At 45.0% G+C, this 72089-nt stretch overlaps 1 protein-coding gene across 1 annotated transcript; it reads right to left on the reverse strand.

Annotated features, from left to right (window-relative positions):
* Positions 1-16097: 16097 nt before the first annotated feature.
* Positions 16098-52494, reverse strand: LOC143995864 (olfactory receptor 11A1-like). The gene is made up of 2 exons (XM_077490591.1): positions 52404-52494; positions 16098-21211 (listed from the first exon to the last, which is right to left on the reverse strand). Exons 1-2 carry the CDS (start codon positions 52458-52460, stop codon positions 20270-20272), a joined length of 999 nt encoding a protein of 332 aa, XP_077346717.1. The 5' UTR covers positions 52461-52494; the 3' UTR covers positions 16098-20269.
* Positions 52495-72089: the final 19595 nt, after the last annotated feature.

Raw genomic sequence — 72089 nt, forward strand, 5'->3', positions numbered from 1 at the left:
GCGACCTGGAGCCAGTTGCAGCCAAGTCCTTCCTCACCACTCGAGGCTCTGGTGAACACCTGCTGGCTCTTATGCCGCGTACACACGGGCGGACTGTATGGCCTACTTAGTCCGTCGAAACACATTTCAGCGGACAGTCCACTCGTGTGTGGGCTTCAGCTGACTTTTTCAGCGTGCAGTCTGGCGTACTAAGTATTTCGGATTTTTCGAAATTCTGTCCGTCGTACTTTGGTTTCAGCGGACAATGCGCTCGTCAGTATGCTAGTTCGACGGACTAAGAATGGCGCATGCTCAGAAAGGATTTACACGGCGGAAGGGTGCTTTGCTGTGTATTGGACTTCCTATTTCTAGTCCCGTCGTACGTGCTGTACACGTCATCGCGCAAGCTTTCGACGGACTGTTTGTGCATCCGTGTGTGGTCAAGTCCGTTCAGTCGAAAGTATGACGGACTGTCCGTCGGATTGTATGACGGACTAAGTATGCCATACAGTCCGCTCGTGTGTACGCGGCATTAGACTCCGCGCCCCAGGGAATCTTACGCTCTAACCCCGATGGGACCTGTCCCCCGTCTGCAGCAGTCAGCCGTAGGGTCCACAACCTTGCGGTGCACTCCTGATCCTACGGTGTGCATCTGTCACCTCGCCTCAAGGTGACCTGACACTCATTTGTTGTTTCTGGATTACCCGATTTTCTTTTAGAATTGTCCATAACCCCATTTACTGTTAGATTCCTCCATATCTCCAAGAGCCAACATTTTCTGTACTTCTTCTGAAGTGTCTTTTCTCTGAGCCTCGGGTACACGTAACGTCTTAACTTTACAGTTAGTGGTGTTCTACTCTCATTCTAGCATTTTGGATGGGGTGACTGGCTGTATAGTATTCCTGCTGGAATAATCGGGTCCTGAAGGCTCTTCCTCATAGGAAGGAATTCAAATAATTAAGGTGGAGGTCGGTAGTACTCCCCTAGTGTGGAGGAATCCTGAGGGGCCCAGTGCATCTTGATCTGTACAGCGCTACCTTTTCTGGCTGAGGGCTGGGAAGGCCAAAAGCCCACTGTGGCAAATAATGCTTGGGAGTGGTAACCTGGGGGTGCTCTGAGTATCACTATGGGTGTGAAAATGAGCACTAAGACACAACACCACCTGTTTTTTTTTTGGAGGGTTGGGGGTTTGCATCTTACCAGAGAAATTCTTGTTACCAGGCCGCAAAACCTTGTCCTATATATTGTCACCTCTTCTTTTTTTTTAATTCATTCACTTTCTACGTGTTAGTCACTGCATTTTATATATGTGTATTTTTCCTCATGGATGACGGGTGTGGTTCTTTAGGCCTAGCCCGAAGTCTGGGAGGAGAATGTATGACCATTAGGTTTCTTCCTCCCCTGCTTTGGGGGAATCTCTCTTCAGGAGATCCCCCAACATAATACTTGTTGGTTGGCTTTGCCTGATCATGTTTAGCTGAGCTTTCACAATGCCATTGTAGATTGCATTAGCTTGGCCCAGTAATTCTAAAAACATAAACTGTGTATGTAACCCTACATAATAATAAATAGGTAATGTGCATAGAATAGTTTTTTTTTTAAATATGTTGCTATTGCCGCTATTTCTAGATTGTTACTTCTCCACTAAAGCTGAATGGCATAAAAATTGCCAAAAATCACATAAGTGTAAGCAGAAAAACCTTGTACAAAGTGAGAGGTCCAGGAGTGCACTACGTATAGGGTGCAGGGTTCAGAGGTGCTCTATGTATCTATGTGCTCTATTATGTCCTGGCATAATCAAGACCAGTGTAGGGTGTGAGGACACCAAGGGACAGTCCACCTCTAGAGCAGGGAGTACCATCTGCTGGAATATCGGAGGATCAATTAAGTAGAAGCTCTTCTTCTCTCCCCTAGACAAAATGAGCAGTTAACCATTGCAGTGTGGCCAACAGGTTCCACACTGGGGCTGAGATTCTGTCAGCTCTTCATGAACACTCAACCTTGACCATGTTGCAAAGGCTGCACTTTCATCAACAGGTGGCCAATGAGTATTTACAGGAGTAAAGGACAAGGGCAGGCTTTTGTTTTTTGAGAATGAGTGAATATGCATTCAGTATGATTGTATCATCTTTCCACCATTTTGATAATTAAATCAGAATTGTAGGCTGCATCAAAGCAGGGATTGGTGTAATAAACCGTGTACTGGAGGTACAAGAAAAGGATGAAGAGGAGGACTGTCTCAAGGTCTGCTTTATCCCTGAGAGGCAGCACCATTCACAGGAGGAGCATGAGGAGGATGGGCTTGTGTACCAGTGGTCAAGAGGAGGACATACGGCAGGCTTCCAGGGATATGTTTTACCCCTCCCAAACTGAAGAAGCTGTACATGGATGGGATGTGATAATTGGAGATACTGTTGTCTTGGGCAACATCAAGGACTCAGGTTCCTCTGTCACTGGAATTTTGTGGTAGATGGGCTCATTTATACTGCAGTGCCTGTGCAAAAACCCCAAGATTTGGGCTGTCAGGAAGAGGAACCATTACTGGGTGACTACCCTTTTGGAGCCACGCTACAAGAGAAAAATGCCAGATTTCATCCTGCTATCACACAGGAAGCAAAAAAAAGCACAATCTAAAAGAGGTGATGCAGAGTAGCCTGTGAATGTCCTATCCAGAGTGACAGGATCCTCTTTCATGGCCAAAGTGGCTTAGATAGTCTGGTTGCTGAAGGGAGGTCCTCCATGTTCATGGAGAAAAGGGCCTCAAACTCACATCCCTGGTCAGATGGATTTGGGGGTCTACAAGAGAAACTTTTCTGAACTTGGATATCTTTAAAACAACTTGGATAAATCTTTAAAACAAGGGGGCCACAGATACCTGCCCCCATATGAATTGAGTAAGGGGTACTGTCAGGAAAGGCTGGCTGGGGACAGTGGTCCGTCACCTGTCTGTGCGCGCCTGCGGGTGCCTGGTGCGCGTGTTCGCGGTCGCCCGGTTGCGCGCGGGGGCACGCGTTTGCGTTTGCGCGGGTGCGCGCGTTCGCGGCCGCGCGGGTGCGCGCGTACGGTTACCGCCGCCAGGCGGGCTATTTAAACCCAGTTCTCCCTTCTGATCTTGCTGCTTGATCTACAGCGTTCCTGAGACTATTACCTGAATCCGATCTGTTTGTGTATTGACCCGGCCTGGCCTGCGACCTTCCCTGCCTTCTGCCTGCCTCTGACCTCCGGCTTGTCTACGACTCTGCACCTGTCTCATCCTCTGGTCCATCCGTGCTCATCCGTTATCGACCCGGCTTGTTCCACGTTCCTGCCTCTGCCTGCTGCATCTGTTCCTGTACTGACTGTCTGGTTTGACCCGGCTTGCCTGACTCTTCTGTGTGCCTGCCCCTGAGTGATCCACCTGTTCCTGTTGGTCTCCTGCTGTCTACTGGTTCCTGTCTGCTGTCACTGGGGCCTGCTTGTCCAGCTACAGTTCCCGAAGTCAGCCAGATCCATCCACCGGCTGTTGATCCTGCCAGGCACTCGTGCTACCTCTGACTCCCGTGCCTCCTGTCACCATCATCAGGGGCCGTGAGTCTGGGACGCAAGAGAGGTCTCCTTCTGCATTCCGGGCTCACCACTAGGTACGTGACAGGTACATAGTACCCCTTGTTACTCATTCACATATAAAGGAATATGTAAATAAATACACCTATATGGTGACAAATCCCTTCATTTAAAAAGAATAAAAAATGTCCCATGATTACATAGTTACATAGTAGGTGAGGTTGAAAAAAAGACACACGTCCATCAAGTCCAACCTATGTGTGTGATTATATGTCAGTATTACATTGTATATCCCTGTATGTTGCGGTCGTTCAGGTGCTTATCTAATAGTTTTCTGAAACTATCAATGTCCCCCGCTGAGACCACCGCCTATGGAAGGGAATTCCACATCCTTGCGGCTCTTACAGTAAAGAAATCTCTACGTAGTTTAAGGTTAAACCTCTTTTCTTCTCTTCCAGAGAGAATAAGTTCGGTGCTCGCAACCTTTCCTCATAACTAATGTCCTCCAGATCCTTTGTTAGCTTTGTTGTCCTTCTTTGTACTCACTCCATTTCCATAACATCCTTCCAGAGGACTGGTGCCCAGAACCTGACAGCATACTACAGGTGCAGCCGGACCAGAGTCTTGCAGAGCTGGAGAATTATCATTTTATCTCTGGAGTTAATCCCCTTTTTTAATGTATGCCAATATCCTGTTTGCTTTGTTAGCAGCAGCTTGGCATTGCATGCTATTGCTGAGCCTGTCATCTACTAGGACCTCCAGGTCCTTTTCCATCCTAGATTCCCCCACAGGTTCTCCCCCCAATGTATAGATTGCATTCATATTTTTGCCACCCAAATGCATTATTTAAAATTTTTCTACATTAAACCTCATTTGTCATGTAGTTTCCCACCCCATTAATTTATTCAGATCTTTTTGCAAGGTTTCCACATCCTGCGGAGAAGTAATTGCCCTGCTTAGTTAGTATCGTCCGCAAATACAGAGATTGAACTGTTTACCCCATTCTCCAGGTTGTTTGTGTACAAATAATTAGGATTGGTCTCAGCACAGAACCCTGTGGGACCCCACTACCCACCCCTGACCATTCCGAGTACTCCCCATGAACTCGCCCTTGTAGCCAGTTTTCAATCCATGTGGTCCATGATCCATGCCAACAGACCTTATTTTGTACAGTAAACGTTTATGGGGAACTGTGTCAAATGCTTTTGCAAAATCCAGATACACCACGTCTACGGGCCTTCCTTTATCTAGATGGCAACTCACCTCCTCATATAAGGTTAATAGATTGGTTTGGCAAGAATGATTCTTGATGAATCCATGCTGATTACTGCTAATGATACCGTTCTCATTACTAAAATCTTGTATATAGTCCCTTATCACCCCCTCCAAGAGCTTACATACTATTGATGTTAGACTAACTGGTCTGTAATTCCCAGGGTTGTATTTTGGTCCCTTTTTAAATATTGGTGCTACACTGGCTTTTCTCCAATCAGAAGGTACCATTCCAGTCAGTACACTTTCAGTAAAAATTAGGAACAATGGTCTGGTATTTACTTGACTGAGTTCCCTAAGTACCCTCGGGTGCAAACCATCTGGTCCCGATGATTTATTAATGTTAAGTTTCCCAAGTCTAATTTTAATTCTGTCCTCTGTTGCTTCCTGTGATGTGTCATGAGGATAAACAATGCAGTTTTGGTTATTGAAGCCCCCCGATTCCCTTGTAAAGATTGAGGAGAAGAATAAATTCAATTCCTTCTCCATCTCCTCATCCTTTGTAACCAGATGACCTTCCTCATTCTTTATGGGGCCAATATGGTCTGTCTTCCCTTTTTTACTGTTTACATACTTAAAGAATTTCTTGGGATTTTTTTTTTACTTTCCACCGCTATGTTTCTTTCTTGTTCTACCTTAGCCGCCCTATTGGCACCTTTATATTTCTTGTTGCATTCCTTATAAAGTCTGAATACTGATGATGATCCCTCAACCTTGTATTTTTTGAAGGCCTTCTCTTTTGCTTTTATATGCATTTTTACATTGGAGTTAAGACATCCAGGACTTTTGTTCGCTCTTTTAAATGTATTACCCAATGGGATGCATTGGCTAATGCCCTTATTTAATATGCTCTTAAAGCAAACCCATCTCTCCTCCGTGTTCTTTGTTCCTAAGATTTTATCCCAGTTGATGCCTTCTAGTAAGGTTTGTAGTTTAGGGAAGTTGGCTCTTTTGAAATTTAGTGTCTTTGTATTCCACTTATTTTTCCTATTTGTGTGATTTATACTGAAGCCAATTGACCTGTGATCACTGTTTCCTAAATTGCCCCGTATTTCCACATCTGTGATCAGGTCTGTATTGTTGGTAATCAGTAGAACCAGTAACGCTTTATTTCTAGTTGGTGCGTCTACCATCTGAACCATGAAATTGTCCTGCAAGACATTTAGGAACTGGCGAGCCACAGATGAATACGTGTTTCCTTCCACCCAGTCTATGTGTGGATAATTAAACTCCCCCATTATGATAACACTCCCCATCCTTGCTGCTAATCCAAATTGTGATAGGAGATCTGCCTCCTCTTCCTCCCTCAGGTTAGGGGACCTAGAGCATATTCCCAGTATTATTTTCCGCTTAGCTTCATCCCTTTGGATCTTCAATTGCGTGGTCATGCAATGTGGCTCCCAAACAAAATTGACGTCCTTTTTTTTCCCACAAATAGAGCTTTTTTTTGGTGGTATTTGATCACCTCTACGGCTTTTATTTTTTGCGCTATAAACAAAAATAGAGCGACAATTTTGAAAAAAATGCAATATTTTTGCTATAATAAATATCCCCCAAAAATATATATAAAAAACATTTTTTTCCTCCGTTTAGGCCGATACGTATTCTTCTACATATACTGGTAAAAAAAAAAAATCGCAATTAGTGATTATTGATTGGTTTGCGCAAAAGTTAGAACGTTTACAAAATAGGGGATAGTTTTATAGCATTTTTATTAATATTTTCTTTTTTTTTGCTAGTAATGGCGGCAATCAGCAATTTTTATTGTGACTGCGACATTATGGCGCACACATCTGACATTTTTGACACATTTTTGGGACCATTGTCATTTATACAGCAATCAGTGCACTGATTCCTGTGTAAATGACACTGGCAGTGAAGGAGTTAACCGCTAGGGGACAGTGTAGTGTTATGTATGACGTTATGTTTTTTTTTTTTATTGTAGGGGGGCGTGGCCTGGCATGTGATGTCACTGATCGTCCTTCCCTATAAAAGGGAAGAGACGATCGATGACAGCCACACAGGTAAGCATGGGGAGAGGTTTGTTTACACAGACTTCTACTCGGTCTTCAGCTCTGTGACCCGATTGCGGGACACCAGCAGCGATCGGGTCCACTGGTCCCGCGGCCACGGTCAGGGAGCTCAGGACCGGGTCGTGTTCCTGACCCACGGCTGGGCATTTAAAAAGCAATGTACCGGTACGTGCTTGTGCCCACCCGTGCCATTCTGCCGACATATATCGGCGCAAGGCGGTCCTTAAGTGGTTAAAGTTCATGTGAGCGTAAAGGCAGATGTCCCAATACTTTCGGTAATATAGTGTATGCTATTTAAATTTTTGTATCTGGATACTACTATTTAAAAAAGTATATTTTTAGTAATACATTATTTTAACCACTTGCCGCCCGCCCTATAACAGATACACAGTGGCATAGTGGTTTCAAAATCCTGACCGGACATCATATGACGTGATCAGGATTTCGACCCGCTGCGCGCCCCTGCAACTACAATCTCGGTAAAGAGTCTCAGATGGAGACTCTTTACCACGTGATCAGCCGTGTCTAATCACGGCTGATCACAGTGTAAATAGGAAGAGCCGGTGATCGGCTTTTCCTCACTCGCGCCTGTCAGACTAGAGTAGAGGAGAGCCGATCGGCTGCTCCTCTGACAGGGGGGGTCTCTGCTGATCGATTATCAGTGCAGCCCCCCCGAGGATGCCCACACTGTACCGCCAGGGACGCCTCCAGACCACCAGGGATGCCCAGCACAAGGTATGCCACCCTAGACCATCAGGGATTCCAGTCAGTGCCCATAATGGATGCCAATCAGTACCCACAATGGGCATCACTGATTGGCATGCCCATCTGTGCCGCCTATCAGTGCCTATCAGTGCCCATCAGTGCCACCTATCAGTGCCCATCCATGCCCATATGTGCCGCCTATCCATGCCCATCTGTGCCGCCTATCCATGCCCATCTGTACCGCCTATCCATACCCATCCATGCTGCCCATCCATGCCAATCTGTGCCAGCTATCAGTGCCAATTTGTGCCACCTATCAGTGCCCATCCGTGTCGCCCAGTGCCACCCATCAGTGCCGCCTATTAGTGCCCATCAGTGCTGCCTATCAGTGCCACTTATCAGTGTCCATCAATGCCACCTCATCCTTGCCACTTCATTGGTGCCACCTCATCGGTGCCCATCAGTGCCACCTTATCAGTGCCCATCAGTGTAGCTCCATCAGTGCCCATCAGTGAAGGAGAAAACTTACTTATTTATAAAGTTTTGAAACTGAAACAAAAAAAACATATTTTTTTTCAAAATTTTCGGTATTTTTTTTATTTGTTTAGCAAAAAAAAAAAAAACCGTAGAGGCGATAAAATTACCACCAAAAGAAAGCTCTATTTGTGGGAATTTTTTAAAAAAAATTTCATTTGGGTACAGTGTAGCATGACCGCGCAATTGTCATTCAAAGTGCGACAGCGCTGAAAGCTCAAAATTGGTCTGGGCAGGAAGGTGTTTAAGTGCCTGGTATTGAGGTGGTTAAAATTGTTTATTTAGTGTCTGGGTACCGATATAATCTATTTCCTCTTTTGCTCTCCGGCAACCATTTGGGGTGGTCACCTGTTTCAGTTTACTTTCAGGGTCATACGTGGCAACGATGGTTGGTGTCACTCAATTTACAGAAATATATTATGCAAATCACAGGTTGCAGGGTACAAACTGAGTAGACATGCAACATGTTACTAAGTGGTGTCAAGGATGTGAACATTGAGATGTGTAATTCTGTGTTACATACCTCGTACTCAAAGTAGGGATGACATCAGAAGCATAGTCCAAACAGGAAATTTTAAAGAAGAAGAACAGATTGTAAATAAATTAATATTAGAGACCCATATTCCTAATTTTAAAATGAGTGTGAGTATTCAGATAGAACAATTGGGGTTGGTCAGCCAGGTGAGTCGGGAAGTGAATGAAATGCTTGTGGGAGAAATTTTTAATTTAAATAATTTTTTTTTCATTGAACGTTGGAGGTTTAGACCCTTAAGCCCTTGTACACATGGTCGGAGATTCCGACGGAATGTGTCCGATCGGACCGTTTTGTCGGATATTCCGACCGTGTGTGTTTCCGTCAGAATATCCGACAGACCAAGTTTTCCAACTTGTTGGTAAAATTTTCCGTCAAAATTCTCCGATCGGACATGTGTAGAGAATTCCGATCGGGCAAAGTGCCACGCATGCTCAGATCAAATTCCTACACCAAAGCTATTGGCTACTAGCCTGAACGTAGTCCCATCGTAACAAAATAACGTCATCACGTCGGATTTTCCGACAACTTTGTCCGACCGTGTGTATACAACAGTTTCGGACAAAATCCGACGGATTTGGTTGTCGGAATCTCCGACTGTGTGTACAAGGGCTAATGGTGTTGAGGAAATTCGGTTGTTGTGCTGAACTCCACAGTCTAGCGGTATTCCGTTTAGCGATTAGAAAGGGGTGAGTTACGATCATTCTGGATGAAGGGGGGGGGGGGGGTATAGTAATTTCCTAAATGTAGTAGGGCAGGTGCTCGAGAAGGCTTCATTTGGTGATTGTGTAAGGTGTAAAGTACCATCTATGTATTATTTCATGAAAAACCTTCCCAATGGTTCATGCAATGAGATGATCTATCAGTGGAGGATATTGCTAGTTTCCAAGGTAGATCACATTATTCAAGGTCCAACTGGTTTTCCCATTTTATCATTGTGGTTGGTGTTGAGAAGGAACAGGTGTTGTTGGGAATATTATAGAACAGGAGAATCCCCTTCTTTTTTAGGCTTTTTTACTGGAGAGGAACATGTATATTGTGTTGGGTTTCAAATTTTCTGGGTCCAATTTATGGACTTGTAGATATAGGAAGTAGTCAGAGGCAGAGATTGACATTTCTCTGCACAAGATTTTACAAGGTTTAACACCTTGGGAGGAAAGTAGGTGTTTGGTTGTTGCATTTTTAATTAAAACATACAATTTAGTCTTTAAAATCCTGTACAGAATTCCTTTTATGTTAGTTATGCCTTCAGAACATACCTAATACATCCTTCAACCCAACTATTGTGCAAATTTCCCTTCAGGTTCCATCCATAACCTGTTCTCAGTTTGACAGCTGAAGTCCTGATATTGTCAGGACCTGGATCTGAACCTGCAACCCCTTCTTTGTCTGGCATTTTCTCTTCTTGCTGAACCACATGAGATGCTGTAGAGTTCTCTGGACAATATCTTGGATACTCTAGCCTTGAACTTCATTTCTGGTGAACCTTGAACTCTTTTCTCCTCCCATTTTCTATTTAAACCGTTTCTCTGCACTTCCTGTTTTCCAGATGATTGTGTTCTCTACAGCCAATATCTTGCTCCGTTAACTCCTGTTGCCACTCGTTACCGACCTTTGGCTTGTTCCTCAACTACGCTTCTTCTTCATCCCAAACTGAAACTTATTGTTACTGACCTTTGGCATGTTTACTGACTACGCTTCTGCTTGATCTCTACTGGCTATATCTACTACTGGATCCTGGCTTGCTCACCTCCTGGTGGGGCAATCTTGAGCACTGCCACCTGGTACTAAAATACAGCAAAACCCATCTCCACCATCAGGGGCTCTGGTGAATATTGGCTAGTGTTTCCACACCTCAGGTGAGCCTGTGTCATCCGCCAGGGTGACCTGCTTTTATAACTATCCTGCTGGTTGGCTCCTGTAGCTACTGGTCTCCGAACCCGACCCCTGACTGTGACAGATAAATAAATAAGGGCCAATCACAATGGTTCCTACTTCCCTGATCACTGAACATCTTGTTATAATCTGAAAGAAACAGTACTACAACTGTACTACATTGTTTCATTGTAGCAGATGGCAGGCTGGATTTGTTTCGTTTTTTTGCAGAGTTGTGTTAAAGTAACAGACATACGTCCGCTCTCCTCCCCTTCTTACTGTGACCTGGAAAGTGACGGCTATGACGTCTTTTGTCTTTTAGACCCTGCATGTCTTATCTCGTTAAGGAGAACCTGTCACCTAAAAAACATCACATCACAACTTTGTGTGCAAAAAAATTAGATTACACCCAAGCACAACCCCCCTCCCCACACCCAAAAAAAATTTGAGGCCCCCCCACCTCTACATATATGAGTGTAACAGCGTGCGTTTGGGGGCGCCTACACTTGAAAACGTTGATTGCGATACACACATTACATATTGCCACGCATGCCAGAGTGAGAGCGATAATTGTAGCTCCAGACCTCCCCTGTAACACTAAATTGATACCCATAGGGGGCTTTTGAGGCATTGCCTATAGAAAATATAGGGTACTGAAGTCTGTTGCCATTTCACGGGTGCACATAAATTTATGGTTGGGCATCTATTTACTCGGCACAACCCAATCTTTTATATTTTACCAAAATATGGGTAATTTACTGCATTTGTTTGCCCTAGAATTCAATTTAGTGTGTTTTTACTGAATATTTGCATTTCCTTGACTTTTTTGTGGTAATATTGTGTGACATAAAAAATTGTAACTACAGCTATTTTATTCTCTAGGGCAGTGATGGCGAACCTTGGCACTCCAGATGTTTTGGAACTACATTTCCCATGATGCTCCATTACACTGCAGAGTGCATAAGCATCATGGGAAAGGTAGTTCCAAAACATCTGGGGTGCCAAGGTTCGCCATCACTGCTCTAGGGTGTCTGCTTTCAGAAAATATATAATATTTGGGGACACTTACATCGGCTTCAGGGTTAAAATGATTGTGAGTGATGTATGTGTTCCCCCTTATCCCCATTCTACTTACCTGAGCCGATCCTGATCCAGTGATGTGCATGAGAGCAATCACATTCTGTGTCAATGGATGCAGACAATGTGGCTCGGGAGCTAGCCTGTACGAGTGTCCCCATAGGAAGTGGCTTCCTAAGAGGGCACTCACTTAAGAAGAGGAGCCAGGAGCACCGATGGGGGACCCTGGAAGAAAGGATTGGGGCTGCTGTATGCAAAACCATTGCACTGAGCAGGTAAGAATAACATGTTTTAAGGAACCTTTAATGTTACTTGAAGACTCCATATACTCCCTAAGCTTGATATTTGCTTTGTATGTGTCAGGAACCATGAAATCAGACCGAGACAGAAGTACAGTTGAATCACACTTGTTTAATAATAAAAGTAAATAGAATAAACATAGTGAAAACATAGCCAAAGTTCGGTAACCGGAACGGATAGTCAGCCAAGCCAGAAAGTCAGGGATCAGTGTAGTGGAACAGCAAGCAGGATCTGGAGCCAGAAGTGATGTCAGCCAAGCAAGTATTTAAACAGGAACGCAGGAGATAGTCTCTGTGATGTTGACCAAGGAGAAGGCAGAGATCCTCTGGGCTGGACGGCTTAAGTAGGCTTAAGTAGGCAGGTCTGATGAGCAGGATATCATCAACAGGTGAGTAGCTATGGAGAGACAGGAGCTGGCAATTAGCCGACAGCTGAGATGCCAGCTCAGAGAAGGAAGGGCTGAGCCCAGCTCTGACATATGCCAACAGACAAAACCTTACTGTGGTCCTTGTAGATTAATGTCACCTTTGCCAGTCAAGACCCCTCTGCTTTTTTTTAAAAACACTCTTTATTGCGTATACAATATCTCAGTTTCATAATTGCAATTATCATACATTTTCTTACTTCTATTCTCATTTTTATTCCTTCACACACGTTTGACACCCATCCCAACTCTACTTTTCCACGCAGGAGCTACTCCCTCTTCCGTCTATGTACCATGCTTTCTTACCTCGTTTCAAACTGAACCCATTTCTACCCCTCCTTTGTATCCAGAGATAAATGAGAATTCTTCCACTCCCCCCATATTTTATGATATTTCTGCTCCTTTCCTCCATGTTTTGTACATTGTTCTTTCATATGGTAGGATCTGCCTTACAACTTTAACCCACTGGCTAACTAATGGAGATGTAGGTTGAATTCATCTTTCCACAATTTGCTTTCTTTCCATAAATAATGCTTCTTGCAGACATATCTTGGTATATCTAGGACAATGATCATCTTCTAATAGTCCCAATAGGCATATCGGATCTGGGACTTGTCTGTTTAACTACTTTCCCGACCAGCCGCCGTCATTATACAGCAGCAGGTTGGCGCGTAATTGTTAATCGCTGTAGCTGTACGTGGGCTCCTTTAAGAGCCATAGCAGGCGTGTGCGTCCGCTGCACGGCTGTGGGGGACACATTGTTGCATGTGGCCGGCGGCCGCAATGTCCATGACCATGCACAATGATGGGCACAAGAGCCAGAACGAGGACACACACATCCCCATTCTGTCAGGAGAGGAGAGACAGATTGTGTGTTCCTACTAAGTAGAAACAGCGATCTGGCTCCTCCTCTAGTAAAAGTCACATCCCCCCACAGTTAGAAACACCTAGCAGGGAACACAGTTTACCCCTCGATTGCCTTCTAGTGTTTACCCCTTCCCCACCAGTGACATTTACACAGTAATCAGTGCATTTTTAAACAAACCTCTCCCCGTGCTTCCCTGTGCTTACCTGTGTGGCTGTCACCGATCGTCTCTTCCCTTTTATAGGGAAGGACGATCAGTGATGTCACACATGCCAGGCCACGCCCCCCTACAATAAAAAACAAAACACATAACGTCATGCATAACACTACACTGTCCGCTAGTGATTAAGTCCTTCACTGCCAGTGTCATTTACACAGGAATCAATGCATTTAAATAGCACTGATCGCTGTATAAATGCCACTGGTCCCAACAATGTGTCAAAAGTGATCCGATCTGTCCTCCATAATGTCGCAGTCCCGCTAAAAATCGCAGATCGCCGCCATTACTAGTAAAAAAGAAAGAAATAATAAAAATGCTATAAAAAATGCCATAAAACGATGCCCTATTTTGTAGGCGTTACAACTTTTGCGCAAAGCAATCAATATACGCAATTTTTTGTTTACCAAAAATATGTAGAAGAATACATATCGGTCTAAACTGAGGAAGAATTTTTTTTTTTTTTTTTTTTTTTTTGGGGGGAATATTTATTATAGGAAAAAGTTAAAAATCTATATATTTTTTTTCAAAATTGTGGCTCTTTTTTTGTTTATAGCACAAAAAATTTTGTTTGGGTAGAGCGTCGCATGACCGCGCAATTGTCAGTTAAAGCAACGCAGTGTCTTATCATGAAAAATGGCCTGGGCCTTAACCACTTCCGGACCGCAGCACGCCGATATACGTCCTTAATTTGAAGGGGGATATCGTTGTTATGGAAGCAGCTAGCTGCCATAACCCCGGTATCTTCTTCTTCGGCCGGCGGTCCACTTTCCGATAAGAGTGGTCTCTGCAGCAGATTCACCGCAAGATCTCTTTAATCGGTGGCGGAAGAGGGTCCCCCTCCCGCCACGCCAACTTACCAGAACCGTCGGCATGGGCGGAGGCAATTGGATCTTCTCCATTGCTGGGTATGGAGACGAGTGAGGGGAAGATGGTCCCCCACCCATATCCATAACAATGCCGGGTGGAAGTGACGTCAAATCGTCACTTCCGCCCATAGCTCTTAAAGGGCCATTTTTTATTTATTTTTTAAATGACAATTTTTTTTTTTTATTATTGCATTTTTGTGTAATTATGAGATGTGAGGTCTTTTTGACCCCCCCCAGATCTCATATTTAAGAGGACCTGTCATGCTTTTTTTTCTATTACAAGGGATGTTTACATTCCTTGTAATAGGAATAAAAGTGACACAGTTTTATTTAAATTTTTTTGAAAAACAGTGTAAAAATAAAAAATTAAAGGTAAAATAAATAAGAAAAAAAATTTAAATGCGTCCCGTTCCACCGAGGTTGCGTGAAGAAGCGAGCGCTTAAGTCAGACCTGCATATGAATACAGTGTTCAAACCACACATGCGAGGTATCGCCGCGATCGGTAGAGCGAGAGCAATAATTCTAGCCCTAGAACTTCTCTGTAACTTAAAACATGCAACCTGCAAAAAAATGTAAACGTCGCTTAGGGAGATTTTTAAGGGTAAAAGTTTGTCGCCATTCTATGAGCGGTCGCAATTTTGAAGAGTGACATGTTGGGTATCAGTTTACTCGGCGTAACATTATCTTTCACAATATTAAAAAAATGGGCTAACTTTACACTTTATTGAATAAAAAAAAAATATATTTTTTTTTTCCAAAAAAAAAGTGCGCTTGTAAGACCGCTGCGCAAATACTGTATGACAGAAAGTATTGCAACGGCCGCCATTTTATTCTCTAGGGTGTTAGAAAAAAAAAAAGTATAATGTTTGGGGGTTCTAAGTAATTTTCTAGCAAAAAAATATTAATTTTAACTTGTAAACAACAAAACTCAAAAAGAGGCTCAGTCCTTAAAGCGGAGCTCCACCCGGTTTTAACACAATAGCTCATGATGATTATGTAGATGTACTCATTTAAAAACTGACCCCTTTTTTTTTTTTACTGTACCTTTTGTTATGCTGATCAGTCTGTCTACTTCCTGGATGTAGGGGCTGTGGAAAAGGGGCGGGGATAGTCCGGCTAAAACATAATTTTCTCAATCAATCGGACTCCTGGGAGCTTTTGTGATTGTTCCCAGGAGTCTGTGCGGTGGCCTGGTGCGAGTTATCGTGTGATTTCGACGCTCCGTTGCCATCACAATGGGGCAGGACTTCCGACGTTGCCGCCCGTTGTGATAGCAACCTGAGCTGTTGACAGCGCTCCTTATTAAAGTTACTGCGCATGCGTGGGAACGGGGATACGACGGGCGTTGCATGCTGGTCGATCAGCGGCACAGTATCCCGGAAGAGGATGCCTGTGGGCTTCACATGCCGACAGGCAAGATGACAACAGTCTGTTTGGAGATTTTGAAGTTTATTTTTCTAGAGAAAACGGACATCCTAAAGCCTGAAAAATGGGAACAAGTGAGTTAGAACTTTTAATCATATAATCTTAGTCATTGTCCCAAAAAAAAAAAAAAAAAAGTTGTATACAGTGGAACCCCGCTTTAAGTGGTTAACCACTTAAAGACCGGACCATTTTGCTGGTCAAAGACCAGACCACTTTTTGCGATTTGGCACTGCGTCGCTTTAACTGACAATTGCGCGGTCGTGCGAAGTCCTCCAAAACTGACGTCCTTTTTTTCCCACAAATAGAGCTTTCTTTTGGTGGTATTTGATCACCCCTGCGGTTTTTATTTTTTGCGCTATAAACAAAAATAGAGCAACAATTTTGAAAAAAACGCATTATTTTTTACATTATGTCATAATAAATATCCGCCAAAAATATATAAAAAAACATTTTTTTCCCTCAGTTTAGGGCGATACGTATTCTTCTACATATTTTTGGTAAAAAACGTATTGATTGGTTTGCGCAAAAGTTATAGCGTTTACAAAATAGGGATAGTTTTATGGCATTAATATATTTTTTTTTTACTAGTAATGGCGGCGATCAGCGATTTTTATTGTGACTGCGACATTGTGGGGGACACATCGGACATTTTTGACACATTTTTGAGACCATTGTGATTTATACAGTAATCACTGCTATATAAATGCAGTGATTCCTGTGTAAATGACACTGGTAGTGAAGGGGTTAACCAGTGGGTGGCAGTGTAGGGGTTAAGTGTTCCTAGGGGTGTGTTACTAACTGTGGGGGGCTGGGCTTTAATTTAGTGAACACTGATCTCTGCTCCAATCACATGGAGCAGAGATCAGCGTCACTAGTTGCTAGGCAGAATGGAGAAATGCTGTTTACAACGGCATTTCTTCATTCGGCCACTCTGTGAGATGATCGCGGGTATGCCCGTGGCGATCGAGTCCGTGGGTCCCGCGACTGGACTCACAGGGGTCCCGACCAGCGCGGGAGTGCGCCGCCGGTGGCGCGCTGGCAGGGCGGCAAATTTAAAGGGAAGTACAGGTACGCCCATTTGCCTGCCCGTGCCATTCTGCCGACGTACATCGGCGTGCGCTGGTCGGGAACTGGTTAAGGAGGAAATTCTTCCAGTCGTTAAGTAGCAATTGCTTACCGGGCACTTAAACCCCCTTCCTGCTAAGACCAATTTTCAGCTTTCAGCTCTGTAACACTTTGAATGACAGTTGCGCGGTCATACAACACTGTACCCATATGACATTTTTTATCTTTTTTTTATGATGGGCAGTGGTAGATGACACTGCCAGGCAGCACTGATAGGTGGAACTGATGATGAGGCACTGATGGACACTGATGGGCACTGATTGGCAGCACTGATGGACACTGATAGGTGGCACTGGTAGGCATTGGTAGTTGGCACTGGTGGGCACTGATAGGTGACACTGTTGGGCATTGATAGGTGGCACTGGTAGGCATTGGTAGTTGGGACTGGTGGGCACTGATAGGTGGCACTGGTGGGCACTGGTAGGTGGCACTGGTGGGCACTGCTTAGCAGCAGTGGATATCTGTGTGTGGGACCGATGTCCCATTTACACAAGCCAGTAATCAGCTTTTATTCTTCTCCTGTCATCGGCTTCTGTTTACATCACATGATCAGCCTTCAAAATTGGGACTTTAATATTTTTAAGTTCGGGGCCCATAGACATCAATGGGGTTCACGGTTCGGGTACAAACTTTTTCAATGTTCAAGAGTTCTGGTGCAAACCAAACCGGGGGTTGTGTTCGGACCATCTCTACTGGTAAATATGCAAAGGGTATCCAAGGCAAAGAAGATCACAATAAGTCAAACAGTAATAATAGTAAATCCTGAAAGTACCTATGACCCCAGGTATAAAAGAGAAGAGAATGACCTTTTATGTCAGACCGCCCCCTTCAAATCCTGATGCCACGGGCCCAACAAACTTTGTGGCACAATTTTATAACAACACACTACAAGAAATGCAATACTTAATCTCTGAGGAGATATTGTGTAAATATAGATATTGTGGAAATATTGTGTACATAGTCCTTTAAGTTGGGCGAGAAGAAGAGAGTGGCGAAGTCCTGGTGATGTAGACCTTCAGTGTCTTCAGATACATCAACAAGGTTCCAGAAGGATTGCTCTGCAATGGCGTCCAGCCACAGAAAATAGCATGTGCAAAGTGTTTTATTTTTGAGGCTTTAATGTAGGGATGGGGGTGTCTGCATGCAGTTTCTTTGTGGGGTGTACGCAGGGTGGTCTTCTTCCCGCATACCAATTCTGATGATACCAAGGCTCAAGGGAATAAGAGGTCCTGGAACAGGCTGTTGAAGAATCTGCAACCAGTGAAGAGTGCCTGGCCGTGCATCTAACGACGCTGGGATTCTGCTGTACCTGTACCGGTGACAATGAGAGTGACCCCCGACAGTCACTCGGCTGACAAGGTGGATCTACTCTCTCACTCCATGGAGACCCTCAACGCCGCCTAGGCCACGGCGCCTGCTTGCATCCCCCAGAGCGGTCAGGTCCCTGCTCCCAGCTAAAGTTTGTCTCAAGAGAAAAACTCGTCCCCGGACTGGGAAAATTACAGTATGTCCTCACCCAGCATTCTTCTCTCTCTCTCTCTCCCAGCCAGCTGGAACGTGTAGTCTGCAGGCTTTAATGCAAACCCTGGCCCCCTTGGACCACATATCCCATGGTTTCTTGCTCCCAGCTGTGGTCTTTGCTTGCTCTGCATTCAGGAGATGATGACAAAGTGTCCGGGCTGAACACTAGAGGGAAACAGGCTCACTGCAGCTGGTGTTACAGAATGTCCCGCAATGACACAGGCAAAGTTAGCCAGCACCTGGCTACACATGCAATGATGTAATTAATGAATGTAGAGGTCTGTTAGCGCACGCCTTTTATACAGTGTATCTGGAAAGTATTCAGAGTGCTTCACTTTTTCCACATTTTGTTATGTTACATCCTTATTCCAAAATCGATTAAATTCATTATTTTCCTCAAAATTCTACAAAACAATACCCCATAATGACAACGTGAAAGACGTTTTTTTTATATATATATTTATAATAAAAGATTTCAAACAAAGTCACATGTATATAAGTATTCACGGCCTTTTGCCATGGCACTCAAAATTGAGCTCAAGTGCAACCTATTTCCCCTGATCATCATTGAGATGTTTCTACAACTTGATTGGAGTCCACCTGTGGTAAATTCAGTTGATTGGACATGATTTGGAAAGCCGCACACCTGTCTATATAAGGTCCAACAGTTAACAGTGCAAGTCAGAGCACAAACCAAGCCATGAAGTCCAAGGAATTGTCTGTAGACCTCCAAGATAGGATTGTATGGAGGCACAGATATGGAGAAAGGTACAGAAACATTTCTGCAGCATTGAAGGTCCCAGTGAGCACATCTGTAAATGGAAGAATTTTGGGACCACTAGGACTCTTCCTAGAGCGGGCCATTTGGCCAAATTGAGCAATCAGGGGAGAAGGTCCTTAGTCAGGGAGGTGACCAAGAACCCGATGGTCACTCTGATAGAGTTCCAGCATTTCTCTGTGGAGAGAGGAGAACCTTCCAGAAGAACAACCATCTATGGCTTGTATGGCAGCACTCCACCAATCAGGCCTGTATGGTAGAGTGGCCAGATGGAAGCCATCCCTCAGTAAAACAGCCCATCTGGAGTTTGCCAAAAGGCACCTTGAAGGACTCTCAGACCATGAGAAACAAAATTGTCTGATCTGATGAAACAAAGATTGAACTCTTTTGGCCTGAATGGCAAGCATCATGTGTGGAAGAAACCAGGCACTGCTGCTAACCTTCCCAATACCATCCCTACAGTGAAGCATGGTGGTGGCAACACCATGCTGTGGGGATATTTTTCAGTGGCAGGAACTTGGAGACTAGTCGAGGGAAAGATGAATGCAGCAGTGTACAGAGACATCCTTAATGAAAACTCCAGAGCGCTCTGGACCTCAGACTGGGGAGAAGGTTGGTCTTCCAACAGGACAACGACCCTAAGCAAACAGCCAAGATAAGAAAGGAGTGGCTACGGGACAACTCTGTGAAGGTCCTTGAGTGGCCCAGGCAAAGCCCAGACTTGAACCCGATAGAACATCTCTGGAGAGATCTGAAATTGGCTCCCCATCCAACCTGATGGAGCTTGAGAGGTCCTGCAAAGAAGAATGGGAGAAACTGCCCAAAAATAGGTGTGCCAAGCTCGTAGCATCATACTTAAAAAGACTTGAGGCTTTAATTGGTGCCAAAGGTGCTTCACCAAAGTATTGAACAAAGGCTGTGGTACTTACTGTATGTATATGTGATTATTTTCATTTTTTATTAATACATTTGTAAAGATTTCAAACACACTTCTTTTACGTTATCATTATGAGGGATTGTTTGTAGAATTTTGAGGAAAAGAATGAATGTAATCCATTTTGGAATAAGACTGAAGCATAACAAAATGTGGAAAAAGTGAAGCACTGTGAGCACTTTCCGGATGCACTGTACCTGTAATGAAGTTCAACTTTAAGTTGGCAAAAAACATAGATCTGCTTGGTTCAAAGGAAAATGTCAAAATTTCTTATTCACTGTCCTAATCTTTTTAAGGCATTCTGCCCGGAACTCTTTATTGTTGAATGTATAGATCAGCGGGTTCACCAAGGGGGTCCAGAAAAAGACTATGAATGTGAAAGTGTTGGAGAGCTGCAGTGTTACTACTTTGGCTGGCAACGCATAGACACCAAGAGAGACAACGTACTGCATGGAGAACACAACGAGGTGGGAGCTACACGTGGAGAAGGTCTTCTTCCTGCCGGAGGACGAGGGAATTTTAAGAATCGTTTGAATTATAAACACGTATGTAACAAAAACAGACAAAACTGTGATCAATATCATGAAGAAGCTTATTATTGTAATAAAGAGGCGGACGTGTGTTGTATCGGAGGTGGCCAAGTCCATGAATGGAGACGAATCACAGAAGAAATGGTGAATGGTGTTATGGCCACAAAATTGTAACTGGCTCAGTAAACCAGATATTACACTTGTAAAAGCGGCCGAAATGATCCAAAACACAATGACTGCCCGAAAATAGATTCTATTATTCACAAAGGAGGAATAGCGTAGTGGATGACATACAGCCAAGTATCGATCATAAGACATTAAAACATAGTGAAAGCACAAAACATCTCCTGTGTTACCAAACATCTGTGATTGTAAAATGCAACCAGTGACAGTGAAGGTCGGCCTCTCCTGAAGAACGTCATTTAGGATTTTTGGAACAATATTTGAAATGCTCAGCAGATCATTTATGCACATGCTCTGAATTATAAAAAACATCAGCGCCTTGAGACGACCGCTACTAAAAATGATATAGATGATCAATACATTTTCCCAGCAAATTAAAATGTAAACGATCAGAAACAGAACAAACATCGGGATCCTGAAGCCTTCAAAAGCTGTAAATCCGGTGAGCAGAATTTCAGTGATGGATGTGCAGTTTTCGGGATTCACCATCTGTGGAGGAGACAATCAAACATGACATACAATATATTGAAGATCAATAAATCTGCCCTATGTCTTCTGCTTTTCGTGCTAAAGCTATTTTTTCATGTTGAAGCAGAAGACTTCAATCATCTAGTCGTCTTCTCTCATCTTTATAACATAGTGTTGCAAATGTAGTGCTAGTACTAGCCATGTGGTGGACGTGGTTGCGTGGGACCAGGAAGATGTAGCGGCAACTGTGGCAGTGACAAAAAGATATGACCTGTTGCACTTGGGAGAAAGCCTTGGCTCCTTCACCCCTATCAGCCCCATACACAGCATTGAGAGAACTTGCTCTAGACATGGCCTCCCTGAAACAATAGATATCCTCAATTAAATAGGATTCAACCACTCCCACTAAGGGTGGGACCGAGAAGAGGGCTGTAATTGTTGGCAATGCAGCCGCTATGGACACATAGCTAAGAACTGTGGCTGGGCTGAATGCAAAAGCACACCCAGAGTGCTGTTAAACTAGTGGCTTCTGGGGTAGAGGGACATGGTTCCATCAAACTGGTCCATGGTGGCATTTAGTCAAGTGGTGACGGCCCTAGTTAATGGACTAGAGGTCCCATGCCTGATTGACACCGTTTCTGAGGTTACTGTCTTGAAGTATGACTTTTGCGCCAAGCGGTTCTGGATATGAGACCAATTAGACCCCATCTTGGCTATTCCTCAAGGCAGTGAACAACTTGTCTATCATAGTAGAAAGCACCACCTAGGTGAAGATCCATAGCGTTGACCAGGTGGTGGATCAAGTACGGGTGCTGGTGACTTGTGGATCAGTAGGTTTAGCGGTGCCTATTGGCCTGGACATGAACATCCTGAAGGATTTTGACCTAATCGGCTTACTGGCTAAATACGAGCATTCTGATTGATGCACGCATGGCTTTGGTCTGCAAGCTATATGGCTCAATGTGATACGGGCCTATGAGGCGCAACAAAGAGCAGCAAGGAAACAGCCCATACAGGGGAGGGTTGTCCGCACACCTCCTAAGTAAAATTTGCTCCTGGCACACCTCCTAGAGGTAGTCTGGTCTCTTCCCATCGGGGCTCACAGGAAACTTTAAGGGGTCACCGTAATGGTGAAAACACGAAAAGATCAGTAGTGCATGGGGAAGGGAGTACTTGCACTGTCCAAGATCCACAAAATGAAGCTCCTAGTGCAACTCATCAACCTAGGATGACCTCAATCACACTCCCCAACCGTGCCACCCTAGCAGACCTGTACGTAGTATCTCGGAGCCTCAGCCAGGGGTAGAAGCGATATGTGCCACAGGCAGCTATGGCTTTGTTGGATGAATTTCAATACCAACCATTGCTAGAACAGCTGGACATTCTCTTCTGGGACTACCCTCTGCCACAAAACAGGTGTTTTTCCAGCAGTGGATGAAGCAGCTAATGGTCTTTATGTACTCGTAGTCTTCCAGGCTGGTAGCAGAGGCCACTGACCATCTAATCTATACAGGCAACACTCCACCCAATCGGGAGCAATATCGTCACATTCCTCCAGTGTTGTGACAGAAGATCAAAGACCTACTTCACAGCATGTTGCAAAGCAGAGTGATTCGGGAGAGCCGTAGTCTTTGGGCTGCTCCCGTGGTCCACGAGAAGGATGGAAATCTGTGATCCTGTGTGAAATACCACAAGCTAAATGCATGTACCCACAAGGATGCCTACCTGGGTAAAGGAATCACTTATGGTACTGGGCCAAGCCAAGTACTTCTCCACCCTTGACTTTGCGAGCGGATAATGGCAAGATCCAAGATCACGAAAAGATTGTCTTCATTACACCCCTGGGACTGTTTGAATTTAACAGCATGCCCTTTGGGCTAATGCTCCTAGCACTTTTCGGCACTTAATGGAGAGGTGCTTGGGAGATTTTAACTGCCATTTATCCAGCACGGCCAGTCCTCTTACTCCAGTAGAGCGTGGTAATGTCTATAATAGTAAACAATTTATTACCTGCTCATCGGAATACATGATCTTCATAGTTCATGCCCATGCAAGCTTCTGCATAAAGGGCACATGATACACACCCTGTAAAAATGCATTGGTGAACATCCACGTTTTATACAGAAGGGTTTCCAGGAGAACAGTGTTCCTCGTCACTTCAAAACTCACCATGCTAAGAACAGTTGTAGCTATAGAATTTATACCCGTTTTCCCTGTTGTGCAGGTAGGAATCTTTTTGGATTTACGAGCTAACCACTCTATTTCCCAATGGGTTAAACCAGGAGTTGGAAGTGCATAGCATTCTACAGCTCCCGGTTTTAAATTTGGCCTATGCGTCCCCCTCTCTGTGTTTCTTCCTGAATATTCCCCCTTTATATTGATGCACGTATGCCAACAACTGTTATAGTATCATCCATACATCGCGGGACACAGGAGCTTCATTACATAGTGGGTTATATAGGCACCTCTGGTGATTGGACACTGGTTAACCCCCAATTAAGGAGAATTCCTCCCCTATATAACCCCTCCCATATGGGAGGCACCTCAGTTTTTTCGCCAGTGTCTATGGTGGTTGGTCATGTAAAACATGTGCTATGAAGAAAGCTCTGTGCAGGTCCCTGCGGGGGCCTAAGGGCTACATCAAACCGGATCCATATCTCGGGCCGATATTTTGACTCGCAAAATGATATGGTACCTGGGCCTCGTCATCCGAAGAAACAAGGTTTTGCCTGTAAGTCCTCTCCTATTGGAAGACTGGGCTCTGGGAAAACCAGACTTGGTGTACTATTTACATAGTGGCACGAAAGTTTCTGGCAGAGTCTTTTACAAGGTCCAGGTAGGAGGTTCTTCTGAGAAGGAACCCCAAAAAAACCTGAAGGTTAGCACAACTCTGCCCGCCGTGATGGGTGAAGGCTGGAATCTGTCTGTTTTCAGCAATTCCTGCGGCGAGGACAGGTAAGGGAAGTTAATCCTATATAAATTATATTATGGATTTCTTCATTGAGTAGTTTTATGTCTTACCTGGTTTCCACCACTAGAGGGAGTAAGAGCAGCCTGATGCATACTTACATACCTTTCAGATACACACGCTCAGTGAAGCCTGGTTCTCCAGCTATCTCATGTCTCCACTGCAATCTCTGCCACAATGAAGGTAATACAGGGGTCCCACGTAGTCTGGGGGTCCCACGCAGCTCCGATGGCGATTCCCTTCCCCCCTGGATACCGGCGGTCCTCGTGCATGCGCGCCGAGCGCGCTCCCGTGCTAATGGAGGAGGGGAGAGTGTGGTTGCGAGCCGTGCACGTCGGTGTGCACAGCGCTGTACTGCGCAGGCGCCAGGCGGCAGTTTTAAAAATCCCAGAGCGTCAGAGGGCTGTAAGTGGAGATACAGGAGCTGTGGGCAGTAAGCATCCCAGGGGATTGGATCCAGGCAAACCTTAGACACCTACTCAGCATCAGTTTGTGCAGTTTAAGCATATATATTTATTGTGAGACTTTAAGCACAACAGTGATTGCACTTTGTACTAGTACCTCTGCTTTGTAGCTTAGGACTATGTCTCCTCGTAAGAGGGTCTCAGGGGAAGGTAACAAGGGCACCAGTAAATCACTGCCTAGGTCTAGGGGTTCTAAAAATGCCTGTAGGTTACCATCCCCCCCTGCAAGACAGGAGACAGACTCACAGGAAGAGTCAGTGCCCCTGTCAGGTTTTGCAGCCTCTCCTAATATTTCAGCCCCGGTATACGTCACTGAGGACTCCCTTAGGGCTACATTGGAGGGTTTTGAAGGGAGAATCATGAATTTTATTTCAGCTTCCCTGAAAGATAGCAGGGAAAGTGGTAGATCCCCTCCCTCTGCTGAAATTCCTCTCTCAGATGATTCTTCTGACAATGAGGAGAGATCCCTATCTTGAGACAGGGATCATGAGCAGTCGGATGAATCAGAGGAAGAGGAGAGAGTCCCCTCCTCCCAGGCACTCAGAAAACAGGTGCAGTATTATACTGAGTTGGTGCGTACCACATTCAGAATGCCTGCTGCTGAAGTCGCTACGTCCTCTGTCTCTTCCCTGGGAGTCAGGAAAATCCCACAGACTGCCACAGACTGCCTTTTCCTTCCTGCCTAATTCCGTTTTTATAGAAAAATAAAAGATAAAAGTACAAAACTCACATGTGTACAGTAGGGATGAGCCGAACACCCCCCGGTTCGGTTCGCACCAGAACTTGCGAACGACCCCCGCGTTCGGTACGAACGTTAGAACCCCATTGAAGTCTATGGGACTCGAACGTTCGAATTGGAAAGTGCTAATTTTAACAGCTAATATGCAAGATAGTGTCCTAAAAGGGTTTGGGGACCTGCCTCCTGCCTCAGGGGACATGGGTCACTGCAAAAAAAAGTTTTAAAAACTGCCGTTTTGGCGGGAGCACTGATTTTAATGACGATTAAAGTGAAAAAAAAAAGTGAAATATTCCTTTAAATATGGTGCCTGGGGGGTGTCTGTAGTATGCCTGTGAAGTGCCACGTGTTTCCCGTGTTTAGAACAGTCCCTGCACAAAATGACATTAAACGGAAATAACACCATTTAAAACTGCTTGCGGTTTTAATGTTATATCTGGTTCCTGCAATATGGTTGAAAATCATTGAGAAACATGGCATGGGTAGCCCTCCCTGCCCATTACCAGCCCCTTTGGGTCTTGTACGCATATTAAGGGGAACCCCGTACCCATATTAAAAAAAGGAAATGCGTGTGGCCCCCAGGCCCTATATACTCAGAACAGCAGTATACAGGCGGTGCAAACAAGACAGGGACTGTGTAGGTTTGTTGTGTTAAGTTGAATCTGTTTGTAATTTTCAACTGGTACATTTTTAAAGTGTAGCTCCAGTCAAAAAAACTATCTTTAAGCTTTTTGGAAAACATAGGGAAGGGTTATCACCCCTGTATAATTTGTTTTGTCGTCCATCTTTTTTCATCTCACTTGCTGCTGTCTCCTTGCGTTTGCAAGTAGGAGATGTTTGTAAGTTGGATGTTTGAAAGTAGGGGCCTGCCCTATATTATAGCGGTATGTACTGGGTACAGAGCACGCAGACAGCACGCACTATCTCCTAACACTACTGACTGCAAGCTCTATTATTAACCACTTGTTAGCCCAATGTTTGCATAAAGTGAAAGATGAAGTTATGCTGAGTAAATAGATATCAAACATGTCACTCTTCAAAATTGCACATGCCCGTGGAATGGCGCCAAACGTCGCTACTTAAAAAATCCCCATAGGCGACGCTTAAATTTTTTTTTTACTGGTTACATGTTTTGAGTTGCAGAGGAGGTCTAGGACTAGAATTATTGCTCTCGCTCTAACATTCTCGGCGATACCTCACATGTGTGGCACATGCGAGCACATGGGGACATGGGCGCTTTAATTTTTCTTTTATTTTTTTATTGTTCATTTTACTTTATTTATGTTAGTTTGACATTTTTTTCCCCAAAAATATATTTTTGATCACTTTTATTCCTATTACAAGAAATGTAAACATCCCTTGTAATAGGAATATGGGGTGACAGGTCCTCTTTACATTGAAATCTGGGGGGTCAATATGACCCCACATCTCACATCTAGGCTGGGAAGCCTGAAATAAAAAATAAAAAAAAGATTATGGCTTTGATCGTACTGGCGAGTTGGTAGAAGCACCGGAGGGCGGTGAGGGGTGGGGGGCGTCTATGGCTGGGTATTTCAGGGTATCACCGAGTATGGCTGGGTATCTCTGAGTATGGCTGGGTATGGCAATTTATGGCAGGGTATTACAGAGTATTGGCGGGGTACTACAGAGTAATAGCAGGGTACTGCAGAGTATTGTGGGTACTGCAGAGTAATGGCGGGTACTGCAGAGTAATGGCGGGTACTGCAGAGTAATGGCGGGGTACTGCAGAGTAATGGCAGGGTACTGCAGAGTATGCACTGGTATTGCAGAGTATTGGCAGGGAATTGAGGGGTTAAATTCGGTGAGCAGCGATGTGGGCACTGCAGATGCAGCCCACATCGCTGCTGACACCGATCTCTTTCCCCTCCGCTGTACCGATCGGTACAGAAAGGGGAGGGAGGAACAGGCGTCATAACATGACGCCGGTTTGTTTCCAAGTGATCGCTCCGTCATTTGACGGAGCAATCACGTGGTAAATGGCCGCTATGAGCGGCCGTTTACCGTGATCCGTGATGCGCCGGGTCCTGTGGACCCGGCGGTCACGGATGCTCTCGAGTGCGCACACCTCGGGGCACGCGAGAGCAGAATTCTGGGAGGCCGTTAATTAACGGCCTCTCTGAGTTAAACAACCGCCCTGAAGCCGTTAATCGGCAATGGGCAGTTGTTAAGTGGTTAAAGCTAGATCACTAGCTATATAGGTGAGGTGAATATAGTGATGTATACTGCAGTCAGGGCACAGACAACAACCACTACACAGCAGCAAGATAGGAAATCAGCCAAAAACGATTGGTGTGTACTGTGTTGAAGGTACACAGAACACCCACTGCTTCAGATGCTAAGTAACACACTACAGGAGGCCGCCTTAAAGGCGGCCTTATATAGTGTGGGGCGTGCACTACACAGCCTGAGCTATGATTGGCCACAGGCAGGATGCCTGTGGCCAATCATGGCTCTCCTTGCTGCCGGCACTGCGATTGGCCAAGCATGCGGGGTCACAGTGCATGCTTGGCCAATCATCGGGCAGCAATGCACTGCGCCAACGCAGTGCATTGTGGTCCGCGCGCGCGTCACTCGAATTTTGACGCGAATGCCCAAAACGTTCGGAATTCGCCGAACGCACGAACAGCCAATGTTCGAGTCGAACGTACGTTCGACTCGAACCCGAAGCTCATCCCTAGTGTACAGTAGTTTAAGCACTTAACAAGATAAAACACGATTGCAGTAGAGTCCCAGTAGAGTTTTATCTTGCTAAGCGCTTAAACTACTGTACACATGTGAGTTTTGTACTTTTATCTTTTATTTTTCTATAAAAACGGAATTACACTATTTTTGGTCCCTGTTTTCTCTTCGTATGTATTTAAACACGCCTATGGATATATCTGGCTGGAGTTAAAATTACCTCTCAACATATGAAGGGATTGTTTATATTCGAGGCCCCCCTGGATAACTGGTTGCTGTGAGAATCTGCATATGGTTGCAAAAGTCTGTATGATCCCCCAAATGTAAATTTGTGAGGATCCAATTATTCCGGTAAGCGTTCAATTCGCCTGGTGACGGGAATCTTCACGTGGTTATTGCACGAGTTTTTCTGAAAGGAGGTGTAAGATATTTCCTGCACACTTGTGGATCATAGAAGGATACTATACACAAAGGACTCTGTACTGTGTTATTGGGACTTTGTTTTTCCCTTTTTTCTTCTTTTTTTCGTTTCCTGGAATATAATTTTTTTTTTTTGGAAAAGTATTTTCTTTAATTTTTAAGTCACAAATACATGTTTATATAAGCCATTAATATTTATGTAAGAATTTATGTGTTATGTGCACCATTCCACAGTGAGATTTTTCACTGAACACATTTGTATAATTTTGCACATATAAGGAAGGCATAATTATGTTTGGTGTCTAAAAATTTTCTGAGAAGCGCTACACTTTTATATAGCATTTGTTTACCTTACGCTCGATACCCCAGTGATGTGTTAGCAGCTCTCTTGTGTGTTTCATATATTTTATATATTTTTATATATTTTTTCATTTTTTAATAAGAATAGCGCAGTGTTTTTTTACATGAATAGAAACCTGACCTGTCCTTGGATAATGCGCAGGTATTTAAAGATCCAACTGATAAGAAGCTGGAAACCTTATTAAAAGCCTCCTTTTCCATGACTGGCGCTGTAGTGCAACCTACAGTCGCAGCCGTGGGGTTGTGTCAGTTCCTCAAGGAACAGGTTAAGCAGATGCTTGGCCTCCTTCCCAGTGAGGAAGTGGAGAATTATGCAGAAATGCCTCAAATTCTGTGTTTCATGATTGATGCGATTTTGGATTCTGTCCAAAAAGCATCTCGTTTGTCTCTCCTGTTGGTACACATGCGAAGGGCCCTATGGCTAAAGAATTGGGCAGCTGAGCTGTCATGCAAGAAGCATTTGATTGGGTTCCCGTTTAAAGGGGAACGTTTGTTTGGAGAAGAATTAGACAAATTCGTCCAACAAATTTCAGGGGGTAAATCTACTCTCCTTCCAGTCAAAAGGCGCAAACGTCCATCATTTAGGCGTTCTCTCTCTCCCGGAGCATCAAGCTCTAAGCAGTGGCGACGGCGATCTCAACCCCCCTCTACAGGAAAGGCTCAGGGCCGGGCCCAGGGGCAGAAGAAATCCTGGGGGCGAAAGCCTGCCAAGCAGAGCCCAAAAGCTTCCTTGTGAAGGGGCGCCCCCCGCTCGGCCGAGTGGGGGGAAGGCTCCTGCGGTTTGCAGAAGCCTGGCGGGAAGAGATCCGGGACAAGTGGGTGGTCTCTTCGGTATCTCTGGGCTACAAGCTGGAGTTTCAGGAGATTCCACCTTCTCGCTGTCTAGGGTCAAGGATCCCCAGGGATCCAGTAAAGCAAAAAACGCTATTTCTGGCCTTAGATCACTTACTATCCCAGGGGGTGATAGTAGAAGTGGACCCAAAAGAACAGGATTCAGGGTTTTACTCGAATCTCTTCACCGTTCCAAAGCCAAATGGAAGTGTCAGACCTATCCTGGATCTGAAGGATCTGAACCGTTACGCATCCGGTCCTTCCGAATGCAGTCAATTCGCACTGTGGTCTCCTCCCTGCAAGGGAGAGAGTTTATGGCATCAATAGACATCAAGGATGCATATCTCCATGTGCCAATTTTTCCCGCACACCAAAAGTATCTAAGGTTCGCAGTAGAGCGGCGCCATTTTCAATTTGTGGCCTTGCCGCTCGGGCTCGCTACGGCCCCTCGAGTCTTCACAAAGATTCTGGACCCTCTCTTGGCAAACCTAAGAGCTCAGGGTATAGCCGTCATGGCTTATCTAGACAATTTGCTTCTCATAGAGAAAACAGTAGTGCTCCTGAACCACAGTGTTACCAGAACGCTAGAACACCTGGAATAACTAGGTTGGATTATAAACCTAGAAAAGTCGTCCCTACAGCCTGCTACCAGGTTGTAATACCTGGGTATGGTTATCGACACCGCTCAGGGCAAGGTGTTTCTACCAAGGCCAAAAGCCTTGGCCATTGGGGATCTGGTGCTCCTAATTCTGGGCAGAAGATCTTCCCCCATTCGATTGTGCATGAGACTGTTAGGGAAAATGGTTGCCTCCTTCGAGGCCGTTCCATTCGCCCAGTTCCACTCAAGGCCTCTGCAAAGATGCATCCTTGCGGCTTGGAACAGGAAGCCCGAGTCCTTGGATCTTCCTATGCTACTATCCCCAGGGACACGCAGGAGTGTCATCTGGTGGTTACAAACCGAGAATTTGCTGAAAGGCAAAACTTTTCTTCCTCTTCCATGGAAGATTATTACGACAGATGCCAGCCTGACAGGCTGGGGAGCAGTGTTGGAGGAGACGTGTTTGCAGGGGAAATGGTCTGCGATCGAGAAGCTATTGCCCATAAATGTCTTGGAGATCCGGGCAGTTTATATGGCTCTCATAAACTGGTCTTTCAGACTATGGGGTCTCCCTGTTCGGGTTCAGTCCGACAATGCCACAGCAGTGGCCTATATCAATCACCAGGGCGGTACCAGGAGTCTGGTTGCGCAAAAAAGAGGTGAATCGCATACTTGTCTGGGCAGAAAGGCATGTTCCATGCCTTTCTGCAGTCTTCATTCCAGGAGTGGAAAATCGGCAGGCAGTTTTTCTGAGCCGCCAGCAGTTGTGCCCAGGAGAATGGGCTCTGCACCCCAACGTGTTTTGGAACATATGTCGCAGGTGGGGTACTCCAAACGTAGATCTGTTTGCGTCCAGGTTCAACAGAAAACTGGACAAATTCGTGTCAAGGACAAGAGATACACTCGCTCAGGGGTCGGATGCACTGACAGTTCCCTGGGATCAGTACAATTTGATTTATGCCTTCCCCCCGTGCCCGCTTCTGTCGCGGTTCCTGGGAAGAGTCAAGAGGGAGACAAAGTCGGTTCTTTTGGTGGCCCCGGCTTGGCCCAGGCGGCCTTGGTACGCAGAGATCATGAAGTTGGCAGTAGGCAGGCCGTGGATCCTCCCTCTCCGGCCAGACCTGCTCTCACAGGGTCCAATCTACCATCCTGCTTTACACAGTCTGAATTTGACGGTTTGGCTGCTGAGACCCACATTCTGAGAGACCGTGGCCTTTCGGGGCCAGTCCTTTCTACTCTGGTCAATGCCAGAAAGCCAGCCTCCAGGCTTATTTACTACAAAATTTGGAGGGCATATGTTTCCTGGTGTGAACTCAGGGAATGGCATCCTAGAAAGTATGTCATTAGCAGGATCTTGGCTTTCCTCCAGTCAGGCCTAGAAATGAATTTGGCCATAAGCACTATCAAGGTGCAGATTTCGGCCTTGTCAGTGTTTTTTCAGAAGCCACTTGCATCGCATTCCCTGGTGCGAGCTTTCATATAGAGGGCTATGCGGATAAGGCCGCCAGTCAAACCTCCGGTATGCCCATGGGATCTGAATTTGGTTCTCTCGGCTTTGCAGGGGCAACCTTTTGAACCTTTGCATCTGCCTTCATTAGTTCTCCTGACTAAAAAATTGGTCTTCTTGGTAGCCATATCCACGGCTAGAAGAGTGTCAGAACTAGCAGCTCTCTCCAGCAAAGAGCCGTATCTAATTATTCATAAGGACCGGGTGGTCATGCGTCCCAACAGGTCCTTTCTGCCTAAGGTGGTTTCAGGATTCCATTTGAATCAGGATGTAATCCTACCATCCTTTTTTCCGGACCCACAGTCCGCAGAAGAAGAATCTTTGCACACTTTGGATGTGGTTAGAGCAATCAGTATGTATCTTCAGGCAACTGCTCAGATAAGGAAAACTGATTGCTTATTTATTTTGCCGGAAGGCCCTAGGAAGGGCCAGGCGGCATCAAAATCCACTCTCTCAAGGTGGATTAGACAGATTATTTCTCAGGCCTATAGTGTTAAAGGGAAGATCCCTCCTTTTCAAGTGAAAGCGCACTCTACTAGGGCTGTAAGTGCTTCTTGGGCAGTGCATCACCAGGCCTCCCTGGCTCAGATCTGTAAGGCAGCAACTTGGTCATCAGTCCACACATTCACCAGATTCTATCAGGTGGATGTCAGAAGGCAAGAGGATATCGCCTTTGGGCCTCAGTGTACTGCAGGCTGCAGTTTAGGTCCTCAGGTCCCTGGCGGTCTATGTTTACGATCTGTGTCTCCCTCCCCTCAATCTGAGCATTGCTTTGGGACATCCCACTATGTAATGAAGCTCCTGTGTCCCGTGATGTATGATCAAGAAAATAGGATTTTTATATACAGCTTACCTGTAAAATCCTTTTCTTGAGAGTACATCACGGGACACAAGGCTCCCGCCCCTCTTGGGTTTTACGTGGTTTCCTATTGCTTTGCTACAAAACTGAGGTGCCTCCCAGATGGGAGGGGTTATATATGGGAGGAATTCTCCTTAATTGTGGTTAACCAGTGTCCAATCACCAGAGGTGCCTATATAACCCACTATGTAATGAGCTACTGTGTCCCGTGATGTACTCTCAAGAAAAGGATTTGACAGGTAAGCTGTATATAAAAATCCTATTATATATATATATATATATATGGAAAAAGAAAAGGGTTTTGGGACTTTACATGAGGCATGTATATGTGAATGATATTGTAGAAAAATACCTAATTATAAAATGGATGTCACGATCCCCGTAGGGAAGTCCGTATAATCATGATAAATTGATGGACTGATAAATCCAATAAATTAAATTAAGTTGATAGATCCAATAATAAATATGATATGTAATGTATAATATAAATAATATATAATGCATGATGTAGGCAAGAAAGGGCATAATAAATATAATAATAATCATATTGACATATTTAATATCGATGATAGATAGACATGATTAGTACAAACAATAACAATTAATGAATTATATAAACACACAAATCAGACATAATAATCATGACACATACAAACAATAAATACCATTGACAGAATTCATGATTTTAGGCAAGCTTGACTTGGCACCCTTGACTGAAGACTCGATGCGTTTCATGGCATTTATAGCCAATTATCAGCAGTAGGATGCGTGAATTTTGGCTATAAAATTGAATAAAAATAGATAGATGGGTAAATAGAGTCTCAGATGATCTACCATGCTTTCTAAAAGAGAGCAGGAGCTAGCAATTTGTACATTACCTATGGGACAATCCATAGGTATGCCCCAGCCGTTCCCATGCTGGAATAGAGCGGTGGCCCTGAATGAGCTGTCTCCCCCCGAGGTTGAAGCGGGGACAAACCCCACCCCCAACAACCAATGGAGACCGGGGAGGGGGCCATGGGGAACAGCAGCCATGGGGCGGACCAGACACCCACAAAGCAGCTCCAAAATGAGAGGCATGCCCACATTGGACACATGCCCAGTTCCGTGAACAAATGTGTATAAAAAAGTGATTAAAACTAAGTGGAAAAGGTATAAATGAGTGGGGGATGGACAGTGTAGGGTGATGATTGAAACAACTCTGTGTACAGAGTTATTAATTTTTACAAATTTTTTCACAGAACTGGGCATGTGTCTCATGTGGGCATGATTCTCATTTTGGAGCTGTGTCACGTACCTGACGGTAGAGCCTGATATGCAGCGGATGGCCTCTCTTACACCTCTGACTCGTGGTCCCCCGGTAGAGCAGACAGGGAGCCCAGGAGTGCAGAGTCGCACGAGTGCCTGATTGGTTGCAGACCGTGGAATCCGAAGCAGCTGTAGGAGGAGCGGTAGCTCAGCAGGATTCTCCAGGCAGAAGAGAGGGATGGTACAGGCAGGCCGGGTCATACACTGGCGGACACACCAGGAGCAGATTCAGAGGCAGAAGAATAGTCAGGATACAGGCCGGGTCGGTAATGGGCTGGCAGCGAGGTAGTAGAAGGAACAGGCAGGTGCGGTGGTCAGACAAGCCGGGTCAGGTGCAGGCGGATAGCAGGAATCGTCAGAGGCAAGCCGAGTCGGGTAACAGGAACAGGTAACAAGATGTAGGTAGCAGGAACACACGGAAACGTTGTAAAGCAGACAGCACCAAGTCTGTGCACTGGCAGTGCTTAAATAGGCTGTTGGGCGCCAAAAGCTGTTCCCGTGCGCTCACGCACACATGTGCACGCGCGTGCGTGCAAAGATGTGCACATGCGCACGGGCGGCAACCTGACCGGTCTTGGATTCTCACGTGCACGTGCGCGTGCAGATGCACCGGAGGTGTTCTGACAGGGGCTGAGGTCACAGGTCGTATTCTTCGGCCGCCATCTTGGATATTGGCTAGCTCTTCCTGACAAGCTGTGTCATGGGTATCCGGGCCCGCTCCATGGCTGCTGTTCCCCAAGGCCCCCTCTCCGGTCTCCATTGGTTGTTGGGGGTGGAGTTTGTCCCCGTCTCAACCCCCGGGGGGAGACAGCTCATTCAGGGCCACCGTCCTATTCCATCATGGAAACCGCTGGGTCATATCTATAGATTGCCCCATAGGTAATGTATAAATCGCTAGCTCCTGCTCTCTTTTAGAAAGCATGGTACATCATCTGAGACTCTATTTACCCATCTATCTATTTTTATTTTTATTCAATTTTATAGCCAAAATTCATGCATCCTACTGCTGATGATTGTCTGTAAACGTCATGAAACGCGTTGAGTCTTCACTCAAGGGTTCCAAGTCAAGCTTGCCTAAAAATCATGAATTCTGTCAATGGCATTTATTGTTTGCATTTATCATGATTATTATGTCAATCTGATTTGTATGTTTATATAACTCATTAATTGTTTGTGCTTATCGTTCATCGATATTAAATATGTCAATATGATTATTATTATATTTATTATGCCCTTTCTTGCCTACATCATGCATTATATATTATTTATATTATACATTACATATCATATTTATCATTGGATCTTTCAACTTAATTTAATTTATTGGATTTATCAGTTCATTAATTTCTCATGATTATATGGACTTCCCTACGAGGATCGTGACATCCATTTTATAATTAGGCATTTTTATACAATATCATCCACATACACATGCCTCATGTAAAGTCCCAAAACCCATTTTCCCTGTTATAATATCATACTTAGGCCATACAACAAAAATTGAAGGTGGTATTATCTGCTTTGATAGGCCAACATTCCTAGAATATATGAAAAAACGAGTTTCCCCCTAGAAAATGGGACTTTAAGACACAAAAGCGTCACAAAAGATTTTGTAAAATTTTAAGTTTAATTGTATAAAAATTTGTAAAATTAAAGTTTAATTGTATAAAAATTTGTAAAATGTAAAGTTTAATTGTATAAAAATTTGTAAAATTTAAAGTTTAATTGTATAAAAATTTGTAAAATGTAAAGTTTAATTGTATAAAAATTTACATAAAGTGAAAAAACATATACAAAGAAAAGTTGAATAAAATGCTAGATTTCAAAGCCCAGTAGCCATCGGTTCCTTTCATACACCTAGATGGAGATTTTTCAAGCAGACACATTCAGTTATTGTGGGGTCCACTGCTCCTGCAACACTGCAAATTTGGTAGGTAATTTCATACTCTAGAGACACCACTAGGTCCCAGTGCTCATAACTTTTTTTTATGTGCTGACCGATGTTGAGTTCAAAGGCATTATTGTACCTACATTGATTGCAAAAAGGACTATCCCTGAGGAAGGCTCCACGATTGCTTCGAAACACGTTGGACATGTCAATGCAGTTTTTCTATGTAACCTTATCTGCATTGCTTTTAATATGGTGCGGTAATTTGCACCCTACCTAAAATCTAGCATTTTTTTTTTCAACTTTTCCATGTATATATACAGTATCTCACAAAAGTCAGTACACCCCTCGCATTTTTGTAAATATTTTATTTTATCTTTTCATGTGACAACACTGAAGAAATGACACTTGTCTACAATGTAAAGTAGTGAGTGTACAGCTTGTATAACAGTGTCAATTTTCTGTCCCCTCAAAATAACTCAACACACAGCTGTTAATGTCTAAACCGCTGGCAATAAAAGTCAGTACGCCCCTAAGTGAAAATGTCCAAATTGGGCCCAATTAGCCATTTTCCCTCCCCGGTGTCATGTGACTTGTTAGCCCTTGTACACACGGTCAGACATTCCGACAACAAAATCCGTTGGATTTTTTCCGACGGATTTTGTCCGAAACTGGTATTCCATACACACGGTCGGACAAAGTTGTCGGAAAATCCGATCGTTTGTAACGTGATGACGTTATTTAGTTACGACGGGACTACGTTCAGGCTAGTAGCCAATAGCTTTGGTCTAGGAATTTGATCTGAGCATGCGTGGCACTTTGTGCAATCGGAATTCTCTACAAACGATCGGACAAAGTCCGATCGGATCATGTTGTTGGAAAGTTTTTATATCCAGCTCTCAAACTTTGTTGGTCGCACATTTGGACGGAAAAAGTCTGATGAAGCCCACACACGGGCGGATTATCGGAAAATGTCCGATCGGACTGTGTTGTCGGTCGGAATGTCCGACCATGTGTACAAGGGCTTAGTGTTACAAGGTCTCAGGTGTGAATGGGGAGCAGGTGTGTTAAATTTGGTGTTATCGCTCTCACTCTCTCATACTAATCACTGGAAGTTCAACATGGCACCTCATGGCAAAGAACTCTCTTAGGATCTGAAAAAAAGAATTGTTGCTCTACATAAAGATGGACTAGGCTATAAGAAGTTTGCCAAGGCCCTGAAACTGAGCTGCAGCACGGTGGCCAAGACCATACAGCGGTTGAACAGGACAGGTTCCACTCAGAACAGGCCTCACCATGGTCCATCAAAGAAGTTGAGGTCACATGCTCAGCATCATATCCAGAGGTTGTCTTTGGGAAAATGGGATTTTTATATACAGCTTACCTGTAAAATCCTTTTCTTGAGAGTACATCACGGGACACAGGAGCTTCATTACATAGTGGGTTATATAGGCACCTCTGGTGATTGGACACTGGTTGACCCTAATTAAGGAGAATTCCTCCCCTATATAACCCCTCCCATCCGGGAGGCACCTCAGTTTTGTAGCAAAGCAATAAGAACCACGTAAAACCCAAGAGGGGCGGGAGCCCTGTGTCCCGTGATGTACTCTCAAGAAAAGGATTTTACAGGTAAGCTGTATATAAAAATCCCATTTTCTTGATCATACATCACGGGACACAGGAGCTTCATTACATAGTGGGATGTCCCAAAGCAATGCTCAGGTTGAGGGGAGGGAGACACAGATCATAAGCATAGACCGCCAGGGACCTGAGGACCTAAACTGCAGCCTGCAGTACACTGCGCCCGAAGGCGATATCCTCTTGCCCTCTGACATCCACCTGATAGAATCTGGTGAATGTGTGGATTGATGACCAAGTCGCAGCCTTACAGATCTGAGCCAGGGAGGCCTGGTGATGCACTGCCCAAGAAGCACTGACAGCCCTAGTAGAGTGCGCTTTCACCTGAAAAGGAGGAATCTTCCCCTTTAAGCTATAGGCCTGAGAAATAACCTGTCTGATCCATCTCGAGAGAGTGGACTTTGACGCTGCCTGACCCCTTCTAGGGCCTTCTGGCAGAATAAATAAGCAGTCAGTTTTTCTTATCTGAGCAGTTGCTTGAAGATAAAGACTGATTGCTCTAACCACATCTAAAGTGTGTAAGGACTCTTACTCTATGGACTGAGGATTTGGAAAAAAGGATGGTAGGATTATATCTTGATTCAGATGAAAACCTGAAACCACCTTAGGTAGAAAGGACCTATTGGGACGCATAACCACCCGGTCCTTATGGATAATTAAATAGGGCTCTTTACAAGAGAGAGCTGCCAATTCTGATACCCTTCTAGCCAGGGATATGGCTACTAGGAAGACTAGCTTCTTTGTCAAGAGGACTAACGAAGCAAGATGCAAAGGTTCAAATGGTTGGGCTACTAAGGCCGAGAGAACCAAATTCAGATCCCATGGGCATACCGGAGGTCTGACTGGCGGTCTCATCCGCATAGCCCCCTGGATAAAGGCCCGTACCAGGGAATGTGATGCAAGCGGTCTTTGAAAAAAGACCGACAGGGCCGAAATCTGCACCTTGATGGTGCTTATGGCCAAATTCAATTCAAGGCCTGATTGGAGAAAGGCCAAGATTCTGTTAATGACATACCTTCTGGGATGCCATCTCCTGGGTTCACACCAGGAAACATATGCCCTCCAGATTTTGTAATAGATACGCCTGGAGGCCGGCTTTCTGGCATTGACCAGAGTGGAAAGGACTGGCCCCGAAAGACCACGGCCTTTTAAAATGTGGGTCTCAGCAGCCAGACCGTCAAATTCAGACTGCGTAAAGCAGGATGGTAAATTGGGCCCTGCGAGAGCAGATCTGGCCGGAGAGGGAGGGTCCATGGCCTGCCCACTGCTAGCTTCATGATTTCTGCGAACCATGGTCGCCTGGGCCAAGCCGGGGCCACTAGAAGGACCGACTTCGCCTCCCTCTTGACCCTTCCCAGGAACCGTGACAGTAGCGGGTTCGGGGGGAAGGCATAGATCAGGTTGTACTGACTCCAGGGAACCGTCAGAGCATCTGACCCCTGAGCAAGTGCATCTCTTGTCCTTGACACAAAGTTGTCCAGTTTCCTGTTGAATCTGGACGCAAACAGATCCACGTCTGGAGTGCCCCATTTGTAACATATGTCTCGAAACACATCGGGGTGCAGAGCCCATTCTCCTGGGCACAACTGCTGGCGGCTGAGATAATCCGCCTGCCAATTCTCCACTCCTGGGATGAAGACTGCAGAGAGGCACGGAACATGCTCTTCTGCCCAGACAAGTATGCGATTCACCTCGTTTTGGGCCACCAGACTTCTGGTACCGCCCTGGTGATTGATATAAGCCACCGCGGTGGCATTGTCGGACTGAATCCGAACCGGGAAGCCTCGCAGTCTGTGAGACCACTCTCTGAGTGCCATGTAAACTGCCCGAATCTCTAGGATATTTATGGGCAACAGACTTTCGGTCGCAGACCATTTTCCCTGCGAGCATGTTCCCTCTAATACGGCTCCCCAGCCTGTCAGGCTGGCATCCGTTGTGACAATCTTCCATGAGAGGGGAAGAAAGGTTTTGCCTTTTAGCAAATTTCTGGTTTGTAACCACCAAACAAGACTCTTGCGTGCCCGGGGGGATAAACGCATAGGAAGATCCAGAAATTGGGGCTTCCTGTTCCAAATCGCAAGGATGCATTTTTGCAGGGGCCTTGAGTGGAACTGGGCAAATGGGACAGCCTCGAATGAGGCGACCATCTTTCCCAACAGTCTCATACATAGGCGAATAGAGGGAGATCTTCTGCCCAGAACTAGGCGCACCAGATCTCCAATGGCCAAGGCCTTTGGCCTTGGAAGGAACACCCTGCCCTGAGCGGTGTCGATAATGAGACCCAGGTAATCCAACCTGGTGGTCGGTTGCAGAGACGAATTTTCTAGGTTTATAATCCAACCTAGGCGGCCCAGATGTTCTAGCGTTTTGGTGACGCTGCGACTTAGGCTCGTTATAGTTCTCTCTACGAGAAGCAAGTCGTCTAGGTAAGCCATGACGGCTATGCCCTGAACTCTTAAAGTTGCTAAGAGAGAGTCTAGAATCTTCGTGAAGACTCGGGGGGCCGTAGCTAGGCCGAATGGCAGGGCCACAAATTGAAAGTGGCGCTGCTCTACCGCGAACCTTAGAAACTTCTGGTGTGCGGGAAATATTGGCACATGGAGATATGCATCTCTGATATCTATTGATGCCATGAATTCTCCTCCCTGCAGGGAGGAAACCACAGTGCGTATAGACTGCATCCGGAAGGTCTGGATGTGTAGAAACCGGTTTAAGTCTCTCAGATCCAAGATAGGTCTGACACTTCCGTTTGGTTTTGGAACGGTGAAGAGATTCGAATAAAAACCTGAACCCTGATCTTTCGGGCTCACCTCTACTATCACTCCTTGGGATAGTAACTGATCTAAGGCCAGGAGTAGCGGTTTCCGCTCTATCGGATCCTTGGGGATCCTTGACCTTAGAAAACGAGAGGGTGGAATCTTCTGAAATTCTAGCCTGTAGCCCAGAGATACCGAAGAGATCACCCATTTGTCCTGAATCTCCTCCCGCCAGGCACCTGCAAACCGCAGGAGCCTTCCCCCCACTCGGCCGAGCGGGGGCGCCCCTTCACAAGGAGGTCTTGGAGGTTTGCTTGGCAGGCTTCCGCCCCCAAGTCCTCTTCTGTCCCTGGGTTCGGCCCTGAGGCTTTCTAGCAGCGGAGGGCTGGGAAGGCCGTCGCCACTGTTTAGAGCTTGACGCTTCGGGAGAAAGAGTACGCCTGAATGAGGGACGCTTACTCTTCTTGACTGGAAGGAGTGTAGATTTACCTCCTGAGATATTTTGGACGAATTTATCTAGTTCTTCTCCAAACAAACGTTCCCCTTTAAATGGGAACCCAGCCAAATGCTTCTTGCATGACATCTCAGCGGCCCAATTTTTTAGCCATAGAGCCCTACGCATGTGTACCAACATGAGGGACAAACGTGATGCTTGTTGGACAGAATCCAAAATCGCATCAATTATGAAACATAAGATGTGAGGCATCTCTGCATATTTCACTACTTCCTCGCTGGGGAGTAGTTCAAACATTTGTTTGACCTGTTCCTTAAGGAACTGACACAACCCCACGGCTGCGACTGTAGGTTGCACCACAGCGCCGGCCATGGAAAAGGAGGCTTTTAACAAGGTTTCCAGCCTTTTGTCAGCTGGATCCTTAAATACCTGCGCATTATCCAAAGGACAAGTTAGGTTTTTATTCACACAAGAGATAGCCGCATCAACAGACGGGGCCCCCCATTTCTTGGTGAAACTTTCCTCCACGGGATAATTCATAGAAAACCTCTTGGGAGGAGTAAACAGTTTATCGGGATGTCCCCAGTCCTCATACATCAAGTCAGCCATTAAAGGATGAATTGGGAAGGAACAAGCAGTCTGTGGGGCTTTCCTGACTCCCAGGGAAGAGACAGAGGATGTAGCGACTTCAGCAGGCAGCATTCTGAATGTGGTACGCACCAATTCAGTGTAATACTGCACCTGCTTTCTGAGTGCCTGGGAGGAGGGGACTAACTCCTCTTCCTCTGACTGATCCGACTGCTCATGATCCCTTTCTAAAGATAGGGATCTCTCCTCATTTTCAGAGCAGCTGTCTGAGAGAGGGATTTCAGCAGAGGGAGGGGGTCTACCCCTTTTTCTGCTATCTTTTAGGGAAGCAGAAATAAAATTCATTATCCTCCCTTCAAAACCCTCCAATGTAGCCCTAAGGGAGTCCTCAGTGACATAGACCGGGGCTGCGACATTAGGAGAGGCTGCAAAGCCTGAAAGGGGCACTGACTCGTCTTGAGATGCAGGCTCCACTCTTGCAGAGGGGGATGGTAATCTGCATGCACTCTTGGAACCCCTGGACCTAGGCGGTGATTTGCCAGTGCTTTTGTTACCTGCCCCTGAAACCCTCTTACGAGGAGACATAGTACTGAGCTACAAAGCAGAGTTACTAATGTAAAATGCAATCACTTGTTTGTGCTTAAAGTCTCACAATAAATCAATATTAGCTTAACTGCACAATATGATGCCGAGTAGGTGTCTTAGGGTTCGCCTGGATCCAATCCCACGGATGCTTACAGCCCACAGCTCCTGTGTCTCACCTTACAGTCCCCTGACGCTCTGGGCTTTTAAATCGGCCGTTTTGGCGCCTGCATTACAGCATAGAGCACCTGATTGTGCACAGCTGGCAACCACACCCCCCCCCTTCCCCATTAGGCCGGGAGCGCGCCCGGCGCGCGTGTACGAGGACCGCGGGATCCGGGGGGGGAGGAGAACCCAAAAGGAGTGACATGGGACCCCCTGATCTGCGTGGGACCCCTTTTTTACCTTTATTGTGGCAGGGACTGCAAGGAGACGTGAGTAGCTGGGAGAACCAGGCATTTCACTGAGCGTGTTTGTATTGAAAGGCATGTAAGTATGCATCAGGCTGCTCTTACTCCCTCAAGTGGTGGAAACCAGGTAAGACATACAACTACTCACAATGAAGAAATCCATTCATATATTAAATATATAGGATGACTTCCCATACCTGTTCCCCGCAGCAGGAATTGCTGTGTTCAGACCAATTCCAGCCTTCACCCATCACGGCGGGTATTGTTAGCCAACCTTCAGGCGTATCTGGGGTTCTTACGAAAAGATCCTCCTACCTGGGCCTTGTAAAAAACTCTGCCAGAAACTTACGAGCGCCCTGAGTCAACAGTACCCCAAGTCTGGTTGTCCCAGAGTCCAGTCTTCCAATGGAGAGGACTTACAGGCAAAACCTCGTGTCTTCGGCAGACGAGGCCCGGGTACCATACCATCTTGGGAGTCAAATATCGGCCCGAGGTATGGATCCGGTTTGTTGTAGCCCTTCGGCCCTCGCCGGGACCCGCATAGAGCTAAGTTTTACGTGACCATCGACCAGACACTGGCGAAAAAACTGAGGTGCCTCCCGGATGGGAGGGGTTATATAGGGGAGGAATTCTCCTTAATTAGGGTCAACCAGTGTCCAATCACCAGAGGTGCCTATATAACCCACTATGTAATGAAGCTCCTGTGTCCCGTGATGTATGATCAAGAAATAGATGTATGAGTGCTGCCAACATTGCTGCAGAGGTTGAAGGGGTGGGGGGGTCAGCCTGTCAGTGCTCAGACATTACGCCACACAGTGCATTAAATTGATCTGCTTGGCTGTCATCCCAGAAGGAAGCCTCTTCTAAAGATGATGCACAAGAAATCCTGCAAACAGTTTGCTGAAGACAAGCAGACTGAGGACATGGATTACTGGAACCATGTATGTGGTCTGATGAGACCAAGAGAAAATTATTTGGTTCAGATGGTGACAAGCGTGTGTAGCGACAACCAGGTGAGGAGGACAAAGACAAGTGTGTGTTGCCTACAGTCAAGCATGGTGGTGGGAGTGTCATGGTCTGGGGCTTCATGAGTGCTGCCGGCACTGGGGAGCTACAGATCATTGAGGGAACCATGAATGCCAACATGTACTGTGACATACTGAAGCAGAGCATGATCCCCTCCCTTCAGAGACTGGGCTGCAGGGCAGTATTCCAACATGATAACGACCCCAAACATACCTCCAAGATGACCACTGCCTTGCTTAAGAAGCTGAGGTTAAAGGTGATGGACTGGCCAAGCATGTCTCCAGACCTAAACCCTATTGAGCGTCTGTGGGGCATCTTCAAAAGCAAGGTGGAGGAGCACAAGGTCTTCAACATCCACCAGCTCTGTGATGACGTCATGGAGGAGGGGAAGAGGACTCCAGTGACAACCTGTGAAGCTCTGGTGACCTCCATGCCCAAGAGGGTGAAGGCAGTACTGGAAAATAATGGCGGCCACACAACATATTGACACTTTGGGACCAATTTGGACATTTTTCACTTAGGCCGCGTACACACGCGCGGACTGTTCGCCCAACTTTGTCCATCCAACAGTTTCGGCAAACAGTCCGCTCAAAATTAGCATGGACGGACATGGCCACACACGACGAACGAACAGTCCGCTGAAACCGTGCGCGATGACGTGAACGGCACGTAGGACGGGACGAAAAATACGACGTCCTATACACTGCATTATAACTTTCGGCGTGTAAATCCTTTCTGAGCATGCGCCAAACTTAGTCTGTCGAACAAGCCTACACACGGACGGACTGTTCGCTGAAACAAGGTTTCAGCGGACAGTTTTTCGGAATTTCCGAAAAACCTTGTTCGTCCAACTGTCCGCTGAAACTGTCCGCTGAAAGTCCACACACGAGCGGACTGTCCGCCCAAACACTGTTCAGCGGACAAGGTTGGGCGAACAGTCCGCCCGTGTGTACGCGGCCTTAGGGGTGTACTCACTCTTGTTGCCAGTGGTTTAGACATTAATGGCTGTGTGTTGAGTTATTTTGAGGGGACGGCAAATTTACACTGTTATACAAGCTGTACACTCACTACTTTACATTGTAGACAAGTGTCATTTCTTCAGTGTTGTCACAGGAAAAGATAGAGTGATATATTAACAAAAATGTCAGGGGTGTACTCACTTTTGTGAGATACTGTATATTTTCACTTTATGTAACTTTTGATACAATTAAACTTAACATTTTACAAAACCTTTTGCAACACTTTTGTGCCTTTTTTTTTAGGGGGAAACTGTGTTTTTTTTCATACTTAGACCAAAGGTATATCGAATCTCCCTGTAGTACTTTTTTATACACCTTTTTATAAAACAATTTCCTTACACGCCCTCTTGACACCATAGACCACGGATAGGGATGTATGGTTATGGACACATACCCACATACATGCACTAGCCTTTGGGATAGGCTACTTTCACAATGAGGCGCTTTACAGGCGTTTTAGAGCTAAAAATATCGCCTGTAAAGCGCCTCTCCTGTCTCTCCAATGTGAAAGCCCCGATTGCTTTCACACTGGGGGGGGGGGGGGGGGGGCGGTGCGCTTATGGGACGTTAAAAAAAAAGTCTTGCAAGCAGCATCTTTAGGGCGGTTTTGGAGCGGTATATACACCACTCCTAAAAGGCCCCTGCCCATTGAAATGAATGGGCACCACTCATCTTTGCAGGCGCTTTGGCAGCAGCGTTTTTGCGGGCGCTATTAACTCCTTCTTCGGCCTCTAGCGAGGAGGGGGGGGTTAAAAGGGCCATGCTGGCTGCTGAAAAGTGACGGTAAAGTGCTGCTAAATCTAGCGGTGATTTACCGCTGAAGCCCCCCCCCCCCAGGATGAAAGCAGCCTTATGCCCTGTACACACAATAAGCCCTTGTACACACGATCAGACATTCCGACAACAAAATCCGTCGGATTTTGTCCGACGGATTTTGTCCTAAACTGTTGCATACACACGGTCGGAAAAAGTTGTCGGAAAATCCGATCGTTCAGAACGCGATGACGTTATTTCGTTACGAGGGGACTACGTTCAGGCTAGTAGCCAATAGCTTTGGTCTAGGAATTTGATCTGAGCATGCGTGGCATTTTGTCCGATCGGAATTCTCTACAAACGATCGGACAAAGTCCGATCGGATCATGTTGTCGGAAAGTTTTATAGCCCAGCTCTCAAACTTGGTCCGTCAGATATTCCGACAGGAAACAGATTATCCGACAACGCGGTCCGATCGGACATTTCCCATCGGAATGTCCGACCGTGTGTACAAGGGCTAAGATTTTCCGACAACAAAACCGTGGATTTTTTATTTTTTTTTCCCGAAGGATGTTGGCTCAAACTTGTCTTGCATACACACGGTCACACAAATGTTGGCCCGAAATTCAGAATGTCAAGAACGCGGTGACGTACAACACGCACGACGAGCCGAGAAAAAGGAAGTTCAATAGCCTTCTTGCTTGATTCAGAGCATGCCATGCGTGAACTTTTGTTTTTTGCGACGGACTTTGCGGCAACAAGTTTTGTTGGCGGAAAATTTTGAGAACCTGCTCTCAAACATTTGTGGGCGGAAATCCCGACAGCAAATATTCGATGGATCAAACACACGGTCGGACTTTCTGACAACAAGCTCACCGTGTGTACATTAGTGTTTTATTTACCTACCTATTTATTATTATTTTTATTTTATTTTTTATTCTTTTTTGTAGTTTTATCATTTGTTTTTGTGTTAACACAAACACAATTGTTTATATTTACAATTCACTTTCTATGCTGTGTTATTATCAAAGTTCTATACGATATAAACTAAATAATATGGGTCTGCGCCGTGATGCCATGCCATGGGTTGCTGCTCCTTTAAGTACATTTTCCACGCCCCGTGTCCAGCCTTCCTGTTTAAAAACCTCTTGCTGTCCCAGTCATGTGACTTGACAAAGGGCTGCGCCGAAACGCGTTGTCGGGATGACATTTCATCTGACCACGCTTGCGTTGCATCTGCGGCTCCGACCCCTCCCTGGCCGGTGTGTCTCTGAGCGCATGATGTCACACCCGGGCTGGCATTTCCTGGGTACAAACTGATTGTCTGTATCGGTATCTCTCCCTAGCGAGACTTCTGCACTGGACCAAACAAGGTCCTCAAAAATCTCAACTGAGGCACGGTTTCCTCTCCCCTCCCCTACTGGGGCCCCCATTCTATCGGGTCCTTACCATCTACGGTGAGCACAACGGTCCATACCACCGCAGCACAGCCCAGCCAGGGGCCTGGCCAGCACCATCCAGGAGGATTTTAATACAGTGAGTTGTTTGCCTTCTCATCCACTGTGGTTTATGAGTAAAACCTTTATCAAGTTTTCTACTAATTAATTTACATTTATTGAGCTACTTTTTTTTTTTTGTTTTTTTTAAATAAACCCCTTGTTGAGTTTATCATACATCCTTTTGGTGTCACCTGCCTTTCACCGGTGTATATACATTATATTACCAAAAGTATTGGGACACCTGCCTTTATACGCACATGAAATTTAATGGACTCCCAGCCTTAGTCCGCAGGGTTCAAGATTGAGTTGGCCCACCCTTTGCAGCCATAGCAGCTTCAACTCTTCCAGGAAGGCCGTCCACAAGGTCTAGGAGTGTATCTATGGGAATGTTTGACCATTCTTCCAAAAGCTCATTTGTGAGGTCAGGCACTGATGTTGGATGAGAAGATCTGTCTCGCAGTCTCCGCTCTAATTCATCCCAAAGGTGTTCTATCGGGTTGAGGTCAGGACTCTGTGCAGGCCAGTCACGTTCCTCCACCCCAAACTTGCTTTGTGCACTGGTCCAAATAATTTGGTGTAGGGGGGTTATATTATGGGGTCATTCTTCAGGGGTTGGGCTTGGCCCCTTAATTCCATTGAAGGAAACTCTAAGCCCTTGTACACACGGTCGGAGAATCCGTCGGAATGTGTCCTATCGGACCGTGTTGTCGGATAATCCGACTGTGTGTGGTATGCATCGGACTGATTCCGTCGGAATATCCGTTGGACCCAATTTTCCAACTTATTGGAAATATTTTCCGACCAACTGGTTCGATCGGACATACTCCGATCATGTGTAGAGCATTTTCATCGGACCAAGTGCCACGCATGCTCAGATCAAATTCCTACATCAAAGCTATTGGCTACTAGCCTGAATGTAGTCCCATCGTAACGAAATTACGTCATCACGTTCTGAATGATCGGATTTTTCGACAACTTTGTCCGACCGTGTGTATGCAACAGTTTCGGACAAGATTAGACGGACAAAATCCGACGGATTTGGTTGTCGAAATCTCCGACCGTGTGTACAAGGGCTTAAGGCATCAGCTTGCCAAGACATTTTGGACAATTTCATGCTCCCAACTTTGTGGGAACAGTTTGGGGACGGCCCCTTCCTGTTCTAACATCACTGCACACCAGTGCACAAAGCAAGGTCCATAAAGACATGGATGAGTGAGTTCGGGGTAGAGGAACTTGACTGGCCTGCACAGAGTCCTGACCTCAACCCCATAGAACACCTTGAAACTATGAAACTTTTGGGATGAATTAGATAGCAGACTGCGAGCCAGGCCTCCTTCTCATCCAACATCAGTGCCTGACTTCACAAATGCCCTTCTGGAAGAATGGTCAGACATTCCCATAGACACACTCCTAAGCCTTGAAGACAGATTTCCCAGAAGAGTTGAAGCTGTTATAGCTGCAAAAGGGTGGGCCAACTCAATATTGAACCCTACGGACTAAGCCCTTGTACACACGGTCGGAGATTCCGACGGAATGTGTCCGATCGGAGCGTTTTGTCGGATATTCCGACTGTGTGTGGTCTGCATCGGACTGTTTCCGTCGGAATATCCGTCGGACCAAATTTTCCAACTTGCCGGAAATATTTTCCGACAAAATGCTCCGATCAGCCATACTCCGATCATGTGTAGAGAATTCCGATCGGACAAAGTGCCACGCATGCTCAGATCAAATTCCTACATCAAAGCTTTTGGCTACTAGCCTGAATGTAGTCCCATTGTAACGAAATTACGTCATCACGTTCTGAATGATCGGATTTTCCAACAACTTTGTCCGACCGTGTGTATGCAACAGTTTCGGACAAGATCCGACGGATTTGGTTGTCGGAATCTTTGTAGACCGTGTGTACAACGGCTAAGACTGGGGTGCCATTAACCCCTTCCCGCCCGAGCGTACGCAGATCTGCGTACTCGGCTTCCGGGGGGTATACCGGGATGATGCCTGCACCTGCAGGCATCATCCCGGTACCGTTTTTTACAGCGGGCGATTGGCTTTCCAGCCATAACAACCGATGCGGCTAAAAGCCGCTCGGCTGTTATGCCGGAGGAGCGGGAGGAGACGTCCCCCCCTCCCGCCGCCTCCCGCCGCTGTTACCGGTGCTCCCGCTCGATCGAGAGCACCGATCAGTGGTCCGACGCCTCCGGCTGCTGCGGAGGAACTGGAACGAAGCCGTAATCGGCTTCGTTCCAGTCTCCTCATCGTAAACACGGAAGCGACGTCATGACGTCACTTCCCGTTTACTCGGCTGCCAATGGCGCCGGTTTTAAAAAAATATCCGGTATTCAGAATCGCCGTTTTCGGCGATCTGAATACATTGAAGTGTAAAGGAGGGGTGGGGGGTCTTTTAGACCCCCGATCCCTCCATAAAGAGGACCTGTCACCACCTATTACTGTCACAAGGGATGTTTACATTCCTTGTGACAGCAATAAAAGTGATCAATTTTTTTTTTTTTAAACAATTTAGTCGTTTTAAAATAAATTAAAATAAATAAAAAAATAAAAAAAAATTTTTTAAAGCGCCCGCCGTCCCCGCGAGCTCGCGAAGCAAAGAAAACGCATACGGAAGTCGCGCCCGCGTATGTAAACGGTGTTCAAATCACACATGTGAGGTATCGCCGCGATCGTCAGAGCGAGAGCAATAATTCTAGCAGTAGACCTCCTCTGTAACGCTAACCTGGTAACCGTAAAAAATTTTTAAAGCGTCGCCTATTGAGATTTTTAGGTACCGTACTTTGTCGTCAATCTACAAGTGCGCACAATTATAAAGTGGTATCTATTTACTCGGCGTAACATTATCTTTCACATTACGCAAAAAAATTGGGCTAATTTTACTGTTTTTTTTTTTTTTTTTCATGAAAGTGTCCCTTTTCCCAAAAAGTTGCGTTTAAAACACCACTGCGCAAATACCGTGTGACATAAAATATTGCAACAATCGCCGTTTTATTCTCTAGAGCCTCTGCTAAAAAAATATATATAATGTTTGGGGGTTCCAAGTAATTTTCTAGCAAAAAATATGGATTTTAACTTGTAAACACCAAATTCCAAAAATAGGCTTAGTCATGAAAGGGTTAAAGTTCATGTGTGTTTGTACAGGCAGGTGTCCCAATACTTTTGACAATACTTGCTGCTGCAGCATTTTAAGTGCAAAAAATGTTTTTTCTATTACAGAAAAAGAAGAAAAAAATGGACTTTACAAGTGTTAATATGTTCAAATCAATTGATAGATTTAAACAAATGTTTATTTTTTATACATAATAAAAATCAACTGATTTTCCAAAAAACAGAGTTGTGTCCTTCTCTCAAATGACTTATGTATTTCTATCTACCCAGATTTTGTAGAACGTTCTATACATAGAATATACCACTTATATCCATTATTGGATTTTACTGCGTTCAATCTGAATTTGTCATGTGAAGCTTAATTGTGCATTTCCTTGTTCTGTGCTTGGCCTATTTGGCAAAAGTACAATATAGTACAGGTGATCGACTTTGGAGTTGTGACAACAAATGATCAGAGACTGCAGACACACTACAACAAATGATCAGAGACTGCAGACACAGTACAATAAATGATCAGAGACTGCAGACACAGTACAATAAATGATCAGAGACTGCAGACACACTACAACAAATTATCAGAGACTGCAGACGCACTACAACAAATGATCAGAGACTGCAGACGCACTACAACAAATGATCAGAGACTGCAGATACACTACAACAAATGATCAGAGACTGCAGATACACTACAACAAATGATCAGAGACTGCAGACACCGTACAATAAATGATCAGAGACTGCAGACACAGTACAATAAATGATCAGAGACTGTAGACACACTACAACAAATTATCAGAGACTGCAGACGCACTACAACAAATGATCAGAGACTGCAGACGCACTACAACAAATGATCAGAGACTGCAGACACAGTAAAATAAATGATCAGAGACTGCAGACACAGTACAATAAATGATCAGAGACTGTAGACACACTACAACAAATTATCGGAGACTGCAGATACACTACAACAAATGATCAGAGACTGCAGATACACTACAACAAATGATCAGAGACTGCAGATACACTACAACAAATGATCAGAAACTGCAGATACACTACAACAAATGATCAGAGACTGCAGACACACTACAACAAATGATCAGAGACTGCAGATACACTACAACAAATGATCAGAGACTGCAGATACACTACAACAAATGATCAGAAACTGCAGATACACTACAACAAATGATCAGAGACTGCAGACACACTACAACAAATGATCAGAGACTGCAGATACACTACAACAAATGATCAGAGACTGCAGATACACTACAACAAATGATCAGAGACTGCAGACACAGTACAATAAATGATCAGAGACTGCAGACACATTACAACAAATGATCAGAGACTGCGGACATACTACAACAAATGATCAGAGACTGCAGATACACTACAACAAATGATCAGAGACTGCAGACACAGTACAATAAATGATCAGAGACTGCAGACACATTACAACAAATGATCAGAGACTGCAGACATACTACAACAAATGATCAGAGACTGCAGATACACTACAACAAATGATCAGAGACTCCAGACACAGTACAGTAAATGATCAGAGACTGCAGACACAGTACAATAAATGATCAGCGACTGCAGACACAGTACAATAAATGATCAGAGACTGCAGACACACTACAACAAATGATCAGAGACTGCAGACACACTACAACAAATGATCAGAGACTGAAGACACACTACAATAAATGATCAGAGACTGCAGATACACTACAACAAATGATCAGAGACTGCAGACACACTACAACAAATGATCAGAGACTGAAGACACACTACAACAAATGATCAGAGACTGCAGATACACTACAACAAATGATCAGAGACTGCAGATACACTACAACAAATGATCAGAGACTGAAGACACAGTACAATAAATTATCAGAGACTGCAGACACAGTACAATAAATGATCAGAGACTACAGATACACTACAACAAATGATCAGAGACTGCAGACACAGTACAATAAATGATCAGAGACTGCAGACACACTACAACAAATGATCAGAGGCTGCAGATACACTACAACAAATGATCAGAGACTGCAGACACACTACAACAAATGATCAGAGACTGCAGACACACTACAACAAATGATCAGAGACTGCAGATACACTACAACAAATGATCAGAGACTGCAGACACACTACAACAAATGATCAGAGACTGCAGACACATTACAACAAATGATCAGAGACTGCAGACACACTACAACAAATGATCAGAGACTGCAGACACACTACAATAAATGATCAGAGACTGCAGACACAGTACAGAGGTGGTTGGAGACGTTACATGAGACTGCTAGAGATCACTGCTATTACAGCCCCATTACAAATCAATACTTCCCCTAATAACTTTCCAGATCTGACAGCTGCACAGGATCTACCAAAGATCCTGAGGTTGGACCCCGGGGTTCTATGGGGAATAATCTGTGTGCTTAATAATGAAGGTGATATATCAGAGAATAATATTTTCAGTGTTTTCTATGATAAGAATCTGCTGAAGATGTTCCATATTCCTCCTCAGACATCATCACATCTCCTGTACATAAAGCACATTATGAAGATGATGTAAATGGAGTTTTGTGATAAATGATAAAACATCAATCAGTAAAACATTCATAAATCATTCTGTATATCAGATCTCAGCTGTCTATAGAAAGTCATCATTAATGATACAAGTGGAATGTTGTTTGTCTCACCATTCGTCCTGGGAATACGATCATCTGTGTTATAACACTGAATGTGTCCTTCTTCATGGTCCATGGACCTCCATGCTCCGGCAGAGGTCTCTCTTAGGGTTCCGTCTCATGGATTCTTCTCGGGGCCTTTTATATGTTTGTGATCAGATACTTTACTGATTTATCCTCGTGGGGCTCATTTCCCAAAGCAGATCATTAGATCTTTTCTTCTTCTTTTTTTTTTTTTGATGTTGCAAATAACAATGACTGTTGACACACTGAAATAAACAACTAAATCAGACTTGGTGATATCTGTAGAAGCCCCCCGGTAGTATCCTACAATTCCTAAAAAAAGCTCAAACTTGTTTTTTTGACACTAGCTGGAGTTAAATTTGAATTTATTCAATCTTATCCATGGGATGCTATACAACTGTCACCCCCCCCCCCAAAGCCACCACTACCACCATCATCATCATCACCACCATCATCACCACCATCATCATCACCACCATCATCACCAACCTCCTCCTATGGTGTAGTTCAGGCTACTTGCCGGTCTATTACACATTTCTTTTGGATTGGCTATTAACCTGAATCGATACATGGAATCTAGAACTGCCTGGGCCTTCTGTGGGTGGGAATCCCTTTCAGCACTGAAACACCCATGATATACCAAAGCATATGCTTAGAAGTGGGGCCTTAGAAATGGGGTCCACAATTTTTTTGGGAATGAGGCCAGGGCCCTACAAAAGATAGGACTGCAAATCAGCACAGCCTATGTGGTCTCACAAAAAAAATCCTTCTTATCTTTTGCCCCGCCTTTTAAGGAACCTGCTGATGCCCTTTAGGTCAGGCTTTCCCAACCTTTTAACCCTAGAGGAACCCCACAAATAATTTTCATGTCTTGAGGAACCCTTCCTAAAACCAAATCATCAGGGCTCAATAGGAACAATGCTCCTTATATTGGTGGTCAATAGGTAGAATGTCCCCCTTAAAGTGGTCTTCAGAATGCCACCCTTAAAGACAGCTAGAAAGATATTTGGTGTCATGATGCTGGCTTTGCTAAGTGGTGCTGAACCTTGAACTCTGTAGACATCATCAAAGAGGTGGTGTCAGGTCACCTTGAGGCCAGGTGACAGATGCACACCGTAGGGATTAGGAGTGCACCGCAAGGTTGTGGACCCTACGGCTGACTGCTGCGGACGGGGGTCAAGGTGATAGGAAGGCAGGGCCGCCAGAACACCAAGATGGATCCCACCGGGGATAGAGCGTAAGATTCCCTGGGGCGCAGGGTCTAAGAGCCAGCAGGTGTTCACCAGAGCCTCAAGTGGTGAGGATGGACTTGGCTGCAACTGGCTCCAGGTCGCGACCCCCAGGTCCCCCCAGCTCACACCCACAGTAGGCAACAGGAGGATAGGGATGGTGAGGGACAAAGCCAAGGTTGGGGCCACAAGCAGACGGGAATAGTCAGGGACACGCCAAACGGTCAGGATCACAGGCAAACAGGGATGGTTAAGGACACGCCAAAGTCGGTAATGGAATAACAGCAGAGCACACGGCAGGAAACAGGAAGCTAACACACAAAGGTTGATCAGCAGTGTTGGCCTGCAGTGCACAGGTTAATATAGAGTTCTCTGATAGGAACTAGGGTGGAGCCATGCCAGAGGATGGATATAAAAGCAGTCAGGTGAGGGTCGGCTGGTCTCTAGAAATGAACACATGGAGACAGGTAATCAGACGAACTCTATTGCATAACCATGACAGGTGGTTCATCAGCCACAGCTCAAGGAACCCCTAGCAACCTCTGGAGGAACCCCAGGGTTCCACGGAGCCCTGGTTGAGAATGGCTGCTTTAGAGTGATTGAGGGTGGTGATGTACCTGGCAGGATCCAAGCTTTCTATAAAGGAATCCCTCTGGGGTATGCGATAATCAAAGAAATCAAATTTGGATATTTAATTTAGTTTCCTTAAAGTGATTGTAAAGGCAGAAGGTTTTTTTTTTAAATTCTATGCATTAAGATAAAAAGCCTTCTGTGTGCATTAGCCCCCCTAATACTTTCCCGAGCCCCATCTAGATCCAGCGATGTTGTCGGGTTGCCTCGGCTGCCCGGGACTCTCCCCTTCTCATTGGCTGAGACTTCAGCATGGCACCATTGGCTCCCGCTGCTGTCAATCAAAGCCAGTCAGCCAATGAGCAGAGAAAGGGGGCAGGGCCAGGACGTGATTCTGTGTCTACTTGCCGTGGGGGCACTCAACAAGAGGGTGGGGCCAGGAGCACTGAAGAGGGACCCCGAGACGAGGAGGGTCAGGGCTCCTCTGTGCAAATCCACTGCAACAGATCAGGTAACCCTAGACATGTTTGTCTAAAAAAATATAACTACAATCACTTTAAGTTATTGCAGAACCTTAGATTTAAATAGAAAATCGAATGAGAAACCACTGAGTGGCAAGGGGAATGCTTGTATGGACAAACAATAAGAATGTGCCACGTCCTAATAATACTTAATTTATTTAAACCCAGAGTTTCTAGGACCACGGTCCATGGACTTTATGGGCACCACAACACAAACCTTTTATAAAAATACAAAATATTTTATATATTATTAATGCACCATTAAAAACATGTGTAGCACCCTGGAGTTTAGGCAGGGATGCTCCTCACAAATTTACCTGCCAGGAGTACTTATCCTGGTTGATTGCTAGAGATTCATTGATTTCTCCCTAAGTTTGGCCTTGTTGCACTTTTCTCTTCTACCATGAGGTTGCTGGGTACTTGGTGGTACTGGATATAAGAAGAGCGACCCAAGGTCAGGTTATTGGTATATTGGGTATGTCAGCCAATGGGCAGGGGTTTTCTTTAATTCCTTTGGTCTGCTGGGAGAACCTATATATTTGGGTGGAATCAGGAGATCCGTGTTCTGTGCCATCTGGATAGCTGCCTGGGTGGACATGTGTTGTATTGCCTTGGCTGCTAGGCCGGAGATTGGGCCTATCCCGGGCACATTTGGCTGCTAGGCTATCTGAGGGCCTATCCAGAAGCAAGAGAGCAGTGCAGGGTTGGGATTGCGGCTTGCAATCCAAACAAAAAAGTGCCGGCTCTGCCGGTCAGAGAACTTGTCGGGGTTAGACTATCCACCTTATTACCAGGGACCACAGTGAGTAACTGAGGCAAGTACCGGAGCAGAATTCTCACCAACTGGGGACGGTGAAGAATTGGGAAACTTAAGTGGGAATCAAGCCATGGACCCAGACATCAAGGGGGCGCTTGCAAAGCAGCCTTGTGTGTCAAGCCAGGGACCGAGCAGGCCAGCGTGGGTGAAGCTTGAGAGGTATCTAGAGTGCCAAGCTAGGGACCCAGCAAAGAAGCAGGGGTGACGCTTGAGGAAGATACCACCGTAAAGATTGAAGGAGCTCAAGGGATTCAGTGATAGTGAATCAGTGGGTCTAAGTGTTGTCATGTCACCTAAAACCAGGTGACAGATGCACTCCATAGAAATCGGAAGTGCACCGCTAAGATAGTGGACCTTAGGACTGATTGCTGCAGATTGTACCCAGGGAGGTTCAGGAAGCAGGTCTACAGGATCACTAACAAAGATCCCAATGAAAGCTGGAGCATAGATTCCCCAGGGTGTGGAGTCTAAGAGCCAGCAGGTGTTCACCAGAGCCTCTGGTGGTGAGGATGGACTGCACTGCAGTCTGGCTCCAGGTCGTGGCCCCCAGAGTCTCACAGCTCACGCTAACGGTAGACTACAGGAGAAGGAAGCAGCAGGCTGGAACAACATGGATAGTAAAGGGATAAGGCAGAGGTCAGGGCGACTAGCAGACAGCAACGGCTAAGAGTAAGCGCTGGTTATAGCGTGAAAAGCGTCAGAATCATTCTTCTAATTTTTTGTTTCCCTTTGCTGTGATGTTTTGTTCAATATGGAGTTTTTGGATTTGAAGAAATAAGGGCACTTTACTTTTTACTCAATCCGGAGTGCGGCTATCCAGAGTTTTGTTCAGTTTTTGTATACTTAGCAGACAGGAACAACAGAGTACACATCAAAGGTTCAGGGTCACAGGCAGACAGGGATAGTCGGGACACGCCAAATGGTCAGGGTCATGAGCAGACAGGAATAGTCAAACACGCCAAGGCCGGTAACAGAGACAAACGAACGCACAGCAAGCAGGAAACAGGAAGCCAAACACACAATCAATACACAATGGTTGATCAGCACTACAGGCTTGCAGTGCACAGGTTAATATAGGGTTCCCCGATAAGGCCTGGGTTGGAGGCATGCTTAGAGGAGAGGTTATAAAAACAGCCAGAGGAAGATTACTGCTTAACCATGACAGCACAATTTTCCAGAGCCAGGATACAGAGAGAGAGAGTTCCTGTTAGAGTCGTCTCATCATTTGCATCATTGCCAACTGTTTCTGAGTTCCAGAGTGGTGAGCGGGCATAGCCCATCTTATTGTTAAAGACACTGCTTTCAGACATCATATTCACAGTCCAGCTGGTGGTACTTGTAGTCCCACTGAAGTTAGTTCTTACTTAATAATGTGAAATGGGCATAGATGTCTGCTTTCAGTGTTCGTTATTGATTCTAGTAGCTATACTGGATAACACCATTAGAATCATATCAAAGGAAATTACAATACAACCAGGATAACCTAAAGTTTCGCCAAATTTGCTATACCCTGTTGTCAAAGATTACTTTAGTTACAACACAAAGAGGCTAGCTGAAGACATATAGATTTCAAGGAATACCCCTTTACCCTTTTGTTATCCTTTTCCTTCATCTGCTTTACTTGCATTGGACTTCATGTAGAGGGAGCCAGACAATTTGAACATAATAGTCTATATAACATGAGGATTGCATCATCAGCGAATAGGCTTATCTTATCTTCGTGAGATGCAATGGTAAACCCGGATATCAAATGTTATGCCAAAGGTTCCATCACCAGATTAAAAATCAAAGGGGAAAGGGGACATCCCCGTCTGGTGCCATTTGTAATTTGGAAGGGTGTGGATTAGAGATGCACCGAAATTTCGGCCACGGAAAGATTTCGGCCAAAAAATTGTGTTATCGGCAGAATGCCGATAAGAGAAAAGGTGCAGTTTTTGCCGTAATTTTACAGCGAATTTGCAGCAATTTTGCCCCGATTTTACCATGAATACTGTGCTTTCTGTGTTTTTCATAGGTCACGTGACTCAAAAACCGCATCAAAAACATAACACGTGTGCATTAATGATCTGTTCTTGCTGCATTTTAAATGCATTTGAACTGGGAGGTACGTTTTTTTTGTGCGTTTTTTTTTTTAAACTGACCAAAAATGCACCAAGCTGGATTTTTAACACCACAAAGCGTAACGGACCACGGTGAAGACATACAGTATCTAACGAAAGTAAATACATCCCTTACATTTTTGTAACTATTTTATTATATCGTTTCATGTGACAACACTGAAGAAATTGCACTTTGTACACTCACTACTTTACATTGTAGCAGCTTGTATAATAGAGTCAATTTTCTGTCCCCTCAAAATAACTCAACACACAGCCATTAAAGGGGTTGTAAAGGTTTGTTTTTTATTTTCTAAATAGGTTCCTATAAGCTAGTGCATTGTTGGTTCACTTACCTTTTCCTTCGATTTCCCTTATAAATGTTTTTTTTCTTTGATTTCTTTGTCTGAATTTCTCACTTCCTGTTCCTCCTCAGTAAGCTGTTTAGTAAGCTGTTCTGGCTGACTAACCACCAGCTCGGATGATGGTGAGAAGTTTACTGAGGAGAAACAGGAAGTGAGGTATTCAGACAAAGAAAAAAAACATTTAGAAGGGAAATCGAAGGAAAAGGTAAATGAACCAACAATGCACTAGCTTAGAGGAACCTATTTAGAAAATAAAAAACGAACCTTTACAACCTCTTTAATATCTAAATTGCTGACAACAATTTTATCTGGATTTTGCAAAAGCATTTGACACAGTTCCCTATAAACGTTTACTGTACAAAGTAAGGTCCATTGGCATGGACCATAGGGTGACTACATGGATTGAAAACTGGCTACAAGGGCGACTTCAGAGGGTGGTGATAAATGGGGAGAACTCGGAATGGTCAGGGGTGGGTAGTGGGGTCCCCCAGGGTTCTGTGCTGGGACCAATCATATTTAATGTATTCATAAACGACCTGGAGGATGGGGTAAACAGCTCAATCTCTGGATTTGATACTAAGCTAAACAGGGTAATAAATTCTCCACAGGATGGGGAAATCTTGTAAGAAGATCTGAACAAATTAATCAGGTGGGAAACTACATGGCAAAGGTTTATTATAGAAAAATGTAAAATAATGCATTTGGGTGGCAAAAATATGAATGCAATCTATACACTGGGGGGAGAATCTCTGGGCTAATCTAGGATGGAAAAGGACCTGGGTGTCCTAGTAGCTGATAGTCGGAGGAGGGCGTGTCCTTAGCCGGCACCGTGTGCGGGACGTCGCGTCCTCATGGAGTACACGGCGCACGCACTGGGGGGGGAGGCGGAACGCTGAGAGACAGATCAGGTTTACCTGAAGTTTTCCTGTTAGACAGGACAGACGCTCTGCTTAAATAGCAACTCGAAGGAGCAATCCCTGCAAGGGAGAAGGTCTGCATACTTAGGACACAGGAGCACTGGGGTCACGTAATGGGTGTAAGGCATTTCCAGTACAGGAAACAGAGGTGGTTCAGCGCCAAAGCTGATATTTATAAGTAGCATTGTTTAAAAAATAAAATAAAATACTGCTTAAAGAAAGTATTTTCCTGAGTGTCTCTGGGATTGTGCTTTGCACTATGACTTCCAGAACTACCGCTAAGGGGACTCTGCTCCCAAAAGGGGTAAAATCCCCAGGCACCGGGTGCTCCAGTCATGTCTCCACACTGTCATCCTCTCCGGAGATACCAGACGTGGCAAGCCAGGGTGAGTCAGTGGAACCTGTTGGTGGTGCAACTGCTTCTCACACTTCAGCCCCTGTATACGTAAATGAAGAAGCATTTTCCTTTGCCCTGTAGGGCTTGGAAGGAAGATTGGCGGCTTCCGATCGGAGCATTTTGTCTGAAAATATTTCCGGCAAGTTGGAAAATTTGGTCAGACGGATATTCCGATGGAAACAGTCCGATGCAGACCACACACAGTCGGAATATCCGACAAAACGCTCCGATCGGACACATTCCGTCGGAATCTCCAATCGTGTGTACAAGGGCTAAAAGAGATCCCTGCACAACAGGCCCGTGAGTTGGCCGAACTACCAAGAGCTTTATGTTTTGCTATTGACGCTATGAAGGATTCTATTCACCAGGCGTCCCACCTTGCGCTTATGCTAATACATATGCGTAGAACCCTTCGGTTAAAAAATTGGTCAGCTGAAGCACCTTGTAAAAGGCTTCTGACTAGTTTCCCTTTTCATGGGGAGCGACTATTCGGTGAGGATTTGGATAAGTATATCCAGACAATCTCAAGTGGAAAGAGTACTCTTTTGCCAGTCAAGAGAAAATATAAACGTCCTTCAATTAAGCGGTCATTTTCTCAAGCACCAAGGGCATCCACCTCTAGGCAGGGGCAACAGCCTCCACTGTCAGACTCCAGAGGAAGACTTTAGGGTTCAGTTCCAGGTGCAAAAGAAGACCTGGGGCCACAAATCTGTTAAGCAGAATACCAAAGCCTCATCAGAAAAAAGGCATCCCCCTCACCAGAGTGGGGGGAAGACTTCTGAAATATTTAGAAGTCTGGCAACTGGAAATTCAGGACAGATGGGTTCTCTCCACTGTGTCTCTAGGATACAAACTAGAACTCCGGGAGCTTCCACCGTCTCGGTTTCTGAGACCAAGTGTTCCCAAGGATCCAGGGAAAAGGCAATCCGTGTTTCAGGCATTAGACTGGTTATTGGATCAAGGGGTGATCATTCAGATCCCCCACACAAGAACAAGGTTCGGGGTTTTACTCAAACCTGTTTACGGTACCAAAACCAAATGGGTATGTCAGACCCATTCTAGATCTAAGGGATCTAAATCAATTTCTGAACATTCGCTCCTTTCGTATGGGGTCAATCAAGTCAGTGGTTTTCATCCTACAAGGAGGAGAACTCCTGGTGTCCATTGACATCAGAGATGCATATCCACATGTCCCTATATTTTCTGCCCATCAAAAGTTTATTTGGTTTGAAGTAGAACAACAGCACTTCCAGTTTGTGGCCTTGCCATTCAGGCTAGCTACAGCACCCCAGGTAGGTAGGCAGAACACAACTCTGGATAGCCGCACACTGGAAAAAGACTTAAAATCCCGAGTTTTTATTGTAGAATCATAAATCACATCACATCAAATAATCCACAGCAAAAAGAAAAAAGGGGGGTGCAATAATGTTGACATGTTTCGCACTGGAATCAGTGCTTACTCATTATAACAATGGTATGCAGGCATGTATGTATCCACATGGTTCAACATGCCTGCAGCAGTTTCACACAACACTCACGTGTATTTGAGTTTATTAATTGGGTCTGTCCTTGGCTTCCTTTTGTGTGAATTGACCGCTTGGCAGCACATGTTGAGATCCAATTGCAACTGTGGTTCAGATGTATGTAATTATTTTCACTAATCTTTCAATCATGTGACATGCTTTTCCTTTTTTGTTATGCTATATATTTGATGTTTGCTTGGAAGATAGTCAGCTATGAGTAAGCACTGATTCCAGTGCGAAACACGTCAACATTATTGCTCCCCCCTTTTTTCTTTTTGCTGTGGATCATTTGATGTGATGTGATCTACGATTTTACAATAAAAACCCATGATTTTAAGTATTTTTCAAGTGTGCGGCTATCCAGAGTTTTGTTCTGCCTACCTGCCTATTGTGTGTGTAACAGCCAGCACCTGGAGCTCATTAATAGGAGAGAGAGCTTTTTGTCCTGGAGGGCTATCTTAGAGCAGTGTTTTTTCTTTATACAGCACCCCAGGTGTTCATGAAAGTACTGGCCCCACCTCTAGCCAGGGTAAGGGCGCAGGGCATAATAGTCTTGGCATACTTGGATGATCTATTGATAATAGACCAGTAAGTGGCTTGCTTGGAGCAAAGTGTAGGCATTACAAGCAGTTACCTGGAAAGCCTGGGTTGGGTTCTCAACCTAAAGAAGCCCTCCTTAAAGCCGTTAAGAAGACTGGAGTATTTGGGCCTGATCATAGACACGGACCATGAAAAGGTGTTCTTGCCTCCAGCAAAGATCAGCTCCATACGAGAGCTGGTGCTGAGGGTCAGATCAAAAAGAGATCCCTCAAATCACCTTTGTGTGAGGTTGTTAGGGAAGATGGTAGCTTCTTTTGAAGCAGTTCCTTATGCCCAGTTTCATTTGAGACTGTTACAAAACAGTATCCTATCTGTTTGGAACAAGACTATCCAAGCTTTGGACTTGCCAATGCGGCTATCTCCAAGAGTGTCTCAAAGCTTCAATTGGTGGTTTCCAACCCAGAATCTGCTGAAGGGAAATTCCTTCAGGAAATTATCTGGAAATGGAAATGGAAAGGAAATGATCTGGAAAGTAGTAACAACAGAAGCCCTCTCAGGCTGGGCAGTGATACTAGAGAAGACGACTGTCCAGAAACAATGGACAAGATCCAAAAAGGTGCTGCCCATCAACATCCTAGAGATTTGGGCAGTGTATCTGGCTCTGAGAACCTGGACCTCCAGGTTAAAGAATTGTCCTGTCAGGATCCAATCCGACAATGCCATGGCTGTGGCATATATCAATCACCAAGGGGGCACCAAGAGCCTCTCAGCTCAGAGAGAGGTGAACCAGATTCTAACTTGGGCAGAAAAGAATATCCCATGCCTATCGGCAGTTTTCATTCTGGGAATAGAGAATTGGCAGGTGGTCTCAGCGAGTGGCACTGATAGTTTCAAGAAACTATTAGATAAGCACCTGAACGACCACAACATACAGGGATATACAATGTAATACTGACATATAATCACACACATAGGTTGGACTTGATGTAGTTGTGTCTTTTATCAACCTCACCTACTATGTAACTATGTACTGTGACTACTTGAGTCGCCAGCAGTTATTCCCAGGGGAATGGTCTCTTCACCCAATGTTTTTCGGGCTGTTTTCCAAAGATGGGGGACTCCGGACATAGTTCTTTTAGCGTTCAGATTCAACATGAAGTTGGTCAACTTTGTGTCCAGGACAAGGGATCCACTCGCATGCGGAACAGATGTATTGGTGACCCCGTGGGATCAGTTCTCTCTTTCCAACTTGATCCTGCAAAGAAGTAAGTCGTAATACTGGTAGCACCAGCATGGCCCAGGAGGTCATGGTACGCAGAGATCGTAAAGATGGCGGTGGAGGGTCCATGGCTCCTCCCACTAAAGCCAGACCTGCTATCACAGGGGCCGATATTCCATCCTACTTTACGAACACTAGATTTAACGGCCTGGCTATTGAGACCCACATTCTGAAGAAAACTGGGCTCTCCAGGTCAGTTATCTCTACTTTGATTAATGCTAGGAAGCCAGCTTCTAGAGCTATATATTATGGAGTCTGGAAAGCTTATGTTTCCTGGTGTGAATCCAAGGGTTGGCACCCTCAGAGATATATCATAGCCAGAATTCTTGCCTTTCTACAATTAGGCGTAGAGATGAAGTAGGCCCTGAGTACTATTAAGGGCCAAGTCTCAGCCTTACCAATTTTATTTCAGAGACCACTTGCTACGCATTCTTTAGTCCGGGGTTTCATGCAAGGAGTGATGCAGATTAATCCACCAGTTAAATCACCCTTGAGCCCTTGAGACTTAAATTTAGTTTTGTCAGTGTTACAAAAACAGCCATTTGAACCGTTAGAGCAGATTCTTTTAGTCCCTTTGACAAGGAAGCTGGTATTTTTGGTTGCTATATCCTCAGCAAGGAGGGTATCAGAATTGGCTGCTCTTTCTTGTAAAGAGCCATATTTGGTTAATTATGAGGACAGAGTGGTGTTACGTCCTCGTCCAGGCTTTTTGCCAAAGGTGGTTTCAGGCTTTCATCTGAATGATGATATTGTCCTGCCATTGTTTTTCCCAAAACCATGTTTCGGGGAAGAAAAGTCACTACATTGTCTTGATGTAGTGAGAGCAGTGAAGATCTATTTAAGGAAAACTGCTCGGATTCGTAAGACTGATGTTTATTTATTCTGCCAGAGGGTCCTAAGAAAGGACAGGCAGCGTCAAAATCCACTGTAGCTAAGTGGATTTGGCAAGTTATAATTCAAACTTATGATTTCAAGGGAAAGATTCATCCTTTTCAAGTTAAGGCGCACTCTACCAGAGCGGTTGGTGCTTCTTGTGCAGTGCCTCACCAGGCCTCCATTGTTCCGATCTGAAAGGCCGCGACTTGGTCTTCAGTACATACATTCACAAAATGTTATCAAGTGCATGTAAGATGGAATGAGGTTATCGCCTTCGGGTGCAGTGTGCTGCAGGCAGCAGTATAAGTCCTCAGGTCTGGGGGTTCCCCTACAGGTTGTGTCTCCCTCCCCTCAAGTAGCAATGCTATGGGACGTCCCACTAAGTAAATATTTGAGGCTCTGTGCCCTATGATGTACGATAAAGAAAATAGGATTTTTAAAACAGCTTACCTGTAAAATCCTTTACATCATAGGACACAGAGCTCCGGCCACTTTGTTTTATGCGGTGAGAGTATATTGCTTATATTGCTTGGCTACAAAAACTGAGGTACTCCTGAAAGGAGGAGGAGTTATATAGGGGAGTCAACTTCCTGTATTGGTTATACCAGTGTCAACACCTGAAAGTAGGTCCATAACCCACTAAGTAAATACTTGAGGCTCTGTGTCCTATAATGTACTCCAAGAAAAGGATTTTACAGGTAAGCTATTTTAAAAATCCTATTTTTCAACCTCACCTACTATGTATCTATGTAACAAAAGTGAGTACACCCTTAAATGAAAATGTCCAAATTGGGCCCAAAGTGTCAATATTTTGCGTGGCCACCATTATTTTCTAGCACTGCCTTAACCCTCTTGGGCATGGAGTTCACTAGAGCTTCACAGGTTGCCCCTGAAGTGCTCTTCCACTCCTCTATTACGACATCACAGAGCTGGTGGACGTTTGAGGATGCCCCGCAGATGCTCAATAGGGTTTAGGTGTGGAGACATGCTTGGCCAGTCCATCACCTTTACCCTCAGCTTCTTTAGCAAGGCAGTGGTCATCTTGGAGGTGTGTTTGGGGTTGTTATCATTATGGAATACTGCCCTGCGGCCCAGTCTCCAAAGGGAGGGGATGATGCTATGCTTCAGTAAGTCACAGTACATGTTGGCATTCATGACTCCCTGAATTAACTGTAGCTCCCCAGTGCCGGCAGCACTCATGCAGCCCCAGATCATGACACTCCCACCACCATGATTGACTTTAGGCAAGACACACTTATCTTTGTACTCCTCACCTGGTTGCTGCCACACACGCTTAACACAATCTGAACCAAATAAGTCTATTTCCAGTAATCCATGTGCTTAATCTTCTTGGCTTTAGCAAAATGTTTGCAGGCTTACTTGTGCATCATCTTTAGAAGAGGCTTCCTTCTGGGACGACAGTCATGCAGACCAATTTGATTCAGTGTGCGGCGTATGGTTTGAGCACTGACAGGCTGACCCCCCCCCCCCCCCCCCACCCCTTCAACCTCTGCAGCAATACAGGCAGCACTTATATGTCTATTTCCCAAAAGACAACCTCTTGATATGACGCTGAGCATGTGCACTCAACTTGTTTGGTTGACCATGGCGAGGCCTGTTCTGAGTGGAACCTGTCCTGTATGGTCTTGGCCACCGTGCTGCAGCTCAGTTTCAGGGTCTTGGCAATCTTATTATAGCCTAGGCCAGTGATGGCGAACCTTGGCACCCCAGATGTTTTTAAACTACATTTCCCATGATGTTCAACTGCACTGCAGAGTGCCAGAGCATCATGGGAAATGTAGTTCCAAAACATCTGGGGTGCCAAGGTTCACCATCACTGGCCTAGGCCATCTTTATGTAGAGCAACAATTCTTTTTTTCAGATCCTCAGAGGTGCCATGTTGAACTTCCAGCGACCAGTATGAGAGAGTGAGAGCGATAACACCAAATTTAACACACCTGCTCCCCACTCACACCTGAGACCTTGTAACACTAACAAGTCACATGACACCGGAGAGGGATAATAGCTAATTGGGCCCAAATTGTACTCGCTTTTGTTGCCAGCAGATTAGACATTAATGGCTGTGTGTTGAGTTATTTTGAGGGGACAGCAAATTTACACTGTTATACAAGCTGTACACTCACTACATTACATTGTAGCAGAATGTAATTTCTTCAGTGTTGTCACATGAAAAGGTATAATAAAATATTTAAAAAAATGTGAGGCGTGTACTTACTTTTGTGAGATACTGTACATAAAATTTAAAGGGATACATATTTGTGAGGTAATAGGATATTTTGTAATTGTTTATAGTATTGGCCTGTGAGGCCATCCGGGCTAGGGAATTTATTATTGGGCAATTCTGATATCACGTTCGAGATTTCTGCATGTGTAAATGGTGCATTCAGCATTGTCAAGCATTTGAAAGTCAAGGTGGGAAGAAAAATGTGGGAAAGGAACTCGCCCATTTCAGTTGTTTTGAGTTGATGTGTTGTGTGGCCATTTTTTGTTATGTTGTAGAGATTACCATAGTATAGACTAAATGCAGCTGCTATAGATTGGGGGTTTACATTTTTTTCTTGTGTGTAGGTGGTATAGAAAAGCTATCTTGGATTTGGCTTTGATGCGGAGAGCCATCACTTTTCCTACTTTATTATTGGTGGTTAGGGATGAGCCGAACACCCCCCGGTTCGGTTCGCACCAGAACTTTCGAACGGACCCCAAATTCGTACGAACTTTAGAACCCCATTGAAGTCTATGGGACTCGAACGTTCAAAATTAAAAGTGCTAATTTTAACGGCTAATATGCAAGATACTGTCCTAAAAAGGGTTTGGGGACCTGGCTCCTGCCCCAGGGGACATGGGTCAATGCCTAAAATGGCCATTTTGGTGGGAGCACTGATTTTAATGACGATTAAAGTGAAAAAAAAAAAGTTAAATATTCCTTTAAATATCGTGCCTGGGGGGTGTCTGTAGTATGCCTGTGAAGTGCCACGTGTTTCCCGTGTTTAGAACAGTCCCTGCACAAAATGACATTAAACGGAAATAACACCATTTAAAACTGCTTGCGGTTTTAATGTTATATCTGGTTCCTGCAATATGGTTGAAAATCATTGAGAAACATGGCATGGGTAGCCCTCCCTGCCCATTACCAGCCCCTTTGGGTCTTGTACGCATATTAAGGGGAACCCCGTACCCATATTAAAAAAAGGAAATGCGTGTGGCCCCCAGGCCCTATATACTCAGAACAGCAGTATACAGGCGGTGCAAACAAGACAGGGACTGTGTAGGTTTGTTGTGTTAAGTTGAATCTGTTTGTAATTTTCAACTAGTACATTTTTAAAGTGTAGCTCCATTAAAAAAAAATATTTTTAAGCTTTTTGAAAAACATAGGGAAGGGTTATCACCCCTGTATAATTTGTTTTGTCGTCCATCTTTTTTCATCTCACTTCCTGTTGTCACCTTCCGTTTGCAAGTAGGAGATGTTTGTAAGTTGGATGTTTTAAAGTAGGGGCCTGCCCTATATGCTCTGCAGAAATGGCGGAACAAGGTGTTGGTTTTGCCACAACATTGTAAGCCCTCAAAGTGACTCTTGGTGGGCGCTGGAGCGCCCTGCTGTGAACGATTATATCAAGAATTGTAATTACATGCCATTGTTGAACAGTGGTTGAAAAATTGACCTTTGGTGGTTGTGGTGCTGGTGCCACAACACTATAAGTCCTCACAGTTACTCTGGGTGAGCACAGGAATGGGCCCTCCTGTGAAATATTATATCAAGAATTGTAATTATATACTATGAGTATCGCCTCTGATTTAAAGCATTATGAATAAATACAATGTACCATCATCCAGAATTTGTAATTTTCAAGAAAAAGGAAGGCTTAAATGGAAATACCGGGTAATTGCTCACATCAAACCCATATGTAGTTCCATTTGGCCATATAGTGGATTGGACTATAGCGGTACTTGATAATGGAAAAAGCACTGATAAATTTAAAATCAATGTAATATTTAATAAACATTTAAAACAAAACAAACAATAACAATATGTCCCTTGGAGAGATACAGTAGTATGCGCATCACAGTTGAGGTATTCCTAACGGGTTCTCCATGGGGAACATTCAACCGTAGAAAGTGCACAGTAAATTTCCTCGACTAGTTTCGCGGGAAAGAACCCGCTTCTTCAGGAGGGTATCTATACAAAAGCATTACAATCATTAGATAATACATATATATGAATATAAAAAGAAAACAAAGAATGAGCAAGGACAGTTATCATGATATTATTGATTTTACATACATTCCCTATATGTTTAAAAAGGAGGTCAGCTCACCCCACTTCAAGGAACAGGATGTGGATAAGGAGGTCCAAACAAAATCCCCCCACGGCGGGCATGGGGGATTGGTGAAACGCCGGCTCTGAATGGATAATATTATAATAGTTCATAGATTAAATAAAGGTCTATCCAAGGTTAAGGAAAAGAAAAGAAGGGAGGGGAGGAGAAAAGGAGGGAGGGGGAAGAAATGGGGAGGGAAAGGGGGAGAGGGAGGGGGGGGGGAAGGGGGGGGGGGAAAAGGGGGGGGGGGGCCGGAAAGCCTCATAGTGAGTTAAATTGTGATATTTGTGGCGGGAGAGTGGGGAAAGAAAAGGGGGGAAAAAATGAAAGAAGGGGGGAGGGGAGGGGGGGGGGAAAAGAAAAACGGGGGGTAAAAAAGGAAGGGTGAGAGAGAAAAGAAAAAGGAAAGCAAAAAGGAAAAAAGAGAGGGAAGGGGTGAAAAAGGGGGGAGGGGAGAGAACAGGGAGGAGGATAAGGGGGGGGGGGGAAAGGGGAAAGAGGGGAGAAGGGAAAGGGAGAAGGGAAAAGGGAGGGGGGGGGGAAAGGGAAGTGAGAAGGGGGGGGGGGGGAAGAAGGGGGAGGGGGAAAAAGGGGGGGGGGGAAGAGGGGAAAGGGGGAGGGGGGGAAGAAAGAGGGAAGGAATTGGAAGAGGGAAGGGAAAGAGAAGGGGGGGGGGGAGGGGAGGGAGACCAGAGAGTGAATTAAACCAGGTGACTGTGTATAGTGTCAATGAACAAATTTCAAAAGGTGATTAATGTTGTATATTAAATTAAATAAACCAACCGTGCATAGTCAAAGGTGTGTGAAAAAGTTGGCCAGTGTGCCAGAGGAAAAAGAAACCTTCACCTATAGATAAATCCTTAATTCCCAGGGGGGGATTATAATAAAAACAATTTGGCTTACCAACAAACCAATCAAAGACTCATGTGAAGACAGAGTATCAGGATTGAGGTAGTTAAATAGGTTTATCAGGATATTGCCCCGTTCACTAAGCATAAGGTATCAAATGTCAAATCCACTGTTAAGTAGTTAGATGACCATCAGTGCTGTAAAAGTCACATATGGTAAATAAATATAGATATGAAGAAGGGTGAAGGCCAACCGGCCTCATAAAACCACAGCGTCACAGGAGAGATAAGGAGGATTCGTGGATTAGCAATTACCTGTGAATGGGGGCAACATCCCAGTCCAGCTCTAGTTGAAGCCGTGCGACCCTGTCCATTCAGCGGTTGAATCGACCGCTAAATGGACTCCCCAACGCACATAGCGTCTGACGTCAGCCGAAAGTCGGCGGCGCCCGACGTCATGTGGTGCGCCTCGCCACACCGCGCAGGCGCACCAACCACTCGCTACTGCGCAAGTGCATCTGCCCGGCGGTCTAATAGAGCGTCGGAGCAGGTTGCCCAGCAACCATAACGTCGGACGTACGCCGAATCCCGGCGGCGTCCGAACGCTACGTGGTTTGTTACCCCACACTGCGCAGATGCAGTATGATACTGCTACTGCGTGAGTGCGCAAGGGAGGCAGCGCCAGCGGATCATAGACCCAAAGGTTGACCCTTGCAAGACTGACGAATGAACGTTCGTTCAGGCCAGGGGGAACACATGTCCGCCGTGGGGAAGAAAATACAGGACCCTCCACATCATCCACATAACCCTGTCCCCCGATTCTAGGGGGTACAGGACATCTCCCACATATAGGGGAAGTTAAGAATTAAAAACTGGGGACCAAAAAATATCCAGAGAAGTATAACATCATGTACAACAATTTTAATGTACAAAATTACAAAGAATATAGAAATATATATAACCGGGGGATAAATTCCCCCAGAAAGGGGCATGTACCAGGAAATATTTAGATGACTATATAAGAGAAAGAAATGGGGGGGGGGGGGAGAGTGTTTAGGGAGGGAAAGGGAAAAGAGGGAGGAAAATGAATTTTTTAAGGGGGGGGGGGGGGTTTTTTGGGGTATTGAACGTCACCTATTATAGAAATGGTTTATAAGAGATTGTCTCATTGAGACCTGGTGGTAGGGTGGCATTGAGTCGTTCGATCCACAGGGTTTCTCTCTGTAGGATTGTTCGATCCCAATTTCCACCCCTTGGGTTTGGAAAGACTACCTCGAGGACACGGAATCGGATCACTGTGGTGTCAAAACGGTGGTAAAAACCAACATGTCTCCCAATTGTGGTAAGTTTCCCACTTTCTGAGTAATATAAATGGTCCCCGATTCTCTGTCTAAATTCTCGGACAGTCTTTCCAATGTAGAAGGCTCCACATCTACAGGTCATAAGATATATGACCCCCTTCGTACTACAATCAGAAAATGTTCGGGATAAAAAAACTTCTCCATTAGGTAGTTTAAATTGATTACCCTCCAGGACCCATGGGCAGCGGGGGCAGTTGTTACATTTAAAGGTACCTTTAGAGCGATTGTGTATGAAGCTAGTAGCTATATAGTGACTATGCATTAAACGATCCCGAAGGGAACCTGCTCTTCGAAAAACTAATTCCGGGGTAGGCCGTATATATTTAGTTAAAACATGGTGTTCCGTGAGTAGGTGCCAATTTTTTTCCAAAATTTTTCGGAGAGTTTTGTGGTGGGCAGAGTAAGTTGTAATAAATCTCAATGATTCACTATTTGTCTTTTTAGGTCGTTTATGTAATAGTGTATCTCTCGGATGTAGGACGGCCTTATTGAAGGCTTTCCTCAAATTAGTAGGGGAATAACCCCTAACTAGTAGACGATCACGTAAGGCATCAGCTTGTATTTTAAAATCAATATCACGGCTACAGTTTCTGCGTAATCGCAGAAACTGTGCAAACGGGATGCTGCGCACCAAGGGTTCCGGGTGAGCACTGGTAGCAAATAATAAAGCATTGCCCGCAGTGGGTTTGCGATAGAGATCCGTGTATAGAGTACCATCTAGTTGCTTTATGATAGATAAGTCTAAGAATGGGATTCGCTCGGTATCAAAAGTAAAGGTAAATTTCAAATTAAATTCGTTATCATCTAGTTCCTGCATGCACTGGAGTAGTCTTTCCCTAGTTCCAGTCCATACCATAAATAAATCATCCAGGTAGCGATACCATAGAAGAGCGTCTTCCAAAAATGGGGCAAGTCTATCATCGGAATGAATCTGTCTCTCCCAGCCCCCCAGATATAAATTGGCATAAGCCGGAGCACAGGAGGTCCCCATGGCCACACCTTGGGTTTGCAAAAATAGTTGATCATTAAAGGTAAAGTAATTCTTAGTTAATATAAATTCCAGCAATGCTAAAATAAATTCGTTAAATGGCCATGTATTTATCTCCTGTTCATACAGAAAGGATCCAGCCGTCCGGATGCCCCGCTCGTGGGGGATACTCGAGTAGAGAGCCTCGATATCAATCGCCACGAGCAGGGCATCCGGAGGGATCTGGATCCCCTCCAGATGTTGCAACAAGTCCGTCGTATCTTTAATGTAAGAGGGGAGACTTCGCACATGTGGCATTAAATAGGCGTCCACCAGTTTACTAGCGTGGTCTGTCAATGAGTCAATCCCCGAAACAATTGGCCTACCAGGAGGTAATGGTAGATTTTTGTGCGTCTTTGGAAGGGCGTAAAAGGTAGGAACCATCGGGAATTTAGGGATCAAAAATTCTAATGTGTCTCTATCAATAAGGCCTGTCATAAATGCCTCAGTGCAGAGAATACGGAGTTCCTCATGGTATGAAATAGGTACTGATTGGTCAATCGGACAATACCAGGTAGGGTTGTTGAGGATAGTCATACACATGGTTTGGTACTGGTGGTGTGTCATAACGACAATATTCCCACCTTTGTCCGACTGTTTGATAATTAAGTCAGGATGTTTTTGTAAGGTTTTCAATGCTTGAATCTGTCGAGCATCGAGGTTAGGGGTGACATCATGCCAATGTTGTCGTTTCAGATCTCTTATTGTGGTTTGGAGAAAAGTCCAAATAGTAGGACATATCGTAAGATCAGGGAATCTACGGGAACGTAGTTTAAATTTCTTATAGATCGGCTCTACATATGTTATGTGAGTAGGTGAGGATGTGCTAGGAAGTGTAGTTTGTGAGATGGGGTCTTCAATAGCTCCCTCATCATAGAGGAGCATGAGATCCCGTAACGCCCGAAAATTCCGCCATACTAAAGTGTTTAGTGCGCTCTATAAGTTCACGTTCTAAGTTCAGGTTAGTGCGA

This window comes from Lithobates pipiens, unplaced genomic scaffold (genome assembly GCF_037356315.1).
Source record: "Lithobates pipiens isolate NorthernLeopardFrog02 unplaced genomic scaffold, aLitPip1_a1.2 Scaffold_19, whole genome shotgun sequence".
In the NCBI taxonomy this organism is placed as follows: Eukaryota; Metazoa; Chordata; class Amphibia; order Anura; family Ranidae; genus Lithobates; species Lithobates pipiens.

Excerpts from the sequence above, each read along its gene's own strand:
- LOC143995864 (XM_077490591.1), bottom strand. The coding sequence starts at position 52,460 with ATGAAGAAGGACACATTCAGTGTTATAACACAGATGATCGTATTCCCA. Across the intron at positions 21,212-52,403 it reads TCGTATTCCCAGGACGAATG|ATGGTGAATCCCGAAAACTG; the intron begins GTGAGACAAACA and ends TCTCCTCCACAG.